At 46.0% G+C, this 65,931-nt stretch overlaps 2 protein-coding genes across 3 annotated transcripts; both read left to right on the plus strand.

Annotated features, from left to right (window-relative positions):
* Positions 1 to 8,061: 8,061 nt before the first annotated feature.
* Positions 8,062 to 27,302, plus strand: LOC119856967 (NACHT, LRR and PYD domains-containing protein 3-like). The gene is made up of 9 exons (XM_043516334.1): positions 8,062 to 8,344; positions 14,557 to 16,273; positions 16,833 to 16,922; positions 20,674 to 20,844; positions 21,859 to 22,029; positions 22,771 to 22,941; positions 23,439 to 23,609; positions 25,705 to 25,875; positions 26,762 to 27,302. Exons 1-9 carry the CDS (start codon positions 8,062 to 8,064, stop codon positions 26,892 to 26,894), a joined length of 3,078 nt encoding a protein of 1,025 aa, XP_043372269.1. The 3' UTR covers positions 26,895 to 27,302.
* Positions 27,303 to 34,419: 7,117 nt separating this feature from the next.
* On the plus strand, positions 34,420 to 60,690 carry PGGHG (protein-glucosylgalactosylhydroxylysine glucosidase). Of its 2 annotated transcripts, XR_006282372.1 has the most exons (15): positions 34,420 to 34,604; positions 35,908 to 36,169; positions 38,633 to 38,843; positions 39,934 to 40,369; positions 46,105 to 46,224; positions 46,358 to 46,489; positions 48,380 to 48,491; positions 48,842 to 48,914; positions 49,188 to 49,324; positions 50,600 to 50,733; positions 50,848 to 50,943; positions 51,732 to 51,829; positions 56,308 to 56,522; positions 57,313 to 58,009; positions 60,632 to 60,690. XR_006282372.1 is itself a non-coding variant. In XM_038406274.2 (14 exons), the coding sequence occupies exons 2-14, from the start codon at positions 35,917 to 35,919 to the stop codon at positions 57,375 to 57,377; spliced, it is 2,082 nt and encodes a 693-aa protein (XP_038262202.1). In that variant the 5' UTR covers positions 34,420 to 34,604; positions 35,908 to 35,916; the 3' UTR covers positions 57,378 to 59,945. The 2 variants fall into 2 exon arrangements, 1 of the variants encoding a protein (XP_038262202.1); XM_038406274.2 differs by lacking the exon at positions 60,632 to 60,690 and having other exon boundaries at positions 57,313 to 59,945.
* The last annotated feature ends 5,241 nt before the right edge of the window (positions 60,691 to 65,931 follow it).

Consider the following 65,931-nt stretch of genomic DNA (forward strand, 5'->3'; position numbering starts at 1 on the left):
ATTTTCCAGAAAGCCATGTTGATTGGCATTAACTGTATTCCCATCCTTGAATTCTTTATTGATTGAATCCCATATCAGCTTTTCCATTATTTTGCTCAGGATTGACGTCCAGCTAACCAGCCTTTAGTTACATGTGCTTTCCACATGTCCATTTTGAATATTGGCATGACATTAGTACTCCTCCAGTCTTTGGGAATTTCCCCAGGATTCTAAGATTTATTAAAACCTAATATCAGCAGGTCAGAGATATCCTTAGTCAGCTCTTCTAGGATGCTTGGGTGCAAGTTATCTGGGGTTGTTATCCCTAGTAGATGATGATTAACATCCTCCGTTATTATTAATGGACTGGAAACTACTTCATCATCCTCATGTTATATGAATACATCATCCTGCTTCTTTCCAAATACAGATGGGAAACAATTATTGAACACTTCTTCCTTTCCTACATCTGTATTAACCATTTCACCACCTCCCTCTAATAGCAGGTCTACAGCATTTTTAGGTTTTATTTCGTTCCTGATCAACTTTTAAAACTCCTTCTTACCATCTTGCCAGCGTGGATTTTTCCTAATATCTTTAGCTTCCCTTGAGAATTTTTTTCTATACCTCATAACTTCTAATTTATATTTGGTTGTTATCTATTTCTCTTCTTTATATTTGTTCTATATTGGGCTTTTATTTCTAATTGCTGACTTCGCTTCTCCACTGAACTGGGATGAGCTCCTAGCCATGTTGTTCTCTTTCATGATTATGGAAGTGTGGCTTTTTGGCCATCTAATAATCACTTCTTAAAGAACTGACTCTCTCTTTTTTCCCAGAAAAAAGGTAATCAGGCTATGATCTCTGGTCCCTAGGCAACTGTCAACTTCCAGTCCAGTGATCAAGTCATCTTTATGCAGCCTAACAAAGTCCAAAATAGAGTTGCCTCTGGTTGGGTGCAAAACCTTTTGTGTTAGAAAATTATCTATAAGTTCCAGAAACTCTAATGATGCTTTGCTGCTGGCTGCATGAGATCTCCAGCATGTGTCTGAGTGGGTGAACAGCCTCTTCTGAAGCCAAAGCTAATACTGATCTATGGATCATCTAGCCAGAGGTGCTCTCATGGAGCATATGGTGTTACTCCTGTGCCTAGGACTCTTGAACAACATGCCAGAGTTCCACCCAGGGCCTGAGAGTTTCACTGCTCTCCTGTTTCCGAGCATGCAACACTGCCATGAATGTGTGTGTGAGGCAAAACTGCCTCTAATTCACCAGGCACATTTAAAAATATGGGGTCAAATCCATCCCTTGTATAATGGCCACTGAATGCAGTGGGTTTACAGCAGTAATTCATAATACTACCCTCGACTGTTAACTCCTGGATGTTGGTTTTATAATAGAAATTTAAGTAGCACTTTCTGAATGTGACAGCAAAATATACCGGGAAACCCTGCAGGTACCAGGCTCTCAGATCACAGATGTCCTTTGTTCTTTATGATCAGTCATTAAGCTGTTAGGACTGACCTTGTGAGCTGTGCTGTCATTCAAGTTAAGCATAGAACTGCTCTTATCTAAAGCTTTAGCTGCTGCTGAGCACCTAGATTCTTTATAGCAGGTAATTGGTCTACAGGAACTATTCACCTAGTTTATCTCACATCTCCTCTTCAAACAGTGCAAACTCAGTAGATAAATTCAGAACGAAAGTAGCCATAGGACATTTACTAGGTGTCATATTTATGCCCTATTCTGGCATTGCCAAAAGCTAGCCTGGCCTTCAGTGCAGGCCACGCCAGCCAGGAAGGCTACCCTAGTTTGTGCCCCATTGAAAGGCACTTAGAGACCATTGCAGAGGTTCAGACTCCCTCCTCCTCCCATACCCGACATGCCCCCTCCCTTCTCTGGCCTGTCCCCATCCTACACCTGCTCCTGACCCAGGTATGTCCCTTGTACATGTGGCTATGCAGAGGCAGTTGTGAGTTGACTACACGGGCTCTGCACTGGCAGAGTGGCCTGTGTCTGGTGTAGAGCCCTCATGGCTGCCTGATGGCACCATGTGCCATTTCTCCACATTCCCCTACACCTTGTCAGTCCCCTCCTGCCCCACATATTCCCTTGTATCCTGCCAGTGCCCTCCTGTTCCCATAACATTCCTCTGCAACCTCTCGGACTCCTCATGCATCCCACACTCCCCTTCCACATCCTGGTGTCCTGGCCTGTTCTGTAGCCACAGAAAGCCATATTGGTGGTGGGAGGCCTGGCTTCAGTTCCAGTGGAAACACCATCAAGCTTTACCAAGGGCAGCCTCACTTTTACATCCCAACCTGTAAGGGAATTATACACCTCTTGACTGAGGGCAGAGGCAGCATGTGATTTCAGTCCCCTTGGAAATAATGGGTGGCCATTGTGCACCTCCTTAGGCCTTCCTGTCAGGCCTCAGCCTGGGAGGTCACCAGGCCTGAGCTCCCCAGCCTAGCTTGGCCCTTCCCCAGCACTGCTCTGTTGACAGTACCCTGTGCTCCCAGGCAGCCAGGTCCTTCCCACCCCAAAGCTGGCGTGAGACTGCCTGCCTCCTTACTCACAGCCCTTTTTATACCAGCCCTCCCGGGCCCGGATTGGCTGCTACCTGCCCTCCCCTGATTGGCTCCTCAGGGCAGCCCTTTCCCAGAGCTGGTTTTAAGCCCTTTCTGACTGGAGCGGGGTGAGAGGCTGCTTGAGAGACTGCCGAGTGTAGTCTCAGAGCAAAACAAGCTTAAATGTGAGTTTTTCAAAGACTCAAATTGCACTTGGTGGCTACACCATTGATAAGATGATTTGCATAAATCAAAAGAAAGTTGAGGCAAGTCCAGAGGCGCTCTTAGTGCACAATAAGAGTGTCTATATGGAGAGTTAGTGCCAAACAGCCAGTCCGCAATAGCTATTCCGGGCTGTTTCCCTGTGCAGATAAGCCCTTACTCTATTATAGATCATCCAGCTCTAGTTTCCATTTTTAACCCACCAAAAGGAGTCCTGACAATGGCTGCAGCAGGATTACAGAGCTGGGCGATATTCTTGGGGGCTCTTGGAGTTCAAAAGTACCAGCCAATGATGGGAGTATGGATTGCTTGTCAAACTTGCCATGGAAAGAGACAGGTGAGAATCCTGAAGTGGAACCAAACACAGTTACTACATCCTGACCCCTTGCCGGTGACAAATGCCATGGTACAACACAATACTAAACATGATCTCCTGCTGGCTCGGGGAAATGACATTGTGATGAGTGGATGGACTAATGCATGCAAACAACTGTCTCCAGCAATTCTTGTTTGAAAAAACAGCAGAGTGTAGGTCAGCATTGCCTAATGTGTGGTACCAGAGTGCTTATTCCAGCAAAGCTCAGGCCACGGGTACTCTAAGGACTACCTGAAAGCCATCTGAGAACTGTAGAAATGAAAGCCCTTGCCAGGAGTTGTGTGTGGAGATTCTCTGTCTAGCACCTCCTTGGAGAGCTGAGACCCTGTAGTCCAATTGCCTAGCTCCTAGGACAAGTGCTGACCCCTCAGTCTCTTCTGTAGCTTAAGCACACCCTCCCCAAGAACCCCAGCTGTGTGGGCACTCTGGGTTTACAGTTTATCTCTTCAGGGGCATATGACAGCGAAGCAAACATGCACACAAACTGACTTTGCTCAGGATTCTAAAACACCCTGGCTCTCTAATGAGATAGCGTGGGAGATTTTTCCTGCCTCCGTTTCCTCACCACTCTGCAGAGTTCTTTGGCTTGGGCAGAGCCCTCTGAGAATTTCAGGTTCCCCTGTTCCTGCGCATGCCTTCTCCTCCGAACCATGGAGTCTCTCTGACACTGACCTCTGCAGTCAGTACTCTCCTGCTCTCCTGTCCAAACGTCCTCTGCTTCTGGTCTCTTCTCAAAATGAATAGTGACCCAGAGGCTCTCTTTTATAACGTCCCATCTCCTTAGTCAAGTGACCTGAAGTTCAACCTCATCAGGTGATCAGAGTCCCTCATCACATGACCTGTTGGTTAATTACCAGCCCATCCGGACAGATTGGTTCTCCTGGATGGTAGCCAACCTTTTGTCTCAGGCTGTTTCCATTTGAATAGAAGGCCATCAAGGTTTAGTGACTCTCTATGATTAGCCCTGGGCCACCATCCCTAGGCATTTCAATCCAACATGGCGTTAAAGGAAACAGAGAAGGCAGCAAACCTCACTTTCAAAATGGAGTCTGCAGGCTGACACAGATATTCACAGACAGAATTTGTAAGCTGTACACAGATAGCTTCCCCAAATCATCCCAGGGGGTTTGTTTTATTGCAGCAGATGCCCATTCTGAACAGCCTGATATATTCTGTATGAATTCAGATAGTTCAGCACTGGTGATGACACCGTATATGTCATGAAGAGACCACTTAAACCAGCTTTTAAGCATAAGTTTAGCAGCATCTTTTGCACCAGTGACACCATTGAAAATATTTAATCTACAATACAGCCATAGACAGTGATTTATGATAATACCAATGAGCTTCATGTCCCTGTTTCTACAAGTGACCCTAACATGGTTGGCAAAGCAGGAAGGTGTCACTGATACAACTACACCAGAATATACAGATAATGTTCCACATAGTGTTGTGAAGCCTGGAAGATGTTATCAAGAAACATCTAGAAAGAAGTCACAATCGGCCTCTCAGATTTAGTAGCATGGTGTACATTTAATGCCAGTGACACATTTGAAACTTTTTTTAAATGTCCTTTACATTAAAGGGGAAGGAGTATGTAGTGTATAGAATTGGGTAATAGCACTTTAAATGGTTTGTAAGGCCTCTAATGATGCTCACTGTGTTCTGTACCAGTCAGAGCAGCAGTGTGCATATGTATTTAGTCATCATGGGGATTTGGAGCTCACTCTGCACATGTGATTTTTTTATACTGCAATTCTTGTGTAAAGAGCAAAAGACACAACAAAGTGGGGAACAGCATGCAGAATAGACCATGCCAAGGGGGCAGAAGAGGAGTGAGTATAGCAGGAGAAGCAATTAACAGGAGGCTCCCTGCTTTTATCTTATATATCCAGGGCTGGCGTTAGGGGATAGCAAGCAGGGCAATTGCGCAGGGCCCCATGTGACAGGGGCCCCCCAAAGCTAAGTTACATCATCTCTACAGAGTCACTGTGGGTAAATTTAATGCAAGTGTTACAGTAATTTAATCTCTAAAAGTGGAAATAAATCACACTAAAGCAGAGATTTTTAAACTGTGTGGTGTGCACCCCAGGGAGGGCGAAGGGCCATTTGGGGGAGTGACACTAGGTAGATCGGGCTTCAGCCCTGGGCAGCGGGGCTTCAGCTTCAGCCCCAGCCTTGGCCACCTGGGCTCAGGCTTTGGTTTCAGCCCCGTGTGGCAGGGCTCAAGGTGTGGGCCCACTCCTTAGTTTCTGCCCTGGGCCCCAGTGAGTCTAACGCTGGCCCTGCTTATATCCTCCTGGTCGTAGCTTTGCCTGCTGAACCCCTTCTCTATTGTTCCCTTGGCACATAAGGGCTTGTCTCCACTACCGGTGGGATCAATGCTGTGGCCATCGATCCACTGGGGGTCAATTTAGTGAAGACCCGCTAAATCGACCACTATTCGCTCTCCCATCGACTCCGGTACTCCACTGGAACAAGAAGAGTAAGGGGAGTCGACAGAAGAGTTTCTCCCATTAACCCAGCGCGGTGTGGACGCACAGTAAGTTGATCTAAGCTACATTGACTTGAGTTACGCTACTAACGTAACTCAAATTTCATAGCTTAGATCGACTTTTCCCTATAGTGTAGACCTGCCCCATAGTGTAGACCCCATAGTGTAGACTCTGTATGCATGCCTTCTGTGACTTTGCTATGGTACCCTGAAGACTATGTCCGTACTTACCACGTAGGTAAGTCAACCTACGCTACGCAACTTCAGCTATGTAAATAACGTAGCTGGAGTCGACATACCTTAGGTCGAGTTACTGCGGGGTCTTCACTGCGGGGGAGGGTCAACGGGAGAAAATCTCCCATTGACTTACCTTACTCTTCTCATCAGGGGTAGAGTACAGGGGTTGACTGGAGAGCGATCTTTACTAGACCCGCTAAATCGACTGCTGGTGGATCAATCTCAGAGCTTCAATCCTGGCTGTAGTGTAGACCTGCCCTCAGTTTGGTACAATTTATGTCGCTCAGGGAGGTGAATAATCCACACCCCTGAGCAACATAAGTTACACTGACCTAAGCTCTGGAGTGAACAGCCCTATGTCAGCGGGAGCGCTTCTTCTGCCGACAGAGCTACTGCCTTTCACGAAGGCAGGAATTATTAAGCTGACATGAGACCGCTTAGAGTGTCTTCACCAGAAGCGCTACAATGGAACAGCTGCATCGGTGCAACTACGCCTCTGTAGTGCTGTAGTGTAGACATAGCTGAAGTAGCCTTTGTACTAAGTCTAAAAATTTTAATGTCCCCATTTTTACTTTAGGGTCTTTTTGACGAGCTTCCTTATTTTTATAAAATCCTCCTTTCTAAAGTGTGACAGATCTGATTTTTGCTATAGACCATCCAATAGGGATGTTAGAGACAACAATACATTTAAATGTATTTGTCAGTGACACAAATGTAACAACTTCTTGTACCAAGTCTGTGTGTTACTTAGAATGATGTTGAAACAAGGACTACCCTTGTTTACTTTAGAAATAGCTGCACTTAGGAACAATTGTTTGTCAAGAAATTTTTGTCTGTTGCCCAAAATTTCATAATATTTTAATATAATTTTAATCATATTTTATAACAACTTTACCACAATGGTTATAGAAATTTTTCAGTTACCAAAAAACCTGTTTTCAATAAAGCTTTCAAAAAAATTCATAAAAACATTATACAAAGAGGTTTGAAAAAAATCCTAACAGGTCCATTTTGAGCCCTCCTAACTCAGAACAGCTTCAACAAGTTTTGCAAACTCTCTGCACAAGGCCTTCAAAAGATCAGCAGAGTGATGAATTTAAGTTCCCATGCTCGTCACTAAAAACAATAGGTTTCAGAGTAGCAGCCGTGTTAGTCTGTATTCGCAAAAAGAAAAGGAGTACTTGTGGCACCTTAGAGACTAACAAATTTATTAGAGCATAAGCTTTCGTGAGCTACAGCTCAAGTGAGCTGTAGCTCACGAAAGCTTATGCTCTAATAAATTTGTTAGTCTCTAAGGTGCCACAAGTACTCCTTTTCTTTTTTTAAAAACAATAGGGTCACACGCCCTATTGTCTGCTAACCTTGATTGCCCACTTCATTTTAAGTGTCTCCTGCAACATGTGTAAAACCCTTATGCTTAACAATCGGTCCCATCTTGTATTTAGCTCAGACCTTCTGGTCACTTTCTCCAGACAAAGAGCTCTGTGGAGTCTGAAAGCTTGTCCCTGCCATCAACAGAAGGTGGTCCAATAAAAGACATTGCCTCTTCTACCTCATCGCTCTCTTTTTTGGGGGAAAACACTTTCACATTCTCCAACCAGCTTCAGTTAATCTGACACTCAGTGGAGCAAAAAAGAAAAGGAGTACTTGTGGCACCTTAGAGACTAACAAATTTATTTGAGCATAAGCTTTCCTGAGCTACAGCTCACTTCATCGAATGCATTCAGTGGAGCAATTCTGATTCCATCCAGTAGGGGGTTAAACTTTCCTGCTTTATGACAGTCGTCAAGCCCTAACTGATGGAGGATAGGAAGAAAGTCCTATGGAAAGGTCATTCAATAATTGTACATTACAAGAGGTTTAGATGTTTTTCTGAAGCCTCAGGGGCTGCCAGTGCTGGAGGCAGCATCCCACACTATATGGATCACTGATCTGATCTGCTATGACAATACTTATACTGTAAAGAGTAAGGTAGGAAAATAAGTGTTACAAGAAATCTCTAGTAACCCACAATGCAGATGATAATGTCTGCTAAGCTACTTTCTTTGGTTCCATGGGAAGGTGATTGTTTTGTGCAGTGACTGCAACTTTCTGATGTTTCTTGGTTTTAGTAGTCTGTTGGAGTTTAGCTTTAATCTTCTAATGTTCTTGATTCAGTTTCAGACCATTCCTAATAGCACACAATGAGTGGAGACAAGACCCTGACTGACATTCTTGTGCAGGAACTGGAGGATCTCAAAAAGAAAGATTTTAAAAAATTTAGACACAAATTATCTGATTTTCGCTATGAGGGAGTGAAACGTAAAATCCCCCGGGGCAAGCTGGAGAATGCTGACGAAATGGATGTGGCCAGCCTCCTGATAGAGTTCTATGGCGAAGACAGTGCAGCGAACGTAGCGATCGAAATCTTCACCAAGATCGGTCTGAAAAACTCTGCCGTGAAACTCCAAGAGGAAAAAGAGACAGGTACAAAAAAATCTAACGCGGCTGCTGCCCCTGTGAGTCCTCCTTTCATTAATATTCCCCACTGCAGCTCTGGCAGCAGCAGTAGCAACCTAAAGCCACCTAATGGATTCCAAGACCCTCAGGAAACTGGTGGGAGTCACCAGTCAAGGCAGAGACAAATATGGGGTGAACTTGCAAAACTCCAGCCTCCTTTTTTGCACCTGCAAAAAGTGCGGCCCTATAACTGCAGGTCTAAATCAGAGCATTTGCACCTCTAACAACCTGCTTTGTACCCATTGGGAGTCCCCAGATTTGCACTTATACGTCAATTTGCACCAGTAAAAGGGATGCTGCTCTTTGAAAATTTGGTCCATAATATTTTTCTAGAATGACTGTGAAACAATTGAGCCTCTTTTTTATTAGTAGATCTTATTGCATGTTCTCTAGATGAGCACTGCATTTATTATGCCATGAATCAGCTGTAGTTAGTGTATAATACATGTCTACATAAGTAGTTATGTAAAATATAGACAGACACCATACAGGTAACTGAGAAAGAGAGAGACCTGCGAGAAGCAGAATGCTATTGTAAGAGCCTGATTCTGCTCCTATTGCACTTCCAGGTTGCATGGTCACATCCCACATTTTATTTTTATGTGGGAGAAAGCACAGCCCATCACACAGGTGCTAAACAGCTCTGCACATGACACAGAGTTTGATCCTGCTCCCACTGAAGTCCACAGGGTAGATTCTGTGCTCTCAGGAAACACAGCATGAAACACACAGCTCAGGAGTGGAGAACAAGGATAGCTTTAAGCCACATGTGCACCACCTGGATTTGGGGCTTCTCTAGGACCCAGGCCCTCGGTGTGAATTTTAACAGCCCCAAGGACGGCTCTGATTTCCAGCCGCCTGACACCGCTGCCTGCGGGTGGCTCAGTGGCTCAGAGTTGCTGGACCTCACTATATAGACCAAAGCTGCTGAGTGCTACAGTTACCGATGTTTTCCCCCTTCCATTCTTATCCCCCCTTTTCTAGGCCCTCTGCCTCGCCCACCCACATACTTCGTAACCTTCTCAGACAAGGTGTCCAAGATGATCTCAGCCTATTGAGAATATAAAGACAATTTGCATAAAATTGGTTTTGCCATTTTTGTGAGTTACACTAGTTTGAAAATGATGCACTTTCCCCCTCAACGCCCCCTGAAGTATTATTCTGTTGCTTTGGACTCATATTTTAAGGATTTATCACGGGGTCTCTCAACACACTGGCACCTCCCACTGGCTGTTTCAGGAATTAGCGCTGGTCAGCAGGTGTACTCTCCGGTGGTGGTGGCTCTCCCGTCCTCGTCTCCGCATGCAGACCCACTGCAGTTCCAGTCTCACTGCCTCTGCTTTGTGGCACAGCCCCTCCGGCCATGTCACAGTCTATATTCCCCCCTTCCGGGGGGACTCCTTCTGCAACAGTCTAGCTGCTCCTCGCAGCGGCTTGGCAGTCCATAGTCGGGCTACTTCTTCAGCAGCGAGTGGGAAGGGGGGACCCAGCCTTGCCCACTACTCTGGGTCCCAGCCCAGGGACCCTATAAACAACAGCTTCCCACTGCCCCTTCTTTCTTTCTATACTAGTCTGTCTCAATTCCCTGGGCCACTTCCCTGCAGCCACAGCACCTTCAGCTCCTGCCTCCGGCTCCTTCACCCTCTTATAGATTCATAGATACTAAGGTCAGAAGGGACCATTCTGATCATCTAGTCCGACCTCCTGCACAGCGCAGGCCACAGAATCTCACCCACCCACTCCTATGAAAAACCTCACCCATGTCTGAGCTATTGAAGTCCTTAAATCATGGTTCAAAGACTTCAAGGAGCAGAGAAGCCTCCCTCAAGTCAACCATGCCCCATGCTACAGAGGAAGGCGAAAAACCTCCAGGGCCTCTCCAATCTGCCCTGGAGGAAAATTCCTTCCCGACCCCAAATATGGCAATCAGCTAAACCCTGAGCATATGGGCAAGATTCACCAGCCAGATACCCAGGAAAGAATTTTCTATAGTAACTCAGATCCCATCCATCTAATATCCCATCTCAGGGGATTTGGCCTATTTACCCTGAATATTTAAAGATCAATTACTTACCAAAATCCCATTATCCCATCATACCATCTCCTCCATAAATTTATCGAGTAGAATCTTAAAGCCAGATAGATCTTTTGCCCCCACTGCTTCCCTTGGAAGGCTATTCCAAAACTTCACTCCTCTGATGGTTAAAAACCTTCATCTGATTTCAAGTCTAAACTTCCTGGTGGCCAGTTTATACCCATTTGTTCTTGTGTCCACATTGGTGCTGAGCTGAAATAATTCCTCTCCCTCTCCTGTATTTATCCCTCTGATATATTTATAGAGAGCAATCATATCTCCCCTCAACCTTCTTTTAGTTAGGCTAAACAAGCCAAGCTCCTTAAGTCTCCTTACATAAGACAAGTTGTCCATTCCTCAGATCATCCTAGTAGCCCTTCTCTGTACCTGCTCCAGTTTGAATTCATCCTTTTTAAACATGGGAGACCAGAACTGCACACAGTATTCTAGGTGAGGTCTCACCAGTGCCTTGTATAACGGTACTAAAACCTCCTTATCCCTACTGGAAATGCCTCTCCTGATGCATCCCAAAACCGCATTAGCTTTTTTCACAGCCATATCACATTGGCAGCTCATAGTCATCCTATGATCAACCAATACTCCAAGGTCCTTCTCCTCTTCCGTTACTTCTAATTGATGCGTCCCCAACTTATAGCTAAAATTCTTGTTATTAATCCCTAAATGCATAACCTTACACTTCTCACTATTAAATTTCATCCTATTACTATAACTCCAGTTTACAAGGTCATCCAGATCCTCCTGTATAATATCCCGATCCTTCTCCGAATTGGCAATACCTCCCAGCTTTGTATCATCTGCAAACTTTATTAGCACACTCCCACTTTTTGTGCCAAGGTCAGTAATAAAAAGATTAAATAAGATTGGTCCCAAAACCGATCCCTGAGGAACTCCACTGGTAACCTCCCTCCAACCTGACAGTTCGCCTTTCAGTAGGACCCGTTGCAGCCTCCCCTTTAACCAATTCCTTATCCACCTTTTGATGTTCATATTGATCCCCATCTTCTCCAATTTAACTAATAATTCCCCATGTGGCACGGTATCAAATGCCTTACTGAAATCTAGGTAAATTAGATCCACTGCATTTCCTTTATCTAAAAAATCTGTTACTTTTTCAAAAAAGGAGATTAGTTTGGTTTGGCACGATCTACCTTTTGTAAAACCATGTTGTATTTTGTCCCATTTACCATTGACTTCAATGTCCTTAACTAATTTCTCCTTCAAAATTTTTTCCAGGACCTTGCATACTACAGATGTCAAACTAACTGGCCTGTAGTTACCCGGATCACTTTTTTTTCCTTTCTTAAAAATAGGAACTATATTAGCAATTCTCCAATCATTCGGTACTACTCCTGAGTTTACAGATTCATTAAAAATTCTTGCTAATGGGCTTGCAATTTCAGGTGCCAATTCCTTTAATATTCTTGGATGAAGATTATCTGGGCCCCCCGATTTAGTCCCATTAAGCTGTTTCAGTTTCGCTTCTACCTCTGATATGGTAATATCTACCTCTATATCCTCCTTCCCATTTGTCATGCTACCATTATCCCCAAGATCCTCTTTAGCCTTATTAAAGACTGAGGCAAAGTATTTGTTTAGATATTGGGCCATGCCTAGATTATCTTTAACCTCCACTCCATCCTCAGTGTTAAGCGGCCCCACTTCTTCCTTTTTAGTTTTCTTCTTATTTAGATGGCTATAGAACCTTTTACTATTGGTTTTAATTCCCTTTGCAAGGTCCAACTCTACTCGACTTTTAGCCTGTCTCACTTGATCCCTATATGTTCTGACCTCAATTAGGTAGCTTTCCTTGCTGATCCCTCCCATCTTCCACTCCCTGTATGCTTTCTGCTTCTTCTTAATCACCTCTCTAAGATGCTTGCTCATCCAGCTTGGTCTACAACTCCTTCCTATGAATTTTTTCCCCTTTCTTGGGATACAGGCTTCCGATAGCTTCTGCAGTTTTGATTTAAAGTAATCCCAGGCCTCCTCTACCTTTAGATCCATAAGTTCTTCAGTCCAATCCACTTCCCTAACTAATTTCCTTAATTTTTGAAAGTCAGCCCTTTTGAAATCAAAAACCCTAGTTGCAGATTTATTTTTGTTAATCCTTCCATTTAGTTTGAACTAAATTAGCTCATGATCACTTGAACGAAGATTGTCCCCTACAACCATTTCTTCTATGAGGTCCTCGCTACTCACCAAAATTAAATCTAAAATGGCATCCCCTCTAGTCGATTCAGCAACTACTTGATGAAGGAATCCATCAGCTATCGCATCTAGGAAAATCTGAGCCCTATTATTACTAGCACTGGTCCTCCAGTCTATATCTGGGAAGTTAAAGTCTCCCATAATCACGCAGTTTCCATTAGTATTTACTTTATTAAAGACATTAAAAAGGGCTCTATCCATATCCAAATTAGATCCCGGAGGTCTATAGCACACCCCAAGCACTATCGTAGGAGAGGCTTTACTAGTTTTCTTCCCCAATGTAATTTTTGCCCAGACAGACTCTGTCTTATCCATTGCATCGCTTCTTATTTCTTTACATTCTACCTCATCATTGATATACAATGCTACTCCACGCCCTTTACCTTTGTTTCTGTCTTTCCTAAAGAGCACATACCCTTCAATACCTGTAGTCCAGTCATGACTACTATTCCACCATGTTTCTGTTATCCCTATAATATCTGGTTTCACTTCCTGCACCAGTAGCTCTAGTTCCTCCATTTTGTTACCTAGACTCCTCGCATTGGTGTACAAACATCTTAATTTTTGCTGTTTGGCCTCGCTCACATTTTGTACCCTATTAGGCACAGTCATTCTACATCCAGTATAACCTATTAGACTAGTATCCACACCGCCCTCACTCCTTATATACATTCTCCTACCCACGGCTGTATCCATTCTTACTTCATCTTCTTGATGAAGAGCCTCAGGCCTGCAAGCCCTAGCAGCCCTGTTCATGGTGCTAGTCTCTGCAGCCCTCTAGGAAACCAGTCCCCTCCTTTGGGCTTCCTGCAGCAGACTCCTTGTTCTGGCCTGCAGTTTCCTTTTTTGGCTGGTCCAGCCACTGCCCTAATTGGCTGTTTCTTTGCAGCCCTGTAGGCTGGGTTTTAATCCTATCAGGGCCAGTGTGGGGCAGATGCCCCATCACAGGATTCATTACTTTCTGGCCAACACTGCAACTGGCCAAAGTGTAATGAAGTTTCTTTCTTCCCCTATTCCTGTGAGCACCCTTGATATTTAATGAGAACAAGAGGATTGAGTCTTGGCTCTGTAAGTATCATTCCCGCAAAAGGAGTGGAGATCCATTGATATGTGGCTCATGCCTATCTCATTTCTCTGAGACTCATACTAATCCAATGTTATTTCTCTTTCAGTTTTGGTTCAGCCTCAATCTACTCGATCTCTATCTATTGCAACTCTGAGTTTGAAAATGACACAAGGTAACATATGGGACATACCTATTGAAAATTGTACCCAGTTATTAGCAGTGTTGCAGACATTACAGTGCATCTATCAAGTGTTCAGTGTATCACTAGACAAAATAATAGTCATTTGGGGACAGAATCTGATCTCAGGTACACCAGTGTAAATCTAAACTAATTGTAATTAAGTCATTGCTCTGATTTAGTCTGGTGTTACAGAGACCAGAATTTGGCCCAGTGTGTTTTCCAAATTCTCAAATTCATGAGTTCCTGAGTTGGGGGGTGATCCAAAACCCATTGAAATAGAAGGAGTCATTCTACTTTTAAATATCATCTATTAAATTGCATGTATATATTTTCCCTTCTACTCCCCGCATCTCTCCATATTAAAGAACTTCTATCTCTGGAAACATTTCACTAGTATAGTCAGTGTTCAGCTGAATTTAATTTTTAAATTTTAATTTCAAAATATCTATTTTCCATCATCTGAAATTCCCCCCCCTCCCCAGCAATATGATCTGTTATTCTCCTTATTAACTAGAATCTGGGATTCATATGCATCTAAATAGCACTACCATGAAACTCATTAATAATTTGTCTTTTTTTTCCTGAATTTCTGCATTCACGGATTCTGATGGTCCATATCATTGAATTAGATTACAGACCAAAGTATAAGGAACATATACGAGAAAAATACCAATTAATAGAAGAGAGGAACAATCAAGTTGGAGAGTGTGTGGAACTAAACACAAGATACACAAAGCTGCTGATTGTAAAGGAACATCGTGACCAGAAGGAGAGAAAGCACGAAATAAGAGCCAAAGGGAAAGAGCATGCAGAAATCATGGCAAAGCGAGCTAGTTCTACTAAACTGGAGACTTTATTTGATGCTAGTGGAAACAGGCAAACACCACTGAGAACCATTGTGCTGCAGGGAGCTGCTGGGATTGGAAAAACAATGTTAGCCAAGAAGCTCATGGTAGACTGGGCATTTGGAAAACTCTATCCTGGCAAGTTTGATTACATCTTCTACATCAATAGCAGGGAAATGAACTGTATTTCTGAGCGTCGAAGTGTCGCAGATCTGATTTTAAACAATTGTCCTGACAGAAATGCACCCATCAAAGATATTTTGATGAATCCAGAGAAGCTTTTGTTCATAATTGATGGTTTTGATATACTTAAATTTTCCTTTGATCAGCAAGAAAGTAGTCTGTGCACTGATCCCTTTCAGACAAAGCCAGTGGAAATCATACTGAGCAGTTTATTAAGGAAAACAATTCTTCCAAAATCCTACTTAATAATCACTACGAGACCAACCGCTCTGGATAAACTCCGGCAGTGTCTGAAGTTTCCCCATATTGCAACAATCCTGGGATTCTCTGAAGATGACAGGAAGGAGTATTTCCGCAAGTTCTTTGCAAATGCCATACAAGCAAAACAAGCTCTAGATTTTGTAAAAGAAAATGAAATGCTCTTCACCATGTGCTTTGCTCCCATCGTGTGCTGGATCCTATGCACAGTGATGAAACAACAGATGGAGAGCGGAGAAGATCTAGCCAAAAGCTCAAAAACAACCACCTCGGTATACATGCTCTTTCTGTCCAGTTTATTAGATAACCATTCCAATTCAAAGGAATCCGTACACACTGACTTGAAGAAGCTATGCTCCCTAGCTGCAGATGGGATCTTGAACAATAAAATACTCTTTGAAGAAGATGATGCGAGGAAGCATGGTTTGGATGGATCTGACATTCAGTCCCTCTTTCTCACTAAGAATATTTTCCAAAAAGATATCGGCTTTGAAAGTGTCTACAGCTTCATTCACTTAAGTTTCCAAGAGTTCTTTGCAGCTTTGTTCTATGTCCTGGTGGAAGATAAAGAAAAAGGGTGTGATTCAGTGACTCTGAAAAAAGATGTGAATGAAATTTTGAAAAATTATGGAAAATCTAGAGATAATTCTTTTACCTTAATGGTACGTTTCCTATTTGGTCTCTTAAACAAAGAGAGAATGAATCACACAGAGAAAATCTTTGGCTGTAAAATTTCACCTGAAATTAAACAGAATTTATTGAAGTGGTTTGGATCTGTAGCAAAAAGAAGCTGCGGTCTGACCTTCAGATCCCTCGAGGAAAAGCGATTCCAGCTTGAGTTGCTTCACTGTTTATGCGAGATTCAGGAAGAAGAGTTTGTCAAAAGTGCAATGGATCATTTCCAAGAAATTGGTCTGAGCAATATTCACTTTACAAAAATCGACCACATGGTTCTTTCGTTTTGTGTAAAGAATTGTCGTAATGAGCAGTCGCTCTCTCTGAACGATTGTACGTTTGGACTGGAAGAGCAGGAGGAAAGAAAAGAGTCAGTGCTACAAAAGTTAGTTCCTTGGTGAGTGTGTCAGTTTATTGAGATGAATATCCAGTGTGTGTTGATAAATCCATCTGCACCTGCTATTGTCAGAGTGCAGATGGATCTATCAACCATTCCAGTATAATGCCATATTTTCATAGGCCTAAATCCAGAGGTCCTTACTCAATACATTGTACTAATGATACATTGCCACTGCTTACATTGCCACAATCTTGACCCAGTGCTATTCAAGTCAACATGAGTCTTTCCATAAACATTAACGGGCTTTTGTTCAGGATATTTGTCCTAGCCAAAAAAAGACACCTTCAATTCCCTAGCCTGTCAAATAAGCCCGCTTCACTTACACTTTTCAAAATACACATTTCTGATGCCAGAAATCCCCCATTTACTAAACTGGCATCAGAATAAAGGGGTAGTCGCATCCGATAATGTTTAAAAGGATTATTTTTTACAAAAATTATTGAATTCTCTGCTCCAGAATAAAAACTACTGAGCCATCCTCTTGAAATAAGAGTGAATTTTTTTCCAGCACCCAAAATGGAATGTTTCTGTTCTCTCTTTCCAGGGAGTTGGAGGAGAAGGAGCCAAAATATTCTCCACCCCACCTTTTGTGTCAAGCACTGAAGGATCCAGGCTGTAAGCTAAAGAAAATATTGTAAGTGCTTGCTCTTCAATGAGCCTATCATTGCTGCTGTTCTCTCAGGGGTTTAGCAGCAATGTGCAGCTATGTATCACTGCGGTTTAGTGTCTGAGCAGCAGAGTGACTGCTAATTCACATGGAACCAGCCCGCTTCATGATGTTAGTGATAAAGACCCAGGAATTCGGAGGTTACTTGAGCTAGACATATTTATGTATCATTATTATTTATTATTGCCATTTTGTGCACTGTATCTGGATAAGAACATTATTTTGAAATGTATTTCTGTTATTAAGTATATCCTATATGTTTTATCAGTGTAACAGACCTGATTTCTTCTTTCACTTCCCCTCACCCATATTCAATAAGAGCATTTTATTTATGTTCTATGGAAAAAGAGCTGGTTGACAGGAATAATGGTTTTTATAGATGTCCAGGTCTATGACACACTGGATGTGCTCCTGAAAATGCCCACTTAGCATGGGGCTCCACTATTTCACATTTGGTGACAATGTATACCTTCAAATCAGCGGCACTGCGATCGGTACCCGCATGGCCCCACAGTATGCCAACATTTTTATGGCTGACTTAGAACAACGCTTCCTCAGCTCTCGTCCCCTAATGCCCCTACTCTACTTGCGCTACATTGATGACATCTTCATCATCTGGACCCATGGAAAAGAAGCTCTTGAGGAATTCCACCATGATTTCAACAATTTCCATCCCACCATCAACCTCAGCCTGGACCAGTCCACACAAGAGATCCACTTCCTGGACACTACGGTGCTAATAAGCGATGGTCACATAAACACCACCCGATATCGGAAACCTACTGACCGCTATTCCTACCTACATGCCTCTAGCTTTCATCCAGATCATACCACTCGATCCATTGTCTACAGCCAAGCGCTACGATATAACCGCATTTGCTCCAACCCCTCAGACAGAGACAAACACCTACAAGATCTCTATCATGCATTCCTACAACTACAATACCCACCTGCTGAAGTGAAGAAACAGATTGACAGAGCCAGAAGAGTACCCAGAAGTCACCTACTACAGGACAGGCCCAACAAAGAAAACAACAGAACGCCACTAGCCATCACCTTCAGCCCCCAACTAAAACCTCTCCAACGCATCATCAAGGATCTACAACCTATCCTGAAGGACGAGCCATCGCTCTCTCAGATCTTGGGAGACAGACCAGTCCTTGCTTACAGACAGCCCCCCAATCTGAAGCAAATACTCACCAGCAACCACACACCACACAACAGAACCACTAACCCAGGAACCTATCCTTGCAACAAAGCCCGTTGCCAACTCTGTCCATATATCTATTCAGGGGATACCATCATAGGGCCTAATCACATCAGCCACACTATCAGAGGCTCGTTCACCTGCGCATCTACCAATGTGATATATGCCATCATGTGCCAGCAATGCCCCTCTGCCATGTATATTGGCCAAACTGGACAGTCTCTACGTAAAAGAATGAATGGACACAAATCAGACGTCAAGAATTATAACATTCAAAAACCAGTTGGAGAACACTTCAATCTCTCTGGTCACTCGATCACAGACCTAAGAGTGGCTATACTTCAACAAAAAAGCTTCAAAAACAGACTCCAATGAGAGACTGCTGAATTGGAATTAATTTGCAAACTGGATACAATTAATTTAGGCTTGAATAGAGACTGGGAATGGATGAGTCATTACACAAAGTAAAACTATTTCCCCATGGTATTTCTCCCTCCCACCCCACCCCCCACTGTTCCTCTGATATTCTTGTTAACTGCTGGAATTAGCCTACCTGCTTGTCACCATGAAAGGTTTTCCTCCTTTCCCCCCCCTGCTGTTGGTGATGGCTTATCTTAAGTGATCACTCTCCTTACAGTGTGTATGATAAACCCATTGTTTCATGTTCTCTGTGTGTGTGTGTATATAAATCTCTCCTCTGTTTTTTCCACCAAATGCATCCGATGAAGTGAGCTGTAGCTCACGAAAGCTTATGCTCTAATAAATTTGTTAGTCTCTAAGGTGCCACAAGTACTCCTTTTCTTTTTGCGAATACAGACTAACACGGCTGCTACTCTGAAACCACAGCTGAATGGGAAGCTTTGCTTCCAGAGGAAAAAGTTCAGGGGTCAACGTGGAAGCAACTCCCACTGAAGTCAGTACAAGCCTATGCAAGAATCTCAGAGGAGAATTTTGACCAAGAATGCTACTAACAAACCAAGAAGACCCAACGGTGATTGGTTTTTAAACCCCTCAAACGTTTGACATGAGGAAGAATTTTCAAATGTACGGTACCTAAGGGATTTCAGTGAATGTCAATGGCCCCAAGACAATCACTACGCTCTCAAATGAACTCCCACAGGAAAATGATCAAAGACAAAAACACTCTTTCACCTGTGGGTGAACACTTTTCACAAAGTGATCACTCCACATCTAACCCCTATCAGTCCTCACCTGCAAAGGAAACCTGCCCAAGGCTTTCAAAAGATGAGCCTGGGAGTTTGAATTCATAACTTTGCTAGACACTAAAAATCATGGTCTTAATAAAGACACTGGAGTTATGGCTTATTACAATCGGCAACCCACTAACCCCCCTGTTTGTCCTTTGACTGCAGGGGCCACTTCCCCTTGAATGATCCCTCAGATTAGAATATATGCTAACTATTTATGCTAAACTATCTGTTTGATCTTGTATTTAGCAGTGACACTCTTAGTACATCTCCCAGCCCTGAAGAAGAGCTTTGTGTAGCTTGAAAGTTTGGCTCCTTCACCCACAGAAGTTGGTCCAATAAAAGAAATTACCTCATCTAACTTGTCTCTCTAATGTCACATAGATTCTTTTGAAAAATCTACCCTAAAGAGACTTCCCTTTCACCTGTTTACTTACCCAGATCCTGCTTAGCTCTTCACAGCTGAGTCTTTATTAAACACAAGCCAGTTACAGTTCAGCTCTGGGGATTGCTAATTAGAATATTATGAAGCATCTTCCCTGTAGTGAAAGACCCTGTTATAGTGAATGCATTGCCAAGGGGGAGAGCAGAAAGCATGCACCAGGGGGCAAGTTAACCATAACTCTGAATGTCCTGACTTCTGTTACAATCTCAGTCTCGCTATTTCATTGGCATAGTGTTTGTTTTTAAAATGGCTTCAATTATTTTAAATCAATTATACAAAACTGTGCTTGCAAAACACCCCAAATTATCATGGGGAAGCAAGGAAACATGTTACAAACATAAAATTCTGGCCTGCTAAATCATTCCACCTTCCCATGAGCCTTCCATTCGCACACTGTCTCTTCCTTTTGTAGAAGAGAGAAATTCCCTCCATGTCACATGAAGTTCTTCAGTTTTCCTATTATTGTTTTAAATGTGAATTTAATGGGAGTACTCATGTACTTAAAATTAAGCCTGTACCTAGGTGTTTCCAGGAGTGGGGCTTGAAATTGTTCTCTTGTTCAGTACTGGTAAACTTGAACATGCCCTCACACCTATCTGTAAATTGCCTAGGAACACTTCTGCCATGTCAATGTCACATCAGCAAGGTGTTTGGCACATGCCATAGGATGGCTAGCGATCACTTTTGTTTAAGAACAATACAGCTGGCTAAGGTCCTGACCCAAAGCTAGGGAAGATGATAGGAGTCTTTAGGCGTTGGATCAAGCTCTAAATTTCTTTACAGGAATACACAGATAAGAATAAAGTGGAGGCGGCCAACCGGGTAAAAACAAGCAGTAACCACATCTGTCTCTTGCAGTTTAGGGTGCTGCCGCCTCACCTCTGCTTGTTGTGAGGATCTTGCCTCTGCTCTCAAGACAAACCAGTCTCTGAAAGAGCTGGACCTGAGCGGTAACAAACTGGGGGAAACAGGGATTAAATTGCTCTGTAAGGGACTGAAACATCAAAACTGCAATGTTCAGAAACTGGGGTAAGTAACCATGGATTTTCTTTATAACTGTGTTATATTCATGGCATTCTAACTGAAACCTAAATCCACAAGGAACTCTTCACTTTAGTTCATAATCAGCGTTAGCCCTCTACTCAGCCCTGAAACCCGGTTCAGAAGATTTCAGCCCCAGGATTATGGAGCTGCGGCTAGTTACACTATAGTGAAGGTTGCACGCAGCCTTCCAGCAGAAGCCCAGGTTTCCATTCCCAAGTAAGTCTCATTAAAACCTCCTTGTGGTCTGAAAATGGTCATGTGGCACTCTCAGGCCAGAGGAGAAGTTCTCAGGAAAGTTTAAACACAAGTCTGTGATCTCTGAGCTGGAATGAGGCAGCAAATGGACTCTTGCCAGTCCCAAACACTTTGGTTGCGTTTTGAAAGTGGAAGTTTAACATTACCAAGCCCTGATGCAGGGAGATAAAGCCCCAGTGGGACTTTGATTCGGTCACGATCAATTACAATGATTAATAATTGCTAGCATGTTATGGGCCAGACTGTGGCTGCTGGCTACAGGTACAAAGTGGAAGTGGGGAAAAGGGCACCAACCAAAGATTCTTCCATTGATACGTCCTTGCCAAAGGGGCATGCAGCCAAGTGCCAACATGCCCAGAACACAATGGGAGAGAAGGAAAAGAGCCATGGTGTCACTTTTGCTACTGGAGTCTTCTAATGGGCATGGTGGGATGGGGCTGGGGCCGTAGCCCTATTTGTCTTCTGCACCAATTATAGGACCAAGGCTAATTCAAGAGGCTACTCGCATGGCACCTTTCAGAGAATGTAGCAGTGGCCAGCCCAGCACTCCCAGAGCTATTCTGGTTTCCTTAATGTTGGAACAGCCAGGATGCCCCTCAGACCTGTTGGATTTCAACTCACACCTTTGCTGCGGTGTCGCGCTGCCTAGCTTGGCTTCCTAGGAGCCCAAATGTGAGAGGAACACAAGTGGCTGGGTTCAAATGAAGAGCCACTGTGTGTTCTGAATCCCTTTGTCTCCTGCAGGCTGAGGGGTCGCAGACTCACCGCTACTTCCTTGGGCGATCTCTCCTCTGTGCTCACTAAAAACCAGAGCCTGACAGAGCTGGACTTGGGCTATAGTAAATGGGGAGATTTTGGCATGAAGCTGCTGTACAAAGCACTGAAGCATCCAAACTGTAAACTACAGAAAATAAAGTGAGTAACCACTGGTCTAGATGAGTATTTCCTTATCTCTTTTCACCAATGATCTGTGTGTGCTAGGCATGGGCAAACAGCCTCATGTTCAGATGTAGGGCTCCTGCTAGTCAGGCAGTATTTGGAAATCTATAGCCAAATATTATACTCTTAATCCTTTCAACCCTCTCTAAGATCACCCATCCTCTCAGCCATAGGCGCTGACTTTTATTTTTCCCCAGGGATGCTCCATCCCCTCTCCACCCTGAGGCCCTGCCCCCACTCCACCCCTTCCGCAAGGCCCCACCCTCAATCTGCCTTTTCCCACCCCCCCCGAGGCCCCACTCTCACTCCACCTCTTCCCGCCCCCCCCAAACTCTCCCCCAAGGCCCCTGCCGCTCACTGCTCTCCGCCCTCCCCCAAATGCCTTCCCCAGCCTCCAAACAGCTGATCAGCACCACAATCTATCAGTTGTGGCTGGTGGGTGCTGAGTCGGAGCCTATGCTGTCAGCTATAGGGGTACACTACCCATTGAAATGAAGGGGAGTTACACTTGTGTAAAGGGGAGCAGAACTGAGCCCAGAAGGCCTGCTCCAATGCCCACTGAAACCAACGGAAAGAGTCACTTTCACTTTAACGGACACTGGATCTGAGCTAGGGAATCTAATTTTCACCACCTTGCACATTGCCTCTGAAACCGGCCCCCTCAGTGCAGTGAGTGGTGCAGAAACAGGTTGTTACTTTTCTCTCTGTCTCCTGCAGGCTGGAGTGTTGCCTTCTCACAGCTGCTTGTTGCGATGACCTTGCCTCTGTTCTCAGTACCAGCCAGACCCTGATGGAGCTGGACCTGAGAAATAATGAGCTGAGGGATTCTGGAGTGAAGCATCTGTGTGCCGGACTGAAACAAGAGAACTGTAAAATACAGAAACTCGTGTGAGTGCTCCCAGGCTTCCTCAAAAGCCTCTGACTAGTGTTTGCTCATTTCAGAGGCATGTGTGTAAGTTTCCGCCCAGTGGGCGGTGGAGGTGCAGTGCCAATGAGACCGGGAGGCATAAGCAACATGAAGTACCGGGAGAATATTTCATGCGGAAGGATTTATCTACATAATCTCAAATAAAGAGAGTAAGGACTGGATCCTTCAGCACAGATTCCCATGTGAAAGCGTTGCAGGGTTGAGCCCACTGAGACCAGAGGGCTTTCCTTTATGCAGACCTCTGTGTCTGTAGGCTGGACGGTGCTTCCACGGTAGGAAATGCCTCTTGGGTTGGACTCCTCCACGACTCTACCCACAGAGATGCTGCTCAGAGCAGAGAACTGAAGCAGCTGTTTAGGAGGCAAGCAGAGGGTGCCAGGAAATGGGAATCCCCAGGGCAAGCTGGGAGACTCACGAGGCCTGATCGCTGTCCTCTCTGCCCATCTGTCCCCTGCAGGCTGTCGAACTGCTATTTCACAGGAGCTTGTTGTGGGGCTCTCTCTGCCGTTCTCAGTAAAAGCCAGTCCCTGAGAGAGCTGGACATGTGCTATAATAAACTGGGAGATGCAGGAATGAAGCGTCTGTGTGATGGGCTTAGACAGCCAGACTGCAAACTACAGAAACTAAGGTAAGACACCAGAGGCTTTCTTTGTGATTGGCTGGTCTTGGCTCTGCTCTTTCTGGCTAATCTGGGCACATTTTCCTCCAGCAAAACAGTGTGGCTGCTTAAATTAAACATCTCCAGCAATTGCCACTATTCCTTGATCTCTGGCAGAAGTGGGATCTTTCTGCATTTAGCAGTGTGAGTTGCCAGACAGTCCCATCCATTCCCCAGCCATACCAGGATCAGCTTGTCACAGCTTGCCCCACTGAAGGCCGGTAAACAGTCTCTGTTTTCTTTTAAAGGAGGGTGGGGGTGGGGAGTGGGAGTGCATTTAGTGGTCATCAGATGTGCCAAACTGGCCGCTCTGGAGAGTGAAATGCTATGTTTGACCACAGAACAGGTACAGCTCCGTGCCAGCCCTTGGTCAGAATTTTAGGCAGGGTCCAATCAGTTAAATTAACATCTGGGTATGGTGCAGAGGATAGGGATGAGTCCACACCTGGTTTTATTGTCTCTCCTTCTGAGCAGGGAAGTGCCACAGGTGCCCCGATAGCAGAACTGCCTCTGCCCTGGGATGAGAATGATGTTCAGCCGAGGGTGACCAGATAGCAAATGTAAAAAATCGGGATGGGGGTGGAGGGTAATAGTGCCAATATAAGATAAGACCCCAAATATTGGAACTGTCCCTATAAAATTGGGACATCTGGTCAATGTAGTTCAGCCTCTAAACCCATCCAGGTCCATTCAAAAACTTGATATCCATGAGGAGCCTGCAAGCTAAATCATTAAATATTACCCACTGGGATGGCAGGTTGTATGGACAAACTTTCCAGCAAAAACAGGAGTGATAGCCCAAAAGCCACCAAGTGGCACTATAATGAAACCTCAGCTGATGTGCAAAACCAGATGCCAGTATGCACCTATTAGAGTCACACTGGCATTGTGAGATTGTAACAATCACTCTTGTTGTTCCTTGCATTTCCCTCTCTCCAGCAGCTGCTGGGTTTTTTCTGCTGACTCTGTCTCTGTCTTGTGCTTTTGGTTCCATCTCTTTCTTATGCAGTGATTAAGAGGTGACCCTTTCAGTGTGAGCCTATTGGGCCAGCCTGCTTGCCGAGATATAGATTTGTGCACAACCGTCAAGAGCTTCAAATGAACCACATTGCACTAGCAATGTTCATAAAAAATTGCCAACCTTAAATTGGGGAGCATCCTGCCAAACTCCAGCAGGGTAGAAAGACAAGTGTCAGGTTTTCATACCTACTCTCAGCTGGCAGCAGCTTTTCCTAATATGGTCAGAAGCATGGGGGCAAATGAATCGCTGATTTAACTCCAGTTTACTTCAGTGGAATAAGGCCAGGAATGAATTTGGCCAACACTTTTCCTCTTCAGATAACACCGAAATAAATTAGTAGAACAGTCAGCAAGTGCTCATAGAGCGAAATCCACACGGTGGGAAGTAGGTGCACAACACACTGTAAAATCACTGCCTTGCATGGTGACAGGTTTCAGAGGGATAGCTGTGTTAGTCTGTATCAGCAAAAACAACAAGGAGTCCCCCTCATTGTTTTTGTGAAATCACTGATGTTTCTCACTGAATTACGACATAAACTAATCTCCTGAGGGACACAACTTTTTAATTATGCGAGTAATTAACCACTGGAACAGACTGCTAAGGGATATGCTGGATTCTCCAACTCTTGGAGCCTTTTAAATCAAGATAACATGTCATCCTAAATGATATGTTCTGGCTCATCCTCATGTTCTCGGCCTAAATGCAGGGATCACAACCTAGATGTGAGTGAAATTCTATGGCCGGCCTTATGCAGGAGGTCAGACTAGAAGGGAAATTTTCAAAGGCACAAATGGTAATTACGTGCCTAAGCCTCATTGAAAACCAGTGGGAGTTCGGCACCTACTGACCATTTGTACCTTTGCAAGTCTGCCCCTGGATGATCATAATGGCTCTTTCTAACCTGAAAATCTATGAAGCTATGAATGCATTGGACACATTGATCCCTGGTAGAACTCTGAGTTACTTCAGGGATGAATTTGGCTTCAATATGGGGGGGACACAATGCATGGTATACCTGTGTTGGCATGTCCCTGTCTCTTGCAGGCTGACCGGGTGTGGTCTGACCCCTGCTTGTTGCGAAGATCTCTCTGTTGTCATAACGACAAACCAGTCACTGACAGAGCTGAATATCAATCACGATGCGCTGGGAGATTCGGGAATGAAACGGCTGCATGATGCAGTGAGAAGCGCAAGCTGTAAGCTGCAGCCACTGCTGTAAGTGACCCCTAGCTGCCCTGACATAGTCAGAAAGAAAGAAGTCATAAGAAATGACTACCAGTTGTTTCTGGTTTTTGGTTTCACCCTCCTTCCCAACTCTCCCTGCCCCCAACACACCCCCTATGCTGGGTTCTACAGGGGCATGGTATAGGATCCAGCTACACTGGATCTATTATAGACTCCCATATGCTTGGGAAATCTCCAGCAGGGAAGATGGGCCCAGCTTCAGTTTCTGTCTCCTTTGCACCAGTAGAGTAGCAGAGAGGGAATGAATCAGGCCAGGAAATCTGGCCCTTTTTCTCCAGATCAATCCCGCTGCTAACTCCCACTAGTGTAGGCCCTTCCACTTATTTGTGCTTTGAATTATCCCACATCCCCAATGCGGGTGTCTGAGAATGGGGCCAGGCCAGTAGTCTTGTGATCATGCTCTGTTTCCATTCAAGGGATTCCGTTTTCTTAATCCCAGTCTGCCATTCTCCGAGCAGGCAGGGTATGAGGATGCTGAGAAGACAGTGCACTCATGGTGAGAGTGTGGCTGATATCCGTCAATAAGAACTCCTGCAACTGACTAAGGAATTACTCTGATGGATTCTAAAGAATATCCCAGCTAGTCTTTTCTGCTTGACAGACACTGGCCAGAAGGGGGGGGGGTTAAAAGAGAAGATAAATGGGGAGATATACATGGTTCCATCACACGCATGGCAGACCTTGCTCCTGGGGGAGCACAGAGATTTAAATCACTTTTGGTCCAAAAGTGCACTTCCGGTAGCACCACAGACCACATGTATGTGACCACAGTGGTGTGCATGGCCATGGGAGCAGGGGCTGTGATCTCAGGTACTGATGACATATTCACAACATACTCGTGCTTCTCTCTCACTAGCTTGAATGGAGAATCTATTAAGAGAGATGGCGATGACAAGGGTGATGAAGAGGGCTATAATGGCGATGAAGACTACAATGGCGATGAAGACTATAGTGGTGATGAAGACTACAATCCTGAAGATCATCTCTGACCACATCAGCAGAATATCGCTTTAGGAGATTTTCACCCTTTCCCACTTGCTTAAAATCACTCATCATCTCCTTCTAGAAATGACAAATGATAAAACAACCCACCTACACCCTTTCTTTTAGGGGAAAACAGATTTTACATGAATAAACTGATTAAAATCCCACAAAGTAGGTTCCAGGCCTAGCATAACATCACTGAGATGAGCTTTGCCAAAAAAAGATTTTTTCTGCTTAGAAAAATGCCTGTTTTTCAACAACAACAAATTAGTTCAAGAAATTTCAGCCAGCTTTATTCACAGGACACTGCCTGCAATTCAGACTTTCACAAATCCTGCTCAGTCCCACAAATCCTTTGAGAACCAGGATCAGAGTGGGAGTACTTGTGGCACCTTAGAGACTAACAAATTTATTTGAGCATAAGCTTTCGTGAGCTACAGCTCACTTCATCGGATGCATTCAGTGGAAAATACAGTGGTGAGATTTATATTCACAGAGAACATGAAACAATGGGTGTTACCATACACACTGTGACCAGAGTGATCACTTAAGGTGAGCTATTACTAGCAGGAGAGCGGGGCGGGGGGGGAAGAAAACCTTTTGTAGTGATAATCAAGTGGGCCATTTCCAGCAGTTGACAAGAACATCTGAGGAACAGTGGGGGTGGGGGGAATAAACATGGGGAAATAGTTTTACTTTGTGTAATGACCCATCCACTCCCAGTCTCTATTGAAGCTAAGTTAATTGTATCCAGTTTGCAAATTAATTCCAATTCAGCAGTCTCTCGTTGGAGTCTGTTTCTGAAGTTTTTTTGTTGAAGAATTGCCACTCTTAGGTTTGTAATCGAGTGACCAGAGAGATTGAAGTGTTCTCCGACTGGTTTTTGAATGTTATAATTCTTGACGTCTGATTTGTGTCCATTTATTCTTTTATGTAGAGACTGTCCAGTTTGACCAATGTACATGGCAGAGGGGCATTGCTGGCACATGATGGCATATATCACATTAGTAGATGCACAGGTGAACGAGCCTCTGATAGTGTGGCTGATGTGATTAGGCCCTATGATGTCCCCTGAATAGATATGTGGACATAGTTGGCAACGAGTTTTGTTGCAAGGATAGGTTCCTGGGTTAGTGGTTCTGTTGTGTGGTGTGTGGTTGCTGGTGAGTATTTGCTTCAGGTTGGGGGGCTGTCTGTAAGCAAGGACTGGCCTGTCTCCCAAGATCTGTGAGAGTGATGGGTCATCCTTCAGGATAGGTTGTAGATCCTTGATGATGCGTTGAAGAGGTATATTTGCAAAAAGAAAAGGAGGACTTGTGGCACCGTAGAGACTAACAAATTTATTTGAGCATAAGCTTTCATGAGCTACAGCTCACTTCATCGGATGCATTCAATGGAAAAATACAGACTAACATGGCTGCTACTCTGAAAAAGGATCAGAGTGGTATGTGATTTGCAGCAGTGGCATGAAACCACCAGCGTGACGGGCACTTTAGAAATAGATAGGTGGTCAGTTGAAAAATGCTATTTGACCCGTGAAACATTTAAGACTAAGAACATAAAATAACAAAATTTATTTATATTGACTGACACAAACAGCAGTGTTCTAATTCCATAAAGCACAATAGGATACGCTGAAAAGCTATAAAGGAAATAGAGTTCGGTACACTTGCCTTACTGACCTTACAACAGTAAAAGAGAGGTATCTGGTGGAGAAAGTGACAAACGGCAGTGTCAAAGCATATGGAGGAATTAGAGTTTCTTGTATGATAACAAGTAACCTTGGCATCATTTTAGATAGTTCAATGAAGCCCTCTGCTCAATGTGCAGCTGCAGTCAGACACAGCACACAAAATGTTAGGATGCATAAGAAATGCTGTGGAGAGTAATGCAGATAATATTTTAATGTCATTGTATAAATCAATAGTGTGGCCTGCTCTGGAATTCTGTGTGGAGAGTCCTCAGAAAGGATATTGCAGAATGAGGGGGGGTTCAGAGAAAGGTAATGAAAAAGACCAAGGGCCTGGGAAAACTCTCCTATGAAGAGAGATTGAAACAACTGAAATTGTTTGTTAGAAAGGAAACAAATCAGAGGGAACATAATAAAAGTATGTTAAATCATGAATGATACAGAGATGGTGGATCAAGCGCTTCTGTTCTCATCTCATACACAGGACTAAGGGGCCCTTCGATGAAATTAAAGGGTGATATCATGGTTCAGCTGAAGTCAATTGCAAAACTCCCACTGACTTCCAGGATTTCACTGAAAAGGTGGCAAATTCAGCGATAATAAAAGGAAATACTTTTTCACACGCTGTTTGATTAGACTGTGGAACTTGGTGCCACATGGTGCTGCTGAGGCCAAGAATGTTGCAAGATTCAAAAAAGGATTGGACAATTGTGTGGCCATGAAGAATATCCGCAGCTGTAACAGTTTATGCTAACTCTTTTGGGCAGCCATATTAAACCTCGTGTTTAAGCGATCTCTAACGATGAGAGGGTAGGATGGGATTTAAATGAGGGTCAGCCAGTAGATTGTTCCACATCAGCCTAATGCAGGGTTCTTACACCTTCTTCTGCAGCATCTGGTGCTGGCCACGGTCAGAGACAGGATACTGGATTCGATGGAAGTTGGGTCTGATCCAGTCTGGCAATTCCTATGTTGCTATGACAAATAATTTTAACTTAATACCCTTGAATGTTCGAGAAGATAATGGGATCAAAGAAACAAAACATCCCTAACCAGTAACAATGTTCTCTTATCTTGTTAACAGAGAGTGATTTCTCTCCTTGGACCTTGAGAAATAGAAACGAATTTGGTTGGCACAACTATTTTACTCTCCCTATATAGTATTAGGAAACACTATTTCACTAGGAAGGTAGTGAAGCACTGGAATGGGTTACCTAGGGAGGTGGTGGAATCTCCTTCCTTAGAGGTTTTTAAGGCCCGGCTTGACAAGGATGATTTAGTTGGGGTTGGTCCCGCTTTGAGCAGGAGGTTGGACTAGATGACTTCATGAGATCTTTTCCAACCCTAATCTTCTATGAGTCTATGAGCCCTGGGAGGGGAAAAAAAGAGAATGAAGGGCCTAATTCTGTCATCCTTACTCACACTGAGTAGAACCTTACTCCTGGAGTATTTCCATTGACTTACTGGAGGTTACTCATTGGATAAATTAATAACCATCATGAGAAAGGTGGCAGACTAGGCTTTCAAAAAACAGCCCTTTTCAATGCACTCTACTAGAGTGGGTTGGAAATTTTTCAACAAAACAGATTTTTCATCAGAAAAGGCCTTTTCGTCAAAAAAAGACACTTTTTGCAATAATGTAGCATTTTCAACTAAACTTTCGTCAGGAAGCCTTCTGACGTCCAGCATGGAATTTCTGGTCAAAACCAGAGAGAGAGAGAACCCTACCCCACCCCCAATAGCCAATGGCCCACTGGTCAGGACACGAATCTGAGAGACTGAATCTGCCTGAATTATTGAGAGTAGGGACATGAATCTTGGTGGCCCATAGCCCAGCTGAGTGTCCCAACCACTGAGCTAGTGAGTACTTGGGCGTGGGTTGTCTATCTCTTCTTGTTTGTGAAGATTTTCAGAGGTCTCTGTTTCATTTTTGAAATTTCAAAAATTTCACAGGACGGGAAAACCATTTCCTGATCGAGCCAGCACACAAATCCCAAAAACATACATTTAGAACCCACAAATCATGCTATTTTAATGAGAGTGCTAAATGGCTCATCCAGCATTGGTTCAGGCTGGCATCTTTAACATGGTCTCAGCAAAGGGCTTTAAAATTGCCTTTGCGTGGTAAGAAGAAAAGGAGTACTTGTGGCACCTTAGAGATTACTCTCAGACATAGCAACTTGTTGACAAATAGCACCAATTCCTAAGCTAAAACTCGTTAGAATTTCTCCTGAAGGGAGCTCTGAAGGTAGTGTGGAGGAGCTGAGTCCTAAAGAGAAGCTGTAGCTCATGAGTTACTCACTGGGCTCTGCTGGGCATGAGTTACAGCTTCCCTTTAGGACTCAGCTCCTCCGTGCTCCCTTCAGAGTGTCTTCTTGCTCTTGCATCCCACAAGTACAAGGAAAGAGTGTCTGTGTTCCTGTGAGCACAAGGACTGCAGCTGTGTCCAGCTTTTGTGCCGGAGTGCAAAGGGGAAGACTTCACAAACACAATTTGCACATTCACTTATCTATTATAGAGTGAAAGATTCTCGGTGAAGGTTGGTTTACACACATCCTAGCACTCCAAATCGCTTGAAATGATCCACTTTCTGCTGATGTTCCTGAAGATCTTTGTGCTGTAATGCCTAAAAGTCTAACTGATTCTTAAAGGTTGTTAGAATCTCAGTCAGTACCTGACTGTAAATTGAAAATCAGGTCACATTTACTTATACCTGGTGCAATTGCTTATATAGCTATATAACTGTCTGAAATGTTGATTCAGTGCCCTGCTTAGAATGACAGCTATGTCCACCCTGCAAGCTCTAATAATGTAATTTTTCTGTAATTAACTGTATTTTAAAATTTCTATTTGACATTTGGTTGCTTTCTTTAATTCTTTAATAAAATGCCAGTTGGTTTACTAGACTTCAGGGCTTCCATGACACCTCTTTCTTCAGGCAGAGTAGAATGGGATCCGAACGAACCCTTTGTTTCTATCCTCATTACTCATCCTGGTCATTGCTCTTCTCTTCATTTATTTTACCTGCTTTCAGTTCCATTTCTTCTGTCACACTGTCCTTGTGCCTGGATCGCCCACTCCTGCATTCAAATGTTCTTTAAATCACATCTCCTCAGGAATGCCTTTGTTTCCTCCCCTCACCCGTCATCCTGGGTTTTGCTTTGTGTTTGTCTAATCTGATTTTGGCCCAGAGCCTGCTAACACTTATGCATGTGTGTAAAGTTACTCACATGAGTACAGTAACTCTCATGCATAAGTGTTTGCAGAATCCAGCATTAGACTTTAAGCTCCTATGGCAAGGGACCATGGTTCTTTCTATATTTGAAGTGCAAGGTAAGTTTATGGTGCTATACAAATGTCTTCCCCACATCTCATGTATTTCCAGCCTTTACAGAAACAGATGCTTATGGGGGAAAGAGGAAACACTCAGGTTAACCACACTGTCCCAAGCTATCCAGTATCACCTTTCCAGCTGCCTTGCTAGCCTGTCTTAGACACGGAATTCAAGGAAATTACACCAAAGCTGAATTTTGCTCACGTTCTTTTCCAAGAATTTGAGCACAATAAAAACAAACAGTAAATAGCACGCTGGTGCTAATACAAAACAGATCATGAGAGTTAATAACAGTATTTCCTGTAATAACAGCTTAATACCCAAGAATTACAAGAAGCTGTTGATACACCTGAACTCACTTGGTGCAATACACAAAGTGATAACACCCGTTCAAAGCAAAGACCTGCTGTGAGAGGATGGGGCTGGCTTGGCTTAAAGAAATATAAACACTTTTCTGTCCCCTTGCCCCAGACCCTGTGCCCCATCTCCCCTGTATTGACCTGGACCAGCTTCCCTCACCCCCTCAACTCATCCTTAGCCCCAAGAACCCTCACCCCAGATCCCCTCAATTGTCCTGGACCAGCTCCCCTTCAGCCCCATGAGCTCCTGTGCCCCAGCTCCCCCAAACTGCCCTACACCAGCTCCCCTCAGCTCCAGTCCCCTGAACACCTGTGCCCAGCTCCCCTGAACTGCCCTGGGCCAGCTTCCCTCACCTCCCCCCTCAGCTCCATGTACCCTCACCCCACGTCCCCCGCATTGCCATAGCCCAACTTCCCTCATGCCCCTCAGGTCCATGAACCCTCACCCCAGATCCTCTCAATTGTCCTGGACCAGCTCCCCCTCAGCCTCCTGAACTCCTGCCCCAACTCCCCTGAACTGCCTCAGATCAGCTCCCCTCAGCTTCAGCCCCTCTGAACTTCCACCCCAGCTCTCCTCAACCACATGTCCCAGCTCCTTTGCACCCTGCTGCCTTGAAGCTCTGACCTTGGTGGGCTCCTGCTTTGGGCTCCAGCCTGGCTCTCTGCCTCTTGGATTTTGTGCTTACACTGGGGAGGAGGCAGCCATAACCGGCAGGGCAGGGGGAGGCAGCCTGCCAGGCGCTGCTGGCGGGAGGTCAGGAGAGCTGGGATTTGCTCTCCAAACCCTTCTAAGGGCTGGGAACTCACTTGGGGAGGGTGTGAGAGGGTAGTCAGCACCCCTAGCACCTCCCCATGGCAACAGGGCTATATGGGGGGCACTGCCCAGAAGAGGACTCTGTGTGTGGCAGCAGAAGAGTACAGTGGGCCTACTCCCCCCCACCCAAGCACACCCCTGCGTCCCCAGGAAAGGGGGAGAACCCTGCTGCTCCTGGAGAGAGACGGGGGGCCCATGCCACTGCCTGTTCCTCTGTAGGAGAGGAAATGGGCCTCCCTGCCACTGCGACTCCAAATGAGGAGTGGACCCAGGAGGCTGTGTTGTGGTGGGCCTGTGGCTCCGGATTGCCTTAATCTGGCTCTTTACTAAGTAAAGTCATCAAAATATGCTGCCAGCCTGTATTCTCAGCCCTCTGGGCCTCAGACGGCTCACGGGGCCTTGGATATTTTGCAGCAGATTAGCCCACCCCCACTTCCTACGCTTTGGAGCTTGAACCACGAGTGGGAGCCCTGCTAGCCTGTCTGTTGATCTGGACTGGGAGACTTGTTCCAAAATGCTACGTAAACATATCCTTAGGCTGGGCTACACCTCAGACTTTGGTTGACCTCGCTACGGCATTAAAGACTGTGAAAAAAATTGCACCCTGAGCACTGTAGTTAGGTTGACCCAACTCCCCCCTACCTCCTTTCCTGGTGTAGATGCAGCTAGCGCAACTGAACAATTCTTCCACTGACCTGCCAACTACCCCTTGAAAGGTGGGTTCCCTATATCAATGGGAAAACCCGTTCGGCCGGTGTCAGAAGCATTTACGCTATGGCAGCACAGCTGCACTACCGTAGCTGTGTCGCTGTAGTGGCCGCAGTGTAGACATACTCTCCCCTCCTTTATATGGCAAACTGGGACAGCATTTTGAACCCATTCCCTGTCATTCACCATTAAAAGTGATATATTTCCACCTTCCCTCCTTTCCACCCCTCACCTCCCACCCACACTGCATGGGATTATAGGGGGAGAGCGGGGAGGGACAAATAGCCAGTCCCTAGACAAAGCTCATGCTCGGTAATAATCCCAATCCTCACGGAATCTCTTGTGCAATCTGCAGCTGAAAGCTACTCGGCTCGGGGCTTCCCTCCCTCTGCTTGTCCTGCATGGAGTTTGAGTCTGAGACAGCCCCTGCAGCAATTTGATCTCTAGACAGCCAGTCCTTATGGATAAGGCTTCAGCACTTCACGCCCCTTGTATACATTAAGCAGTGAGCTCAGTTACCCGAAGAGGAGTGTCTCGGGAGATCCCCCTAGAGCAGTACCTGTCTCAATGTTTTTCTTTCAAAAAAAGTTATTTCCTTCCTCTCCTCTCCGCTCATGACTTCCTTCTACCCTCCCTCGCCCCTCCTACAGGAGATCTGCAGCTGCAGCAGCAGCCTCAAGCTGTCCAGCCGAGCCCTGAAGGAGAAGGCAAGATACAACAGCTAAACTTTTCAACTTTTGAAACCTTGTGGGTTGTGTTTTCTGCCTGGCTGATTCCTGGGGTTTGCCACACAGAGAGAGGCATTTACAGGTGGGAAACTGCCAGGAGAGTTTGACAGGAGAGCTGCCAGCCATGAGCAGATGGAGGGATTTCCAGTACTGCCAGCCTGGCACTGGGAGAGAGAGATTAATAGCAGGGGAGCTGCCGCCCTGGCTGCATTCTCATTACTCAAGGTCCTAAACAGCCAGCAACTTATGAATCCTGGCCTGACCTGCTGAGTTCTTGCATGCTTAGCCCTTACAGAGAGAAAAGCTACTCCAGCTTGCCTTGATCTTACTTCTCTGTGAACTTCAAAGGGAGTTGGATCAGATCCTTAAGTTCAAAGTCTCCCATGGGATTGTGTCTCTCTCCCAAAACAAACAGCGCAGTGACTATCTAGAAGAGAAGGGAGACATCCCTTGCAGTAAGATACAGGCGGGGAGGGAGAAGGAATCAGCCACTTGAATTTTCCTACCACATTCTGACAGAAGCATTTTCATTTGAAATAGAATGTTGTGCCTGATTCTCGACTGGCGTCTTGTAATCATTTATTTAGTTCAAAGTGGGTCTAAAACTCTTCTGTTCGTCGATTCATAGATTCCAAGGCCAGAAGGGACCGTTGTGATCATCTAATCTGACCTCCTGTATGACACAGGAATTCCCCCAAATTAATTCCTGTTTGAGCTAGAGTGTGACTTGGTAGCATTTTGCACCCACTTTCCACAGCTAAGAATGACTGCCTGGGGTGCATTACAGAACCGGGCACAGACATGATTTCCATCGCCAGGTGAGAGGATTATCACGTGAGCTGCAGCAAGTATTTTTCCATGACAGGTGGAGTTTTTGCATTGTTTTTAAGATGCAATGAGTGCAGACTCCCTCCTGGTTCCTCCGCATCCTTGCGCCAGTCTTTACTTTCCAGGGAGAGAATGCAGATTGCCCCTGCAGCCCTGTGCTTCCAGTTCTGGGCTCCCATACAGGCCCACCAGTTCACCTGAGTCTTAACCTGCTATAGTGGCTGCTATTCCACCACAATTCTATCAATGCACCTTAAACCTGACTTGCAATATGGCTATTCCAGTCCTCAGGTCTAGAAGCCATGGAGGCCTGAGAAATTCAAAATAACCGTGTTCCACGCACCACTCTCATTGTCAGAAATGCCCTACCACCAGCTGCAAATCATGGCAACTTCCTAATACTCCTTCATTGTTCTGCACTCTGCAATCTCAGCCAGGCATCACGATAATGTTGCAGTAAGATTGTGGAGGTGCAGGGTTGTCTTTGATAAAAAATCACGGTATGGTGTTGTTTTATTTAATCCTCATCTCCAATTCTGTTTGTTCCCTGTTTACAGAAGGTAGCAATGGCAGATGGTGGGACAGATCCTGCTGTGTTCACAGCCAGCACTCTGCCCTCAGATCCCCGCCTCCTTGCGACAGTGACCAATGCCTATCTGGGCACCCGAGTTTATAGGGACATCTTCCATGTAAACGGGGTGTATAATGGGGCAGTGGGGGACACTCACCGTGCCGATGTCCCCAGCCCTGTCAACGTCAGAATAAACATGCCTGGTGAGGATGGACTGACAGAGACCTTCACTTTGAACACCAGGACAGGTAAACAGACAGAGCCTCAGTTCCCAAGTAGCAACTACTTTCTTGTGCTTTAATGTTTTGTTTGCCTGATTTTCTTTTCTCCTCATTGTCAGTGACTCCCTCTTAGAAGCCTAGAAGTTAAATCTCTAAATCCTCCTACCAATGTTTTCATTTTCTATGTGATCGGATGGACACATTCTCTTCCATTCTTAGCCCCATGTTTCTAACATAGCCAGAAATGAGCAGGGCTTTGTGTTTCCTTCTTGCTGTGTGCATGGCATCATGGACAGTGGTTAGTCAAAAGCATGCACAAGTCTGTGCTATGTTCATGGCATACACACAGTGAAGACAGATAAAAGGGATAAAATACTCTTGTTGGAAGGGTTGCCGTGTAACTACTTTATTTCAAAACAATCATACGCAAAAAACCCAAAACAGAGAGACAAAGCAGGGTGCTCCCTAAAAAAGAGAGGCACAACTCATCCCACCTTACTCTAGGCTGGCTGTCTGCAGAACTGAGTCTGATGATGGCATGTTTCCCTACAGAGCCCACTGGCCTGCAAGCAGGACCAGGAAACCCCTCAGAAATTTAAAGTGGTAGCTTACACTTTAAACACAGTTTTCAATACCCCACAGTCTGGGAAGAGTGAATGGCTTCTGCAGAGCCAGCAAGGAGTGCTCACATGCACATGTTAGGGATGAATTTCACAGAATAGTGGCTAAATGTCTTTAAAAATAAACACAACACATAGAAAGCTGTAAGGCCTGATTATACCGGACTCTGAATACAGAGGACTTTTTCCACCTTAGCATTACACTTTTAAGGTTGGTCAATTTCCCTTTAGCTGAGAATAAGACACTAGTGTTTATGCCATGTCTGTGCACCTGCTGGAACCATGTTAGTAAATGATGTTTAACCATGACGTTCGGTAAAACAGTTTATAACTGGGCTTGGAAGGATTCGATTTTTATTGGTAAATGTTAGTAAATGTTGATTTCACAGACAAACTGATGAAAAATATTTCCATCGATAATAACTGAAATTTACAGATAGACAAAGTAGGAAAAATGCTCTTGAGAATTTATCAGAGTTTGATTTAAGGCTATTTACTTTGTATGTTTTGACATGTGATGCTATAAAGCTTTAATTTTTTAAATCTCAGTGTCTCTTGTCATTAAATAATTGTCTAACCCTCCCATTTAAATAGATTTTAAAAATGCTTAAAAATAAACATTGATATTACCAGTTGAAATTATTTCTAAAAAAAACCCCTGAATTCTGACAAGCCTATTTATAACACAATTTCTTCCATGGCTGCTCTGTCCTGGTAAACTATATTAGCAGTTACTTACAGGCAAGAACCATGTTTAAACATTTTTGGATAAAATTGTTCCGATACTAGTGTAGACAGTGGATCAGCCAGAAATAAGATTGTGGATCACAACATCAGAAATGGATCCAGTTTAGGCTCCCTCTTCACAGTTTGGACCTAATCTCACTTACTCTATCTCAGTCTAAAAAACTGGCACTTGAGAAAGTTTTTGAATTTGGTCCAGATCTTGAACTCCGAAGTTTGGGAGAGTTCAGATCCAGCCTTTTGAGTACTTAGGTAGGTCTGTTTTAGAGACACTGGGCTGATTCTGCTCTCAGGTACAACATAAAGCTGGTGGGAGCGAGTGGAATCATAGAATATCAGGGTTGGAAGGGACCTTAGGAGATCATCTAGTCCAACTCCCTGCTCAAAGCAGGACCAATCCCTAATTTTTGCCCCAGATCCCTAAATGGCCCCCTCAAGGATTGAACTCACAACCCTGGGTTTAGTATGCCAGTGCTCAAACCCTGAGCTAAAATGAAGTACTGTGCTAGTGCCTCTTTGTTGTCTTTCATTACAACACTGTCCCCAAACCAGGTCTAAGATTTAGCCCCTCTACCAGTTCATCAGTAATTTCAGCACTAACAATCACTGAACAGAAACAAGGACCCTTAATAGAGTCCAGTCACCGGTGTTCTTTATCACCAGAGAGAGGACGGTCAAATGGTGTTTCAGACTCTTTAAGCAAAGTCCACACACAAGAATCAGGCTTGTGAGATTTGGCTCCAGAGTTCAGTTTTGAGGGTTGGTCCTGGCTTATTTCTTGCTTTGATAATAAATCCCTGCTGGGTTTCAACTTACTGGGGAGGTTCATATTTCCTGTAGGCTCTATTGCCCAGATTCTCAATGGTATTTAGCTGTCTAACTCCCATTAAAACCAATGGAAGTTAGATGCCTAAATACCTTTGATACTCTGGGCCCATGTGCATTTTATGTACCTGTCACAATGGTACCTCTGACTGTCCTTTCTCCCTGCTCCAAACAGGGCTCCATACAGGCACAGGTGTGCACCCACCCAGATCCGATAGCAGGATCAGGCCTTAGTTTTAGAGAACAGGCAGGAACATCTGAGAGCGGAAGCTCCAAATGATAACTGTGTTTGTGTCTGCAGGGACTTTCAGCCACTTGCTTCAGTCGCCAGGTTACATCGCCACCCACAGGATCTACGCCCACCACTCCCTCGTACACCTGCTGGCCTTCAGCATCACCATCAAGCGATCGGCTGCCAGAGGCCCACCAGTGACCGTGCAGCTCCAGATGCAATTCACGCCACAGAGCCGAGACCTGGACTTGCACCAGGGGCAGGACTTCCAGGGAGCTCAGTGAGTGTGGTCATGGTAGGGCGTACCCAGCAGGGCTGTGGCCTGAGGAACAAAAGGACTTGCCCTCTTTCCAACTTTCAAATGGGTGACAACAACAAAGCTAGGACAATGGCTGGGGTTCTGAGAGGCATCTAGGCTGGAATGACTCTGAGCATCTTTACCCGTGCTCCAGAGGGGCTGGGCCTGAGAGTCAGGCTCTGGGAGCTGCCTCAGGCCCTCGGTACTTTTGGTGGTGTCATGGCAACGGATGCCACGTGTCCCAGCCACAGACGTATCAACCACAAGAGCCACTGACTAGAATGGAGGGAGAAGGGAGAGTCTGGAAAGCTGAGAGTTCTAGAGTCCAGCTCGACCTAAGTTGAGATTTCTTCAATTTCCTGTTTGATGTTTTACTTGATGTTCGGGGGGGAGGGTGTTAATTCAATTGACGGAGACAGCTCCACCCCCATCCCAGCTGGTGGTGCCAGCAAGGAGGTAAACTTCAAGCTGTTCAGTGTCCCATTGCAGGCGGGTGCTGCCATGAGGAGGGGCATCTTGTCATGGGCATTTTGCTATATTTTCCCACTAGGGGTATGGAGAGGAAGACAATCGGAAGGGGGAAGAGAGCCCACGGTATTTAGGCTTGAAATGAATGAAAGTTGGGAGCCTAAATACTTTAGAGGATCTGGGCCAACGAGACAATCCAGGGGAGGAAAGAGGGGGTGTAAATGGGAACCCTGAACTCTCCCCTACTCTTGGTCATCTGTCTATTTCCCCTCCATGTCTATTGGTCTCTCTTCTCACAACCCCTACGCTGTGCTCCACAGCTCTTGCTAATAACAGTGGAATGAGAGTCATGATATCTTTCAGACTCGGAAGCTCTCTCTGGTGGTGAGAATCCCTCTCTGTTAAATGGGCCGGGGGAGAGGGAAGGCCCGTTCCACACAACGGTATGGGCCTGACCCTTAGCTACTATGAATTGACGTAACTATTTTGGAGTAAACGGAGCTACCCTGATTTATGCCAGCAGAGGATCTGGCCCCTTGAGTCATTCACTTTGTGACCCCTCTCTGGTTGCTGAGGCGAAGCTGCTATTTGCTGTATCTTGCAGATATATCTATGGGAAAACTTTGATCCCCGAGGTGGAGGCGGCTCCCCAGCCCACAGTGCACATGATCTGGACTCCAGTGCCACAGGCTGTGACCCTGCCAGGAGAGGAGCAGGAGAGAACCTGGGACTTCCTGACCGCTGTGGCAGAGAGTGAAGAGGAAGTGAAGAGGTGCTTTAGCGAAGGAACGTCCCTGATTGCTGCTGGCTCCTTATACTCCTCTCACACCCAGGCTTGGGCAGCACTCTGGAAAGGATGCCGGGTCGATGTAGATGGGCCTCTCCCTTTGAGGCAGGCCCTGTATGGATGTCTCTATTACCTGCTGAGTGCAATTCCTCCCCTGGATTCTCCTGACTTCCTGTTCCATGGAATCAGTCCCGGCGGGTTATCCAATGGCACGCAGGGAGAAGACTATTGGGGGCATGTCTTCTGGGACCAGGTGGGCTACAGAGGATTGCAGCCCATAATTCCATTCTGGGGATCAGACATGCTACAGCACTCCAGCCTGGGAGTGGGAAACGCGAGGCGTGGCAACAGTCTACGTCTTGGGAGGCTGATAGGGCAAATCTTGGTCGCCGTGCCCTGGGGTGTGTATCCTACAGCACTCAGAGGCTGGGAAGACAACTAATGGCAGTAGTGTGGTGGGATGTAGATTCATAGATTCATAGATACTAAGGTCAGAAGGGACCATTCTGATCATCTAGTCCGACCTCCTGCACAGCGCAGGCCACAGAATCTCACCCACCCACTCCTATGAAAAACCTCACCCATGTCTGAGCTATTGAAGTCCTTAAATCATGGTTCAAAGACTTCAAGGAGCACAGAAGCCTCCCTCAAGTCAACCATGCCCCATGCTACAGAGGAAGGCGAAAAACCTCCAGGGCCTCTCCAATCTGCCCTGGAGGAAAATTCCTTCCCGACCCCAAATATGGCAATCAGCTAAACCCTGAGCATATGGGCAAGATTCACCAGCCAGATACCCAGGAAAGAATTTTCTATAGTAACCCAGATCCCATCCATCTAATATCCCATCTCAGGGGATTAGGCCTATTTACCCTGAATATTTAAAGATCAATTAACTACCAAAATCCCATTATCCCATCATACCATCTCCTCCATAAACTTATCGAGTAGAATCTTAAAGCCAGATAGATCTTTTGCCCCCACTGCTTCCCTTGGAAGGCTATTCCAAAACTTCACTCCTCTGATGGTTAAAAACCTTCATCTGATTTCAAGTCTAAACTTCCTGGTGGCCAGTTTATACCCATTTGTTCTTGTGTCCACATTGGTGCTGAGCTGAAATAATTCCTCTCCCTCTCCTGTATTTATCCCTCTGATATATTTATAGAGAGCAATCATATCTCCCCTCAACCTTCTTTTAGTTAGGCTAAACAAGCCAAGCTCCTTAAGTCTCCTTACATAAGACAAGTTTTCCATTCCTCGGATCATCCTAGTAGCCCTTCTCTGTACCTGCTCCAGTTTGAATTCATCCTTTTTAAACATGGGAGACCAGAACTGCACACAGTATTCTAGGTGAGGTCTCACCAGTGCCTTGTATAACGGTACTAAAACCTCCTTATCCCTACTGGAAATGCCTCTCCTGATGCATCCCAAAACCGCATTAGCTTTTTTCACAGCCATATCACATTGGCAGCTCATAGTCATCCTATGATCAACCAATACTCCAAGGTCCTTCTCCTCTTCTGTTACTTCTAATTGATGCGTCCCCAACTTATAACTAAAATTCTTGTTATTAATCCCTAAATGCATAACCTTACATTTCTCACTATTAAATTTCATCCTATTACTATTACTCCAGTTTACAAGGTCATCCAGATCCTCCTGTATAATATCCCGATCCTTCTCCGAATTGGCAATACCTCCCAGCTTTGTATCATCTGCAAACTTTATTAGCACACTCCCACTTTTTGTGCCAAGGTCAGTAATAAAAAGATTAAATAAGATTGGTCCCAAAACCGATCCCTGAGGAACTCCACTGGTAACCTCCCTCCAACCTGACAGTTCGCCTTTCAGTAGGACCCGTTGCAGCCTCCCCTTTAACCAATTCCTTATCCACCTTTTGATGTTCATATTGATCCCCATCTTCTCCAATTTAACTAATAATTCCCCATGTGGCACGGTATCAAATGCCTTACTGAAATCTAGGTAAATTAGATCCACTGCATTTCCTTTATCTAAAAAATCTGTTACTTTTTCAAAAAAGGAGATTAGGTTGGTTTGGCACGATCTACCTTTTGTAAAACCATGTTGTATTTTGTCCCATTTACCATTGACTTCAATGTCCTTAACTAATTTCTCCTTCAAAATTTTTTCCAGGACCTTGCATACTACAGATGTCAAATTAACTGGCCTGTAGTTACCCGGATCACTTTTTTTTCCTTTCTTAAAAATAGGAACTATATTAGCAATTCTCCAATCATTCGGTACTATTCCTGAGTTTACAGATTCATTAAAAATTTTTGCTAATGGGCTTGCAATTTCAGGTGCCAATTCCTTTAATATTCTTGGATGAAGATTATCTGGGCCCCCGATTTAGTCCCATTAAGCTGTTTCAGTTTCGCTTCTACCTCTGATATGGTAATATCTACCCCTATAGCCTCCTTCCCATTTGTCATGCTACCATTATCCCCAAGATCCTCTTTAGCCTTATTAAAGACTGAGGCAAAGTATTTGTTTAGATATTGGGCCATGCCTAGATTATCTTTAACCTCCACTCCATCCTCAGTGTTAAGCGGCCCCACTTCTTCCTTTTTAGTTTTCTTCTTATTTATATGGCTATAGAACCTTTTACTATTGGTTTTAATTCCCTTTGCAAGGTCCAACTCTACTCGACTTTTAGCCTGTCTCACTTGATCCCTACATGTTCTGACCTCAATTAGGTAGCTTTCCTTGCTGATCCCTCCCATCTTCCACTCCCTGTATGCTTTCTGCTTCTTCTTAATCACCTCTCTAAGATGCTTGCTCATCCAGCTTGGTCTACAACTCCTTCCTATGAATTTTTTCCCCTTTCTTGGGATACAGGCTTCTGATAGCTTCTGCAGTTTTGATTTAAAGTAATCCCAGGCCTCCTCTACCTTTAGATCCATAAGTTCTTCAGTCCAATCCACTTCCCTAACTAATTTCCTTAATTTTTGAAAGTCAGCCCTTTTGAAATCAAAAACCCTAGTTGCAGATTTATTTTTGTTAATCCTTCCATTTAGTTTGAACTGAATTAGCTCATGATCACTTGAGCCAAGATTGTCCCCTACAACCATTTCTTCTATGAGGTCCTCGCTACTCACCAAAATTAAATCTAAAATGGCATCCCCTCTAGTCGGTTCAGCAACTACTTGATGAAGGAATCCATCAGCTATCGCATCTAGGAAAATCTGAGCCCTATTATTATTACTAGCACTGGTCCTCCAGTCTATATCTGGGAAGTTAAAGTCTCCCATGATCATGCAGTTTCCATTAGTATTTACTTTATTAAAGACATTAAAAAGGGCTTTATCCATATCCAAATTAGATCCCGGAGGTCTATAGCACACCCCAAGCACTATCGTAGGAGAGGCTTTACTAGTTTTCTTCCCCAATGTAATTTTTGCCCAGACAGACTCTGTCTTATCCATTGCATCGCTTCTTATTTCTTTACATTCTACCTCATCATTGATATACAATGCTACTCCACCCCCTTTACCTTTGTTTCTGTCTTTCCTAAAGAGCACATACCCTTCAATACCTGTAGTCCAGTCATGACTACTATTCCACCATGTTTCTGTTATCCCTATAATATCTGGTTTCACTTCCTGCACCAGTAGCTCTAGTTCCTCCATTTTGTTACCTAGACTCCTCGCATTGGTGTATAAACATCTTAATTTTTGCTGTTTGGCCTCGCTCACATTTTGTACCCTATTAGGCACAGTCATTCTACATCCAGTATAACCTATTAGACTAGTATCCACACCGCCCTCACTCCTTATATACATTCTCCTACCCACGGCTGTATCCATTCTTACTTCATCTTCTTCCCTCTCAATGCTAAAATCTGGCGTGGAGATTTTCTGGACATCTCCCATCCATCTCCCCCCAATTCCTAGTTTAAAGCTCTCTTTATCAGTTGTGCCAGCCTCGATCCTAGAAGTCTATTTCCTTCCCTACTCAGATGAAGTCCATCCCGAGAGAACTGACCTCTGTCCGTTAATGCCTCCCAGTGGCCATACATCCCAAAGCCCTCCTTATAGCACCACTGCCTAAGCCATCTGTTGACAGTCATAATCTTGTCAGACCTTTGTTGCCCTTCTCTAGGAACAGGAAGGATCCCGCTAAAGATCACCTGAGCCTCAATTTCCTTAAGCGTCTTCCCCAGCCTAGCATAGTCTCCCTTAATACTTTCTAGCGAGAATCTAGCCGTATCATTTGTTCCCACATGAAGGATAATTAGGGGATTCTTTCCCGCTCCCTTTAGGATCCTTCTCAACCTCAGGTCTACATCCCGTATCTTAGCACCCGGAAGACAGCACACCCTTCTATTCTCAGGATCAGCTCTAGTTACAGGCCTGTCTATTCTTCTCAATAAAGAGTCTCCGATCACATAGACCTGCCTCTTCCTGGTGACAGTGCTATTCTCCAGTGTCTCCCCTGTTCTCTCTGGCTGCAAGTTCTTTCCATTCCTATTTTCCCTTATAATCCTCTTCAACCCATCCTGTATCCTCCTGGGGCTCATATTTGGTGTAGTCTCCCTTGACTCTTCCCCTTTTTCTATAGGACTAGCCTCTCTTCTCTTCTTCCTTACCCTTCCACCTTCAACAAGTACCTGCTGAGCCCCTTCTTCATTTTCCAACTCTGCAAACCTGTTCCTAAGTTCTATTTCTCCTTCACTAGCCCGTCTTTTTCTCTGCCTGGTTCTTTGAGTCACATGTTTCCACTGACCACTTTCCTCATCCAGTCTCTCCTCAAAATTCCCCAGCCCTGGTTCCATCTGTGAGTCTGAGCTTTTCCCTTCAGATACCTCATATCTTTGCTCCATCATCTGCTCAAACCCCTTCCTAAACTCAACCAGACTTTCCACCTGCATCTCCAAACCTCGGATCTTTTCCTCCATCAGCTCTATCAGACGGCATTTCATGCAGAAAAAACTCTTACCGGTTCCCCCCTCCAGGATCATGTACATACCACAGCTTCCACATCCAGTCATCCTCAATGTGTCTTTCACTACAGGAGTCACTCCCACAGCTGCCTCTGTATCTGTCATCTCCTTCCCACCTAAATCCTGTTAATCTGGGAAACACAAGCCACACCAAGAAGACCACCCTCCCCCAGCAAAAGCAAACCCCAAACAAGCACCACAATCCAAACTCCCCTTGCAAACTCCCACTCAAACTTCCCTGTTTAGAGCTCTGTTTGCTAGCTCCTGTGCCGCTGCAGCTGTCTGAAGGTAGAACCTGCTGAACCCAGACCCTGTCCCTATAGCCAGATTTGTAACCCATTCTTGGCAGGGTGGCCTCTGGCTCTACGTATGTTTAGTGTGGTTAAAATTGGCACATGACCATGGTCAGCTCCGAGTGTTCCCCCCTGCCAGAGGCTTATATCAGCACATGGTTTTCATCCTATAACTGGCTCACTGCACAGACTATTTTGTAGTGTGGGCAGCAGTTACACCAGGTCTCTGGAACTGGTCTGGATGGCCCTTCTTCCTAGCAATCTGTGGGGCGGACAACCCCAAGTGCCTTACCCCATGTCCTGCTGTTGCATAGGAACTTCCTCCAGGCTCTCTGCCCCCCAGCTGGTCCATGATCTACATTGGCCCTCTCTCTATGGGAGAACTGCTTGGATTCCCCAAGAATACTCTCTTACAAACAGGGCTTGGGAGCGTGGCAAGTATGGAGACACCAATATGGGTGTGAGGGCAGAAATGAGCCTGTGTGGGCACAACTCAACCATGTTCCTTTTAATGAGATAAAGTCACGGTGCCGCTAGCCAGTTACATGCCCAGTTAACAGTGGTTGTATTGGCAGGGCCTCGGCGGCTCCGGGTGTACGGATCCCACAGTATTCAGAGGCTGGGAGGGTAAGCCCTGGCCCTAGTGTTCTCTCTGGGTCCTGGCACACTCATTGTCCTAACCTCCCCTAATTTCACTAAGTGTCTGACTGATACAGACTCGTTTTCTGTTTCCAGGACACATGGGTATACCCAAACATCCTGTTATTTTACCCTGAAGCAGCCCGAACCATCCTGCAGTACCGTATTCGAACACTAGGTGGAGCCCGGAAGAACGCTCAGGAGCAGGGATACCAGGTAGGAACAGATTTGTCAGAAAACAGAGACGACAGCCACCAAAGGAAATAAACTTCTTGGTACTTAGCTTGCCCTGATCTGTTCGGTTCAGAGGATCATGCTCAGCCTCTCCTGGGGGTATTTTTTCCGGCAGGGTGCCAAGTTCCCTTGGGAGGGCGCGGCCACAGGCCAGGAAGTCTGCCCTGAAGAGATTTATGGAGCGCAAGAAGTTCACATCAATGGGGATGTTTTGCTGGCATTTGAGCAGTACTATCATGCCACACAGGTAACCGAAACACGTGCGATGTGGTGCAGGTATGAGGATGGTGCCAGAAACAGGGCAGGCCCAGTGGCCACAGCTACCAGTCTTCTGGGCAATTCCCTGGATAGGATCCTTGGTGACTTTATTCCTCCCCTCCCAGAGCAGATCATCTCTGCTATCCTTTCCCCCATTCACAATGGCCAGTAGCACTCCCTGACTAGGCTCTCCATGATCTACATTGGCCCTTCTTCAACGCCTGCTCCTCAGATGTTGTTCCTTATTTCACTCTTCAACATCTTGCTATCCAGCCCTGGACTAGTCTCTCTTTACCCCTTCCCCTAACTACTGCTGGTACAACTGGTTACCAGAGTACCCTGGATTCCCTAACAACCCTGATGCTCTCCTTGTGCCTTGAGTATTACATTTATCTTTCTCGTGTCTCCCTTGCCCTGAGTCTAAACCCTCTCTAAGTAGGAGCTAAAGAACCCCAACTAAAGAGAAGCATTAAATAGCTCACATTGATTTTTGTAGCTGTCAGTCTTCTCTGTCATCCAGTTAGAAACCTGTCTTCTCAAAAGTAGGTGGGGCTGACATGAAGCCTTCTAAGGGTATGTCAACACTGCATTGTAAACCCAGGGTTAGAATTTAGGCTCAAGCCTAACCCCCCCCCCTTCCATCTATACACAAATCGCACTCATCCAGGACTCAGAGCCAGCGTCCCAGGACCCCACTGGTGTGGAGGGTCCAAGCCTGAGCCAAGCAAGGACCCAGGGTTCAAGCCCTATTACTTTGCAGTGTAGATACAGACCTGATAGACTTATGCTCTGCAAAACCACCAAAAGTATACCACAATCCTATGGGATGACTTTCTTTTTCTTCCGGATAATCAGGTGGACAGTCAAGTTTTCCCTCACGGCACCACAAATAAACGGCTAGAGCAACCACACTGTGGGAGGGCACTAGGACGTTTGGGATATGGGTGATTGGACTTGGGGCCACATAAAGCAGTGTAGACACTGGAGCCCCAGGTTCGGACCCAGGGTTCAACAATTTCTACCCTGGTGTTACAAATGAGTGTATATGCTCAAACCCCTAGGTTAACAAACCCAGGGTCTGCTAACTTGAGTTGTACTAACCCTGGGCTTACACTGCAGCGTAGACATACTTGAAATGTCTCTTAGGCCTGAAAATTATTGGTAGGGACAAAGTCCAATCCACAGAGCTGTTTGCCTGCCTGCTCAGGGAACTGAATTTCCCCCCAGTCCCTCCGGGAACAGCCTGTTACACTATGTGTGCAGAACAGGACAGAGGTTCATTTTCTCCCAGAAGAGGAAGTCTCCTCTATCCATCAAGCACAGGGAGAGGGTGGTGCTCCCCTCCCATTGTGTGGATGCTTAGAGGCGGTGGTATGAGATTTCCTCACTAAGGAGATTACACACTCTTCAAATGAGTCAATGGGCCAAATCAGCCTGGTGCAACTCCTGCTGAAATCCACAGAATTACATCCACTTACGCTAGTGCTGAATTTGGCCTTATTTCTTTACTGTGGAGGTAGTGTCTGGGCTGGAGGGTATATCGCACTCTACAGCTGAAAGTTCAGGGATATCCAAGCCTGTAAACAAACTTCACTGGGAATAGCGCCCCCAAAGAGCAGTGCAGTATCAGTCATGCAATGAATTGGACAAAGGGAATGTTTGTGCTGATGCTGGAAAAAGGCAAGGCAAGGGAAGCAGCTGCTGTGATTTCAGCCAACGGGCTCTTGGTTCAATGTCCATCTTCTTCCCAGCTCCCCATCTCTCTGGGTCTGGGTGCTGCTGTCTCTGTTCCTCGTGGCTTCCTCTGGGTTTGGGTACCACTGCCTCTCTTCCTCATGGCTCCCCATCTCTCTCTCTCTCTGGGTTTGGCTCCCTCCAGGACCAGAAGCTGTTCAGGGAGGAAGGAGCCTGGGACGTAGTCAGTACGGTGGCTCAGTACTGGTGCAGCAGGGTGGTGTGGAGTCAGGAGGAGCAGTGCTACCATATCAAAGGTAATTCCCCCACCTGGGAGCCGGTTTCTCGGAGAGGACTTGGCAGGTGAAAGCCCACAGCTTCTCCAGCTTGGCCTGCCTCACTCCAGCGTATAGTAACAGCTGTTCTCTGTATGGGATGCACTGGCTCCCAGGTCCTCTGCATTCCTGAGCAGCCTACCATGGACTTAACCCCCAGCTCCCACTCAGACCCAGCATAGCTTTACTGTGTGCTCAGAAAGTGGCTGGAGCAGATCCTTTGTACCTTCCAAGCTCACCCAGTCTCCCACTCCCTTGGGCCCTGCAAGGGGTTTAAAACAAAAGAAGGACAGGAGCTGCCCTGATGTGATGTCTCCTCCCTCTTCCTCCAGGTGTCATGCCCCCAGATGAGTATCACTACAGTGTTGATAACTCTGTTTACACCAACGCTGTGGCCCAGAGGAGGTAATGCGCATGATTTCTAGAAACACTGAACCATTCTGATCAGTCTTCCCTGCTGCTTAGCAAGCTGGTGGGTTTCAGAAGAAAGCCCAGGCTCCAGGAGGCGTCAGCAGCTCTCCGAAGCTCATGCTTTGGGCCATGGTCTTTCAGTCTTGCTATTTCCCTTGTGGGCGACTGGCTGGCTTAGCACCTTTGCTTCCAATTCTTCTTATATTTTGCTCTTTAAAGCATTGCAGACACCATATAAACAGTCTCTCCTCCCCCCGCCCCTCCCAGCTTGAACTTTGCAGCCGAGGTGGCCTGTGATTTCCAGATCCCTGTCCCTGAGGAGTGGCAGGAGGTTGCAAAGAAAGTCAAAGTGCCGTTTGATGCAGCGAGGAACTACCATCCAGAGTACGATGGGTACAGCCCAGGTGAGTCGGAGGAACAGGAAGGGGAGGGGCTGCATCTCAGCCTCGATTTGTCCAGATGCTCTACAGCACAATAGTAACCTCGGATCCTGACTACGTAGGGCTTAGGGAAAACGCTGCATTGCTGGCCTCTTGAAGAAGGGTCGCTGCTGCTGCGGTGTGCATGCTGGTGGGTCACCTAACCCAGGTTCTTATTGTAGAAGGTGGCTACTGAGCTGTTCTCTGCCCTGGATAGGGTGTTTCTCATCTCTGGGTTACTATTAGGCTTGGAAGAATTCGGTTTTAATTGGTAAATGTCAATTTCACTGTCCACACACAAAGTGATGAAAAAATATTTCCAGTGATAATAATTGAATTTGACTAACTGGCAAAATAAGAAACATGCTGCTTGGGAACATTTTAGAATTTGATTTATGGAGATTTACTTTATATATTTTGACACGTGATGTTGACAGTTTTGGTTTTAATAGTTATAACGCTTTAACTCTTTGAATCGCAACATCTACTGTCATTAAATAATTATTGTCTGACTCCCCCCATAATTAAATTTAAATTAAATGAATAAAAATCTAATAACATGTTTAAAAATAAACATCAATCAAAACTATAAAAAATAAAAATCAACTTTTGCCACACCTACTTATTATGAAAGAAGTTGGCCTATGTCAAGATTTTCTTTTCCAGGGATAGGTCCATAGCACCTTGGGAATCTGCCCTTTCCCTGGTTGCAAGTGGCACAGTTACTGTTTGAATGCTTGTTTGGACCTTGAAGCTACATTTTCAAGGCTGAGCTCCACAGTAATGCCTGCAGCTCTCTGGTTATGTGCATGCAAAGAGCCTTGCCTGGTTAACACCATGTTAAAACTGGACGTTTGGGTGATATCCTGGCCCTGCCCCATTTTCCAAAGAAGGTACCCGCTAGGACCACGTCCATGCAAAACTTTCTAAAAAACTGGAAGTCGCTGTGTCTTGATCTAAATTCCAGCCAGCCAGACCTGAGCCATCCCCAGCTGATCTCCTGTGTCCATGACCCACCTTCTCTAGGCTTGCTTAGCACTTCAATTATAGTGTTACTCTGTTGAAATGGCATCACATGGTTCTCAGTGTATTGCATTAAATGACTCCCTATCAAATTAGCTTAATGTATTAGGAAAACAATGATCTTTCTAGCTGCCAGCCCTGCACACTCCCCCTGGGATCTGAAATTCAAGTTGGGCCCATCACCTCTCACTCCTAGTTCCCATATGTGCCCTGCCCTTCTGTCTGTCCCTTTCCCAGGTAAGCACGTGAAACAAGCTGATGTCGTCTTGCTCGGATACCCAGTGATGTATCCCATGAGCTCTGAAGTCCGAAGGAATGACCTGGAGATGTATGAACCTGTCACTGACCTGGATGGGCCAGCCATGACCTGGGTAAGCAGCCAAGCAGAGTGGAAGTCAAATGGTTTCAGTGCGAAAGGGGTGAGCCTCCTGCAGTGCACCTCGGAGTGCACCCAGGAGACACCTGTGTGGTTCTCTTTCCTGCAGAGCATGTTTGCGGTTGGCTGGTTGGAGCTGAAGGAGATCCAGAGGGCACAGAATCAACTGAGCAAGTGTTTCAACAACATCACCGAGCCATTCAAGGTCAGGCAGGTGCAGTGGGGTTTGCCCCCTGCCACTGTAGATAGATGGAAGGGGAGTCTATCTGGGCAGGTCTGTAATGGCTGATCACAAGCAGCCCGAGCTACTGACAGAAGTCACTCAGACCGGCACCTACATTAATTCTATTATCAGTCACTGTGGCCTCTTCTGTGTTATTGATCTCTGTCTTGCCTACTGCAGGGCAGTTCACCACTGCCTGCGCGCTGATGGGCAATGGGAGAATGGCACCACCACCCTTCTCCCTCTCCTCTCACCAGGGGAAGCAGGGCTAATGTGCAGGCATCATGCCCACCCCAGATTCCTTCTCCTCGTTATGGTTGGCGGCAGTGGGACAAGCAGCACCCTGCTCTGCTCTCCCTCCCAGCTCCTTGTATCAAGTGTGGGCTGCAGGGCTGGGGGCATTGAACCCCCCAACCCCAGTGCTAGGAGAGGGCCCATTATCAGCTCCCAATTCCCCTCTTTCCAACGGTGATTAGATTTCACCCACCATGGCTCCCTTTCTCCTCCTGATGGGTGAAGGGCTGCGGAGCAGGGAAGACCTAAATAGGGTTCCTCTTTTCCCTACAGTGGGGCAGCAGGACCATGTGGGAAGAATGCATCATACCCACCCTCTCCCTCTGTGGCAGGAGTGGGGGCAATTCTCTGGGCTCCCAGGGGACCAGACAAGTGATTATCATAATTAACACTCTCCAACCACATGTAATGTTACGAAGCGTAACTACTAAATCCTGACAGGGCCTAAGTAATTTCTCTCTCACTCATTGGTGTAGATCTGGGTGGAGAACTCTGACGGGTCAGGAGCTGTGAATTTCCTGACGGGTATGGGAGGATTCCTGCAGGCCATTCTTTTTGGATACACGGGGTTCAGGTGAGAGCGCTATTGCTACCCATTTAATTTCTTGACAACCATGACAAAAGATCTCTAAGAACCTTCTCGTTTAAATGTAGCAAGATGACTGGTCCTCTGGTGAAAGCATTCAGGATGCTGGGGCTTAAGGTCTCTTCACTAACTAAGCTGGGAGGAACAAGGCCACCAAGGGTATGTCGACACTAGAAGCGCTACAGCGGTGCAGTTGTAGCGCTATAGTGTAGACACTTTCTACAACAATAGAAGGGATTCTTCTGTAGTAAATCCACCTCTCCGAGTGGCGCTAGCTAGGTCAATGGACTAATTCTTCCATTGACCTAGCAGTGTCTACACTGGAGCTTAGATCAGCTTAGCTACAACTCTCAGGGGTCTGAATTTTTCACGCCTCTGAGCAACACAGCTAGGTCAATCTAACTTTGTAGTGTAGACCATCCCAAAGACCTGAATCCATTAATTCTGAAATGATTTGGTTAGATTTATCTTGATTCAAAAATTAGTGCAAATATCCATGACAAAATTTAAAAAAAAATTTAATAATCCACTTTTTATTACTAGGCCAGTTTCCAAAAATGGAAGTCAACCATCAAGATTGAAACACACTTTTAAAAGCATACAAAGTAAATATCTTTGAATGTGCCCTGTATAGTATGTATAGCATTACAGAACTGAACATTTTGAGTAAGCTTTCACATCTGTCTATTGATGCTTTATATTTTAGATAGCAAGAGATTGCCCCTCTTAAGTAATGTCGTAAATAGACTGACTCTTGTTGTGTATTTGAAATATATGCTGGATAGATTTTCTCAAATTAATGGAACTCAGTGGAGACATCACAGAAATCACTTCTTGAGGTGACAAAAGGCTGAGTCAAACTTTGACATTTTAAATATTAAAGTTGGACTAAATCTCAGGGGGACTAGTCTCCCCTCTTGATAATAATATTAGCATCCTTCCCATTTTAAAAATGGGGAAACTGAGGCTCAGAAGAGCAAGTGACTTCCTCAAAGTCAGATGATAAGTCAGTTGCAGAGCTGAGAAGCTACATCTCCGAAGCCTCAATCCTGTGTTTCAGCTACAAGACCATCTTTTCGCGTCTCGGGTACTGCTTGAGAGTAGAGCTGGTTGGACAACTGTTCTGTTGGAAAACATTCATCAGAAAATGTTGATTCGACTAAATTGATACATTCTGATACGTTTGATGGAAAATTATCAAAATGTTTCATTGCGGTCAAATTATTTCATTTCAGCCTTATTGGACTGCTTTGGTTTGATGTTTCTGAAACAAAATTTAGGGATTTCGGTTCTGCAGTGATATTTTTAAGTTTTGACTTTTTGTTCCAATTCAAAAAAAAATTTTTTTAATTAAATTTCCCACAGAATAGGAATTCTAGTTTCCAACTAGCTCTACCTGAGCCCTCCCCTCCCACTGTGGGCAGGGAGTGTCAAAATAACCCCTTAGCAAACTGCCTTTTTACAAAGCCATTTTCTACCTCCCCTTTCTCTTCTCTGCTGGGTAGGAAGGAGGAGGTAGGTGAGGAGCTGACAGACGCTCTCTCCACTCTAGCCAGATGCGTCTCCTAAGGTTTGGTTTCACCCAATGATGTACGAATCATTGGCCTGGGATATCACCATCAAGTGATTTATTGTGACATCAGGGGCAGGAGGGGGGAGGTTGAAAAAGAGACTGTTTCCTACTGGCACACAAATATCCTGGTGAACAGCATTCAGTGAGAGAGACTACAGGAAAGGAACATGGCTCTGCAGTGGGACACTGCTCAATCTGTTTAAGATTTGCCAGAGGCTGGTAATAATGTCTGAGCCCTTTTACTAACGCAGTTATTTCTGGTTCATTCATAATTAACGGTGGGAAACTGGTCTCAGCCACAAAATGTACATCCAGATACAAGAGACCCAGAGCAGAGCAAAGCCAGCTGAATCAATATTGAATTAAAGGAAAGTAGAGATCTGGATATCACCCTAATGACCAGGCACACCAGCCTCCAGGCTGAAAAACAATATCTTCCCCACAGTGACAGAGAACCTGTAAATAACTAAAGGGCCCAAAATAGACCACGTGGAGGGAACTCACCACCGACATCAGCTCCTGAGGAAGGGAAATCTCTGCCTGAAACTGAGAACTTGGGCTGGCACAGTGAGAATGGACCCAGCTCAGAGCAAGAGTAGACAGTTTCCCAAACACACATGTGGAACCATTTCCAAGTGTTCCCGCCCTATGGGTCAAAGCCAGCGGCACCTGCAGTAAATAAGTAAGGGGAGCCAGTCAGCTGCATGGGAAGTTGTGGTTCTGAAAAAAAACTGAATGTCTCAGTTAGAAAAAACTGAACTAAAGTATCCTCAGTGATCCTAAAAGCAGCACCCAGAGAGCACTTTAGGGTGGTCAGATCTGGTGAATTTTCTAAGCTAAGGGCACAGCATTTATACCCAAAACAGATGTGATTCTGGTCCTGGAACATATTCTTAAAGAGCTTAGTTGAGGACAGATCGAGTTTAGAGGTGGTAAGATTGATACGTAGCAAAATACTTAGTGCTAACAAGTCGCATTCATTGTTGATGTGTGTGGTCAGTATTAGATGTGAGAAACTCCCAAGTCTCTGGTAGACATAGGTGTGAGTTGCAGGTTTCCCATCCAAACTCCAACCTTAATCGCCACCTTTCCACCCGTCAAAGGTATTTGGACTCCATGTTCCACTTAGACATGGACTCAAGTCATAGAGTTTGAATCTGGATCCAAATCTCCCCTAGCAGGAAGACTAAGATGACTTCCACCCCTCCTCCAACTCCTTTCATATGGGCCTCCAAACAGAAATCACAGAATCATACAATCTCAGGGTTGGAAGGGACCTCAAGAGGTCATCTAGTCCAACCCCCTGCTCAAAGCAGGACCAATCCCCAACTAAATCATCCCAGCCAGGGCTTTGTCACATCGGCTGCTAACAACCATTTGTCACTAAGACACTGGGCCAGAGTTGAACCAGTGACCTAGGTTAAGGCTCCACATGCCATTAGCATGCTCCGGAGCCACCCAGTCTTTTGTGATGTAGTTCTGAGCTAAGCTGTTGCCAGTAGCTCAGGTGACAGTGCTGGAAGAGTCAGTCAAGAGTTGTGGCACATCGTATGCCACTTAGGGACTGCTAAGGAAACTAACCGGCAAAAAGCGGATTGACTAGGAATTATTTTTTGTAAAGAACTAAAGACTCCATAGCCTAAAGTCCATCTCTGCAGTGACTGTAGAGAGTAAGAGCTACATGAGATCACCACCACCAAACTCTGCCTGAAAGAAGTTATTCACAGAAAGGGAACTGATTCGCCCCCTTCTGCAATCTGCTGTGGTTTTTGGATTTACATAGAGGTCCCCTTCCCTATTTGATAAGCTGGTTTGCTCCAGGTGGAGGTAATAGGAGACACTTTGCACGCTCGAGCCAACAGCTGTGCTGTATTCTAGCAAGGCTGTTCTGGGAGATGCTCAGGTTCTCACAGCTGGTATTTGCTTTAGTCCTGTTGTTGCGCCTTGTCAGGGTTCCTTCCCCACTCTGAACTCTGGGGTACAGATGTGGGGACCCGCATGCAAGACCCCTTACACTTATTTTTACCAGCTTAGGTTAAAAACTTTCCCAAAGCACAAATTCCACCTTGTCCTTGAAAAGTATGCTGCCACCACCAAGTGATTTAGACAAAGAATCAGGGGAAGGACCACTTGGAGTTCCTGTTCCCCCAAAATATCCCCCCAAACACTTTCACCCCCCTTTCCTGGGGAGGCTTGAGAATAATATCCTAACCAATTGGTAACAAAGTGAACACAGACCCAAATCCCTGGATCTTTGGACACTGAAAAAAAAGCTATCAGTTCTTAAAAGAAGAATTTTATTAAAAAAAAAGAAAAGGTAAAAATCCCCTCTGTAAAATCAGGTTGGAAGATAACTTTACAGGGTAACAAAAGATGCACATAACACAGCAGAACCCCCTCTAGCCTTAGTTTCAAAGTTACAACAAAACAGGGATAAACTTCCCTCCAGCAAAGGGAAAATTCACAAGTTGAGAAAACAAAGATAAACTAACACGCCTTTGCCTGGCTGTACTTACAATTTCTGTAATATGAGAGAATGGTTTGGAGGACATGGATTGATGTCCCGTCCCTCTTAGCCCCAAGAGCGAACGAACACAGAAACAAAGAACCCAAAACAAAGCCTTCTCCTCCCTTCCCCCCCATTTGAAAGTATCTTTTGTCCGCATTGGTTCCTTTGGTCAGGTGCCAACCAGGTTATTTGAGCTTCTTAACCCCTTATAGGTAAGGAAGAATTTTAGGCTCCCCTTATGGTTATGACACTCCAGCTCAAGAGGGGGTGCTGGAAGACTCACTGATATTCTAAGAAAATGACAGCCCAGGAAGGAGAATAGCCAGTGTCTCTTCCTCCATGGATGGAATTCACTAACCCCTGACTCCTCTCTGCCTTTCCTAGGATCACCAAGAGCAGCCTGAACTTTGACCCTACATGCCCGGACAACATCAGCAAACTCAAGGTCACTGGAGTCTCTTACCTTGGAAGCAAGTTGAACTTCATGCTCACCAAAGAGAATGTTAGGATAAAGGTGACAAAGTCCTCACGTGACCCGCAGCTATCCCCCCTGGAGGCTGTGCTGGTAGCATCGGGCCAGTGCATTCCATTACCCGAAGGTACAGTGTCTCCCCACTACGACACTGTGCTGTGAGTTTCTGATCTTCACTGCTGGGAAAAGTTAGGGGGCAGCAAAGCTTCTGGGTCTTCCAGTCCTACACCCTTCCCTGGACTCACTTCTGCTGGCAGGGCCGGCCTCACAGGAGGGCAATGTGGATGACCTCTCAGGGTGCCATGGTCAGGGGGGCACTGTGGTCAAGAGGCAAGAAGTGGGGTGGGCCTGGAGTGCGAGGCCACAGAAGGGAGCTCCAGGCAATGAGGGGGACAGCAGGGCCCAGAGGTGATGAGGGGCTGGCAAGCCCAGGGAGGCAGTAGGAGTTTGGGGGGATGGGTGTGGAATCTGGGGAGGAAGTGGGGACCAAGGGTGATGGGGGCATGGATGGGGAGACAACAGGGGCCAGGGATGCCAAAATACAAGTTTGCCCAAGGCGCTGTTTTCCCTAAGGCCTGTCCTGCCTCCTGGGAAAAGCTGGGGCTGCTATAGTGCAAGCCGGCCCATGACCTGCACTCCTAGACCATTGCTTACAGCACCACCTGCTGGCATAGGCAGGGACTGGACTAGCTGTCAGCTTCCCACAGCTAAGGCTATCTCCTGCCCTCCGCAGCCCGTCCTGCTGGGGTAGGCTGGGGGTGTAACTACCTGATTGCATTTCCTGCTTTGAAGCTGACTTAGTAGAACACCCTGGCCCTGGATGATACCTTAACATAGGAGACTAAAGGGAATAATCAGAGAGAGGGTGCTTAGAGCCAGGGTCCTTCTCACAGCTTGTGTGTTTGTTTCCATCGCAGGGCAGAGCATCTCCTTTGCCACAGCTGCTGGCCGGATCCAGAGAGCATCCGCCGAGCCATTTTAAGTTGCATTTGGCAGGGCAGTTATTAAAAGCACCAAAGCTACGCAAACATGGCAGGGAGCAGGCATCCTAGAGCAGGAGTCCTGGGAGCCCCTGCTGCGTTGTGGCGCAAACTGAGGTTTGGCTGCACAGGCCCGGTGCATAAGTGACGTGCTCCAGGGGGAGGCTGTTTGATTTCCCTGCTTCCTTTGTGGCCAGTGAGGGGATGTTTGGAAATTGCTAGACGGGGGTGGGGAGGAGGGGAATGCACCATCCTCCTGCTCTTATTGCCCTTGGGAAATGGTTTTATTGACAGCTGAATTTGGTTCACCTCCCAATTACCTGCCCTTATTACTTCCCTGCATATTTGCTGACCAATATTTATCCTTCTCTCCTGGGCTCAGCTTCTGCAACATCCCTTTGAGCACCCATTTATGGCACTTCCTTAAGCTTGCACCTAGTACATTTGGCTGCATGGGAGCTGGCTTTTGCCCTCCGTGCCTGGTACAATGTGTCGCACACACGTGATAGAGTGACAGCAGCTGCTCCGTAGTTAACATGGCATGTCATTTTCCATCACATGGTGAGAGTTTCAAAGGCACAAGGGCTAGGCCACCCCCAACTCCCATTTGTGCCTTTGAAAATCTCTCCCTAAAGTCTGATTTTGGCCACCCACCTAAAACCCACCAGAAGAGGGAATATTGACTCAGATGGGTAGGTTAGCTCCGGAGCTGAGGAGGAATGTTTCTACCCAACCCTAACAGAATTGCACAAGTGAGTCCTGCATTGCAATCCCCTAAAAATAGGTGTTTGCTGAAATCCAAGAATTCATCTGGCTTTATGTATTGCTTTGTAGTAGAAAACCAAATGGAAAGAGAGAGAGAACGCATCGTCTGCTGGCTTCCCCTGGCTGAAACCTCATGCCCAACCCCACCCTTTCACTGCTTAGTGTCCAACTCTAAATGTTACTGTCATTCTGACTAGGCTCCCTAGAATGCCACATTGGCTCTGGTGACCCCATTTGGGCTCAATAGGGGTTCCAGTCCCACTGGGCCTGACTCTATTTTCCATTCCACCAGCATAAAGTGGAATTATCTCCACTGAAATCCAATGGGTCGCATGGGCGAAATGGATGGGGAATCAAACCCATTACTTGGTAATCACCGGCCAAGTGCTTGGAGGGTACAGTACACAAAATGGAGACAGTCCCTGCCCCAGGGTGGTTATGTTTTAAAGGAGACACACGCTGGGGAAACCAGAAGAGGTATTTTATTGGCTGATGTTGTTGCTGCTCCCTTGGGGACACTGCGGAAGACTGTGTGTGTAGGAGGGTGGGTCTTTTGGAGAGGTGCGGCAAGCGGCCCGCAGGACAGCTGGCAGAGAGGCGCAGCCAGAGCAGAGCCCCAGAGAGGCGCGGCAATCAGCTGTTGGGGCGACGAGCAAGTGCCAGAGCAATGGAGCATGTAAGGTGCCTCCTTACCCCCCGTCCCCCCTCCACACAGGGTGGGAGGTGAACTCTGCGGACGAGATTAGCTCCTGAAGTCTTTTTCCACAGCTCACCACTAGATGTCAGGGGAGAGCTCATTCAGACTCTGCTTACATATACACTTAAAATGCTACCGTATAGACACTCACTACAGTGATGGGAGGGTCTCCTGTTGCTGTAGTTAATCCACCTCCCCGAGAGATGGTATCTAGGTCAACGGAAGTATTCCTCCATCAACCTAGTGCTGTCTACACCAGCAGTTAGGTCAGCATGGCTATGTCTCTCGGGGAGGGTGTGGATTTTTCACCCCCCCGAGAGAGATAGCTATGCCACTGTAAATTTTCAGTGTAGGCCAGCCCTGAGAGTAATCATACAGGACTGGAGGGGCTCTTTTCTATCTACTCTCCATGGGGCTAGTGGGAGGGCTGCTGTGACTCACCCCACCCTGATCCAGCCTCTCTTTCCTGGGCTGCAGAAACCTTCCCTTTTTTTTCCATATGTAGATGTTCCCCTCCATGCATGGAACAAGGGGGAACAATCTGGCTCAGAGGGTAGTAATAAAAATGCCCCTATTTGAATTTGCCCTGAGTGACAATAGCACCTATCAGCAGTTCTAGGCGTTCCTTTTCTCCATGTGATATAAATGCAAGGAGAGCTTCTCTCTGTTTCTTCAGAATCTCCAGACAATGCCAGATATGTTCCTAAGGGAAATGGTTCAATCTGGTTTTTCTTTTCTGGGTTGGTCTCCCCTGCTCCCTCAAAACAAAACATTACACTCTTGCCTGGATTCCATTTAAATTGTGCTTTAGCTCTATCCTGTTTATTAAACCAAGAGGAAAACTACAGCTGATCCCAGGAAACTTCCAGCTGCTGGAAGAGATCAAGTTCAATCAACATTGCCATTTCATGGTTGTATTCTGAATCTCGCAGTAGCGGATGGTTTTCTTAAAGCCCCAGCTCCTGGAGTCAGGTGACTATGTGAGACTTACAGCGTTCACTACAAACTAAAATATATGTTCTTCACCCACATGTCCACGGACCAAAGCTTGGAAACACGAACCCTAACGCCTCAAAAGCTGGACGGCAAATAAAGAGACCCAATATTTATTGCTTTTAAATGTCATGATTTCTGAGCCAATCTTATGATTTTGGGAGGCCTGACTCATGAGTTTTGAATGCTTAGGACTGGTAATACTAGTGGCTTCTTATACCAGTCAAATAATACATCCAAGGTGCATTAGGTGAGGGACTCTAAATGCAACATAAAACAATATAAAAAGTCAGTATGTAAAGATAACATACCTAGATCAGGACAATACAGAGCAGTTTCCTACCTTGTATTCCTGGGCAGGCTCCTCTCACATTGTGAGACCTATGCTCCTGGGCTCTATCACAAACCACACAGGTCGGGATTTGATCCTCTGCAGAACAGTTTCAAAGCTTCCTTGTGTTTCTCACAGTTTCCTCCCCATCCTGGCTCTCTCTCTGTTCCTAACCCGAAACGCTTACTTAGTTCTGTGATGTTTGCCAGCTGCCTGTCTGGCCTGAAGTTCCTCTGGGGAAAAACACCTTTGCATTGAGGACAGGAGAATCTTGGCCCTGATCCCGTCCCGTCTCCTCCCCCCCACCACCCCGAACTGGGTGATGCAGGCTCAGCAGAAATTGTGCCCACAGCCTATGGACACCAGAACTGTAAACTACACCAGGCAGATGGGACAGGTAGCTTCCTCGTGCAACCTCTACACACACAGGGCTCAAGGCAGCCATGGCCCCTTCCTGGTGCCCAAAGAAGGTTAGGTTTCAGAGTAGCAGCCATGTTAGTCTGTATTCGCAAAAAGAAAAAGAGTACTTGTGGCACCTTAGAGACTAACAAATTAATTTGAGCATAAGCTTTCGTGAGCTACAGCTCACTTCATCGGATGCATTTGGTGGAAAATACAGAGGGGAGATTTATATACACACACAGAGAACATGAAACAATGGGTTTTATCATACACACTGTAAGGAGAATGATCACTTAAGATGAGCTATCACCAGCGGGGGCGGGGGGAGGAGGAGGAAAACCTTTCATGGTGACAAGCAAGGTAGGCTATTACCAGCAGTTAGAGACTGGGAATGGATAAGTCATTACACAAAGTAAAACTATTTCCCCATGTTATTTCTCCCCCCCCACCCCACCCCCCACTGTTCCTCAGATGTTCTTGTTAACTGCTGGAAATAGCCTACTTTGCTTGTCACCATGAAAGGTTTTCCTCCTTCCCCCCCCCCCCGATGCTAAATCCTGCAAGTTGCTGAGCACTGTAGCTCTGCTCCAGCAAAGCACTGAAGCACCTGTTTAACGTGAAGCATGTGAGCCATCCTAGTCCAAAGGGCCTACTCCTGCTTTGTTGGACGAGGGTGCTCAGCACTGTGCAGAATTGAACCCTAGCTAAAGAGAAAGGTGCCAAATGCTGTTCTCCAGCAATTTCTGCAGTTTATCTTCTCCTGACCAGCCGTGAGTCCTCCCTAGACACTAGGGCCCAGATCCGCAAAGATATTTAGGCTCAGAACTTTCCTTTAAGGATCTGGGCCTAGGGCCCTCCTGAACCTGGAGCTAAGGTTCACTGAGCAAAGGCTAGGATGACCCCCTAGAGGAGTGAGGGGGTCTTACTCCCTCCAACATGGCAGGCTCTTCTCCAGAGACAGCAAGTGTTTTGAAGGGCCCCAGAGAGGCCTTCTGTCTTCCCCTTTTAGCCATAAAAAGCTAACAAAATGGCCACCAGAACCACAGATGGGGGAACAGAATCCACTTCAGAGCTAACTGGGGCCAAAAAAAGCATTTGAGAAAGGAATTGAAACTACAGCATGTGTGGGTGTGTGCGCCTGTGTGGGTGAGTGCGAGAGAGGGGGCCGCAGCCATGTTGGTTCCTATGAAATCAAAAAGAAATTCCCGGCTGTCCACGTGGTTGGAGGCAGCAACACCCAGGGAATTCCTTGGTCCCAGGCAGACAGAGGGCTGCGGAGGCAACAGCTCACGTCCACCCGGAGGAGAGGACTTCATGTCATGCTGGGTGATGCACACAGGGTTACAGACTCCAGGGAGTGCTTTGAGAACAGGCAGAGCAAAGAGGGGGAACTGAGGGGCCCCTGAAACGTTGTTGAGTTACATCCCCCTGAAAAGAAAGGGTTAACAATGCCCTGGGCACATTGTCACAGCTGGAAACTCAGCAACACATTGCTGAGCCCTGCTGCTATCGTGTAGTATCTATGTATGATGCCCACAGGATTTTGGTTTGTACTGACCCTCCTGCTTCCTTCTATCCTGGCTGGCACCGACTAATGCCTGATTAAATGGACCTGATCAGCTGAGCCCCGGGCTTCAAAGGCCCCCCCCAGAATGCTCTCTGATTTTGTTTTCCAGCATCAAATCAACACCCCTTGTCCTTGCCCTGCAGAGCAATTTGGGGGACCTGAGCTAGAATCACCAGTGCCCTGCGCCTTGGATAAGATCCACCCTCATCCAAAGCCTTTTGTGGCCACTTATCAGGGCAAACCAGACCAGTTTACTGTGTATGGGTGTAAATGACTACATAAGGTGCAGGGCAATGAGGACTCAGACCCCCTGTACTGTGGATTAATCTGAGCCATGTTAAATGTTCACCCTTCCCTCATCCTCCCCTGAACCTTCATGTTGCCAGCCCTGCTCCAGAGACTAAGACAAATTTTACTCTGAATCCGGAGCAACCCCATTAAAAACCCTGTGTACTGCAGATACTGTGTGCGGCTAAGCTGAGAACGCCCCATTGTCTTCAGCAGTGCAAAGGACTAGGAGGGGAAGCACACAGAACCTGCAGCTTGAGAAAGATCCTATATCTCCTGGATCCCTGCACAGTGCACATTCACCCTAAAGCACCAGGTCCCCTTCCAGCTGAGTCACTGCATGCAATTGCCATCCGCATTTGTTGTTACTTCTTCCTCTTTTGAGTGCCAGCTCGAGGCCAGTGGTCCCCCACCTTTCTTGTGGGAATAGCATATTCCCTGCACACCCCACCGCCGAAATGCCGCCGGCGGTAAGAAGTATCGCCGCCAAAATGCCGCTGAGAAACAGCAACGCTTCTCGGCAGCATTTTGGCGGGCAGTTCTCTGGTGGCCGCGCTTGGCGGTAGCATTTCGGCACTGCGTTGGGGACCCCTGTTCTAGGGCCACCTCTCTCTCTCTCTCTCGCCCCCCTTCCTCCCCATCGCCCACTTTTAATGTTTCAAACCAGAGCATTTTAAAGCCACTCCCGGATTTGGCAAGTGCCGTCCTGTGTAAACAAAACCCAGAAGCCTCAAACTAACCTCGATGGAGTTTATAAAAAGCCCCAGGGCCTCTCTGTGCCACCGGCAGCATGTGGCAATGCTTAAGGAGGGAGAAAATAAGAGTGCCTGCCTTGTAATTAGGCTGACTGTAAAACAAGTCCTGTCAGAGCAGCACAGCCACTAATCAGCACTGGGCCGCTAGACCAGGGTGGGGTGGGAGGAGGCAGCCCCCCTGATAACAGCCCTGAGGGCCTCGGGGTTTCAGTCCATGCTTAGATCCTAGAGGAAAGTATTTGAGAAGGAATTAAAATAACCTGCTCTAAATGGATTCCCAGCTTCCTGTCCCATTGGGGGAGGGCAGCAGAGACAGGATGGAGCTCTGTCTTCTCAGAGAGCCTGAGTGTAGATCCCCTCTGCCAGCTGATCCCATCAGGGTCCTGGGAACACTCCCCTGGCAGAGCCCAGGGCCACTTCCCATCCGGACAGCCTCGGCACGGCTCCGACTGGGATGGCCAGTGGCAGGCTCCCCTGGGAGATCGCTGCTGGCAAGGGTCCCTTTGGAATCTCAGTGACTTTCGGGCCCGCTCCTGCCACCCTTTGTCGCGCTGAGCAGGAATCAATAGAGCCCCTTGCAGAGTAAGGCAGTGCTTGGTGTGCATCACAGCTGCATAATGGCTGCTGGTGTGCAGAGACCATGGCCTACCCTACTGACCAGTAATGTCTCATTGTTTTGTTGGACTCCCGCATCTATCTATATCCATCTGTGGTCTCTTGTATAGTTAGATGGGGCTGGGACCATCTTTTGGTCTGGGGCTGTACAGCGCCCAGCACAGAGGGGGCGTGGGCCATGACTGGAATACTCCAATATTATAAATAATAGCGCTCCCCAAATTAGCCCAGTTCTTACCCCAAATCAGATCAGGATTCATCCCGGCTGCAGCGCCACTGGTGGCAGCAGCAACGGAAGCTGGAGTATTAACAGGCCTCAGACAGCTTGTCCTGATCTGGGGAGATCGTGCAGCTCTACCCCTTTCCAGCAGCAAGAGCGATATTGGCCATGGGCCCAAAGCCTAAACCCCTCTTGGCTGGGCCCCACCCATTCTCTGAATGAATCACCCAACAGACTAGGGCTGCACCAGCATATGTGGTGCCCCACAGAGTCACCTGATATGGCTCTGGGGTGCAGCTAATGGGCAAGACTAGTAGGTGTAGAAGGGAGATCCAGTGGAGAGGCAACCCGATGCTGCTGGACCCTACAACCAATACTGCAAGGGAATTTGCCTTTCCTTTCTGCTCAGGGGGGTTGTGACACTTGGGGCTTATTCTTACCTTGCCTTGTTTGTCCCTTGGATACCTCCAAGCTGTACCCCACCACCCAGAATCTGGTGATTCTCAAGAATGCAAAAAACCAGATGAGTGCCAGGTCACAGAGAAGAGAGCTGGATTCGGGGGAGTCACTATTAGGATGTCCCTTCAGCAACAGTGGGCATCAAAACTCCCACCATGGCTTGAGCTGACCATGGACATCAGAGTTCTCTGCCAATCCTCCGGATGACCTGAGCTCACTGGGGCATCTGAACACATACAGTGCAAGCCCTGGCTGGGATGATTTAGTTGGGGTTGGTCCTGCTTTGAGCAGGGGGTTGGACTAGATGACCTCCTGAGGTCTCTTCCAACCCTAATCATCTATGATTCTATGTCCTTTCAGTGATATCTCTGCCAGCCTTGGAGTGCTGCAGGGACCGCCCGAGGAGTAAAACAGAACAGTCCAAGTTATCTACAGAAATATCACAGTGTCTCCACCCTAGAAGACCACAGGAGGCAGGGGGAGCAGGTGCCCAGCTAGGCTAGATCCAGATTAATTGGCTGCCTGTCCAGAACAACTAAACTCTGGACAAAGATCAATGGTGAACAAACCAATAAGAAGCCAGTTAATGAGCCAATCAAGGCTGCAGTGAAAGGCAAGGGACTGGCTGACTGGACATTTTCAGCATTGGCCATAACCAGAGTTCCTTGCATGTTTTGGGTGTTGGATCTGTGTACTAATCAATCAGAACTCTGCTTCTCTGAGTCTAGCAGCCAATGAGATTGCTTGTTTGTCAGGAGAGGCGCACCCATTGGCTTCCAAAGTCAAAAGCCACAATATTTGGCTGATAATAATATGCTACAATTCTCCTGAGTCTCTGCAGCTTTGAGAAAGTCATGCTGCCCTGGACTGAAAAGCCAAATACACCAAGAGGAGCATTAAAAGCAGCCTGCAAACTAGTTACCCACATCTGTGGGGCAAACCCATTGTTGTTCTGTTAAGCTAAAATAGGCCCATTCTGTGAGAAGTCTGGGGTACCCCGTGTGCAAGGCAGAGGGGAGGAGCTGCGTGAGTGTGACTAAAGATCAAAGTTCCTTCAGGATCCCAATGGGATATTTAATGACATTTGACAGGCCAGGAGATGGAGAAATAGTAAATTGCTCCCTGAGATCCCTATCTCTCGAGAATGGGCAAAGTTCAAAAGGTAGAGGTGCTGTGCAGATGAACATCATGCCCTCTGGACACTTAATCTTGCTTCGGCATGGGGAGAGGGACTAGATTCCCTCTTCGGCCTTCCATTTCTATGATTCTCTGAACCTCACCCCAAGTCTCCAAAAATGCACTGTCAGACTTCCATTACTTTATGCTTCCATTCATGCCAGAAACCCAGCCAATAGCCTTCCTTGTGATCATTTGGATTTCCCATCTTTGCTCCTGAATGGAATCAAGGTACGGCAAAAATAAAAAAAAAAAATCATGAAGGAAGGGGTTGAGATATTTTCAAAC

This window comes from Dermochelys coriacea, chromosome 6 (genome assembly GCF_009764565.3).
Source record: "Dermochelys coriacea isolate rDerCor1 chromosome 6, rDerCor1.pri.v4, whole genome shotgun sequence".
In the NCBI taxonomy this organism is placed as follows: Eukaryota; Metazoa; Chordata; order Testudines; family Dermochelyidae; genus Dermochelys; species Dermochelys coriacea.

Coding starts and splice junctions, on each gene's coding strand:
- LOC119856967 (XM_043516334.1), top strand. CDS start 8,062: ATGAGTGGAGACAAGACCCTGACTGACATTCTTGTGCAGGAACTGGAG. Junction 22,942..23,438: donor TGTAAAATACAGAAACTCGT/GTGAGTGCTCCC, acceptor TGTCCCCTGCAG/GCTGTCGAACTGCTATTTCA. Junction 25,876..26,761: donor TGTAAGCTGCAGCCACTGCT/GTAAGTGACCCC, acceptor CTCTCTCACTAG/CTTGAATGGAGAATCTATTA.
- PGGHG (XM_038406274.2), top strand. CDS start 35,917: ATGGCAGATGGTGGGACAGATCCTGCTGTGTTCACAGCCAGCACTCTG. Junction 50,944..51,731: donor ACATCACCGAGCCATTCAAG/GTCAGGCAGGTG, acceptor TCATTGGTGTAG/ATCTGGGTGGAGAACTCTGA. Junction 56,523..57,312: donor GTGCATTCCATTACCCGAAG/GTACAGTGTCTC, acceptor TTTCCATCGCAG/GGCAGAGCATCTCCTTTGCC.